The 72,089-nt window shown below is 36.5% G+C and overlaps 1 protein-coding gene across 4 annotated transcripts; it reads left to right on the top strand.

Moving 5' to 3' along the window:
• Window positions 1-33,375: 33,375 nt before the first annotated feature.
• LOC149219607 (uncharacterized) lies at window positions 33,376-62,504 on the top strand. 4 transcript variants are annotated; one of them, XM_089384423.1, is made up of 11 exons: window positions 33,376-33,608; window positions 33,787-34,038; window positions 35,883-36,016; window positions 36,124-36,267; window positions 36,424-36,489; window positions 36,781-36,875; window positions 55,122-55,178; window positions 55,256-55,333; window positions 55,444-61,160; window positions 61,258-61,452; window positions 61,641-62,504. In XM_089384423.1, the coding sequence occupies exons 2-11, from the start codon at window positions 33,887-33,889 to the stop codon at window positions 62,017-62,019; spliced, it is 7,017 nt and encodes a 2,338-aa protein (XP_089240549.1). In that variant the 5' UTR covers window positions 33,376-33,608; window positions 33,787-33,886; the 3' UTR covers window positions 62,020-62,504. The 4 variants fall into 4 exon arrangements, with proteins under 4 accessions (XP_089240549.1, XP_089240550.1, XP_089240548.1 ...); XM_089384424.1 differs by having other exon boundaries at window positions 33,744-34,038; window positions 35,886-36,016; XM_089384422.1 differs by having other exon boundaries at window positions 33,744-34,038.
• Window positions 62,505-72,089: the final 9,585 nt, after the last annotated feature.

The raw sequence follows: 72,089 nt of genomic DNA, 5'->3' as shown, positions 1-72,089 counted from the left end.
ATAATACAAAGATCAGGGTTTTTAGCTGAGGCTTTCCCCAGAGTATTCTTCTGTGTTCATGTGTGATTGATTTCTCTTCACCTATTATATGTGTTCTATTTGATCTTGCTCAAAATCGATTAAGCTTCCGCAAGTTTGTTTGTAGAAGTAGATCAAGTATTTTGCTTTAGTATATTGCATTATTAGGTGATCTACAGTGAGAATTTCCACAGAGACAATTTTCATAAAGTCAAAGATTGTCAAAACTCCCCAAGAAAATGTCAATGGGGAAAGAGTTGATGGTTGAGCTACAACTCCCCTAATTATGGAATTGGTTGGGTTGTACCTCAAATATCTCATCCAAAGTATCGACACAATATTATTTAAAGAATTTTGGGGTCTAACTAGAAGTTTCTCATCTAACCATGACTAGCAAATATGACATGAAATTTCATCAGAGAAGAAACCCATGAAGGAAAGTAATGAGTATAGAGTAATGGAAGGGAGACCATCAATTGTGGGGGCATGAGAGAGAGAGAGAGAGGAGAAGTGTCCAAGAGACAAAGGGGTGTGTGCATCCATGAGTGTGAGTAGAGGGGGCTCTTACGTGGGAAAAGAAACATATTGCATGAGGGTTTTGAGACACACCAACATATGTCTAACCTTATTCCACCTGATTCAATGAGAGAAAACAATGTTTGAGTATTTAACCAAAGCTAGAGGGCTATGAATTACAAAGGAACTTGTTTGATATAATCATGAAAATCACTAAGAAAGGCAATGTGGTAGGGAATTGTTGGGTCAATGAAGTACTCCCTGTATGTTGCACAAGCCAGTGGCATGTTACGAATGTTGATAGGCCCTAAATTAATAGGCTAAAAGACACCATAACAATTTTTGTGTAGATGAAGGAGAATGGCCTTTATCCTTACACCACTAGTAGCTTGAGAGAGAATTTCCATTTGGGTGCTTCTTGTGTAGAACAATTGACAAAACAACAATAACAGTTGGGTAGACTCTAGGATTAGTGGGATTTCAAGAGAAACTAATTAGTTTGACTTGATGAAGGAGAATGACCTTCATGACTCCACCTTATAATACTAAGTGAGAACTTCCCTCATGGCTTCATGGCCTAGCTTGGGGTTGGGAAGCTACAAAGGACAGAAAGGGTAGTTGAGCCTATGATGGGGTGGAACATGGCTCATCCTTCATTAATTATAGGAATTAATTGATCTTGAATTTCCAAGTACCCTTGTGGACTTTAAATCCATGATGTAAATAATGTTCATTGAAATACAAATGGTATTGATAAATTGTGTACAATTATGTGCCCACCTTATGAATATATATTCTAGTTTGTATGAAACCTTATCATAGTATGAAGTGGTAAATATAGTTGTGATGATTGTATGATGTTCATATTAATTCTCATGGACCTTAATGTGTTATTGTGATGTGTTATTCATAATCAAAGCATGGGACTGATAGAACTTTAATCTTGGTTAATGTTAATGTTTATGGTTGTTATAGGTATTTATAATGTAAGATGTTGTGGTTAAGAATACAGGGGATGTTAGCCCCTCAACTTCCTGGATAGCCATGATGGTTGGTTAGTTGTGTAATCCTTTTAGCCCCCAACCCAAGGAGCTTGATCTACTTTACATAGACTGGAGAACCTTTAAATTCTATTGTTTATGATTATAGAGTCATGCTAATGATATGGAACTAGAAAAAAGCAGTGAAAACCTTGATTGTGAAGTGAGGAATTAGAAGATAGAGCCTTCAAAAAACTTTGCATTTAAAGTGTTAAAGAGTTCATTATGGAACTCTTGAATGTTGGAAGCCCATTAAGGAGCTTGAAGTGGGCTTGCGTGGATTTTAAGTGATTGTGAATGACATTTAATGGGCCAGTTGTGGGATTGAATAACTATGTTCTATTCTTGCTTGATTGTTGATTAGTTGTAAGGTATCAATGTTTTGGGATAAAGTAGGCTTGAATACCTTCGATGGGGGTAGTTTGTGAGCAAAGGCCCCTTTGGCTCCTTAATGAAAATTCTAGCAAATGATTGTGAAATGAAGGATTTTGATGGCCTCTATAGGCTAGTGAAGGCTAGTGTTTTTCAAAAGTTTTCTAGGTAGATAATTTACTTGTTAAATCCTTTTCTAGTCCTTAAACAACCTGAGAAATCCTCTTTGTGAAAGCTTCTTTTTTTAAAGAAATTTGGTGTTTATATTCCAAATTTAGGGATTCGGTGATTTTAGCCTCAACCCCCAGTCATATGTCCTAATAGGAACCATTATTAGGAGCTTAATCACAAGGGGATTAAGCATAGAAATCCATTAACTAGACCAATCACAAGGTATACGGGATATCACTTACTTCTCCTAGTAGTCGATGGCCTAGTGGTCTCTTAACCAAACTGGACCAAATTATATGGGAGATACATATGTATCCCAATGGCTTGGTTAATGGAAATTTCTATTGACAAAATAATGGAGTTAGGTTAATTGACAACCCGTTAACTAGGCCGGGAAAAGGAGGAGAATCTAAATTCTATTAAAGAGGGGAGATGGTGCTAGTGAGGTATGTAATGTGATAGGATTAGTGATCTAGAATCTATCGAGACTTGGATATTTGGGCATTTGAAAGAACTTATAAATGGAATTTAACAAAAACTCTTACGCCAAATGGGTTGGATGTAGAAATGTAAGCAATAGAACTCTGTGTGGAGGAACCTTGATGTCAAGGTTGCCAAGCATTTGGAAATATGAAAAAGTTACACAAATGGACTTTTTAGAAAAATTGAGATGCTAAATTCCAACATAGTAGGTCGTGAGGAGGATACATGGATTCCATATGAGCACTCTAGACCCTATGGGTAGTTGGGTGCTAACATGGCACATAGACCAATTTTGGATGATGTGGCATGTTGGCATGGCACGAAGACCAGTTTTGAATAATGTGGCATGTTGACGTGGCACACAAACATTTTTTGGATAACATGGAATAATGACATGTCACTGACATGGTATGCCATTATGGCACGTATTGTGGTGGGTGAAGTGGAATCTAAAAATCCATAAATTAAAAGAATTGTGAAATGGGACTTTTTGGGTTTTTTCTAGATTCAAATGGATAAAAAAAACAAAATACAAAAGCTAGATATTTGAATAGGTAAGAATTTGACCTACATTGATTGTTATGATGTGGCATGAGATGTCATGGAATAGAGTCACAGTGGCACTGAAGTGGAGGCTAGGTGGTTATCTCGTGGGGGTGATGTGGAGTGCAAAAGCTTTGGATATTTAAGATCTAGAATTCTAGAAAATTAAATTGAAAGGGACTTTTCAGATGTCCAAATAGTTATCTTATTAACTGCAACAAATATTTTGAAAATCCCAGATGCATTTAGAGATATGGAAATCCAAAATTCTTATAATGAATACTTGAGGAAAATATTGGACACATATACAAGGGGGAGTGCACTAATGTGTCTAGTAAGGATGTGACCTCATGTAGTCCTGACACATGGGTAGATGACTACCACGTGTCAGCCACACGTTATTGACGTAACATTGTATGGTGATAAAACATGGGCGAAAGGATTGTCATGTTTTAGACGTGTGGCAATGGTACAAATGTTGACATGGCACTTGGAAGGGAAAATATTCATAAGGGCATCACTTTGTGGTTGGAGCTTGGATTTTTTTGAAATTTATATTGATGGAGAACTCTCAATGAGAAGAAAATGATGGATACCCAAGTAATGGGATATGATGTGAGTAAAAGGAGATAAAATTTATAACCCCACCTCCTTGAGATGACTTTGGGGGTTGGGTATGTTATAATTCACGTATTTTTTCTTCCTATTTTATGTTTTAATAATGTTGTCGTTCAATAGTTTGATAACCTCTTATTGGTGCCCTATGTGGTCCTCCATTGCTTGAACCTTTATAGTTCCTTTCAAGGGTGATGTGATGTATGGATACTGATATCCATAAAGTGTCGTAAATGGGAACAATGTTGATGAAGTATGGAAATATGTGTTGTACCACCATTATGCCCAGGGCAACCACACCCATTATGCTTGTTTATCAGTTGCAAAGCAACAAGGATATCCCTCTAAACATGTATTCACAATCTTAGTTTTCCCATTGGATCAAGGATGGTAAGATGAGTTATGATTCAATTGAATACCCAAATAATAAAATAATTTGGTCCAAAAAGTCCTAGTGAATATTAGATATTTGTCACTTATAATAATCTTGGGGATTCCATGTATCTTTTGAATTATTTTCGTGAATGATCTTACTACTGTACTTGATTTAAAAGGATGAGAAAGAGAGCAAAAATGGGCATACTTTATCAATAGATCAATTACTACCATGTTGGCACTCTTCCTCTAGATTTTGGTAAACCTATAATAAAATTCATTGAAACTTATTTGCAACTTTGACTTGACATAGATAATGGTTGTAGGAGACCTAGGGTCATGATTATATCTCCCTTATTTTGTTGGTAGACCATGCATTCAACCATATATTTTTGAACACTAGTTTTAAGATTTTCATAGACAAAAACATTCTTGATCATGTGGTAAGTTTTCAAGAACCTTGCATGTCCTCTTATAAGAGAAGTGTGCAATTCTAAAAGGACCTTTTGTTTGAGCTGGGAATTCTTACGTAAATATAGGCTATCCTACAACAAATTAATTCTTCCACTCAAATTTATCTAATGCATTTGTGTCTTTTTGCATTTGTTGAATCATCTTGCATTCATTTTTATCTTTCTTCCACCTAATCTGACTATGGAATAGAAATAACACATGGTAAACCCTATGCTTCATCTTATTTCCTTGAAAGTGTGTCTGCCACCATATTATCTTTTCCTTTTTTGTTCAAAGTCATAACCTAATATATTTGAAACACATTTTTTTATCTTCTGAAGATAATCATTGCTCCAATAAGTACTTCATATTATCATGATAAATTTTTACTTTTAAGTGTCTTCCCATTGGGTAAGGGCATCATTTTTAACTACATTTAGTATGGCCAACATTTCTTTTTCATAAATGGGTTTGAATGAGTTCTTTGCTTTAAGTTGGCTACTTCCATAGGCAAGGGACCTTCATGCGTTAAAGCTAAACCAATTCCATGGCCTAAGGCAACAACTCCACAATAAAGATTTTTTTTAAGTCAGGTGTGCCTAGGACAAGAGTCATACACATAACCTCCTTAAGTTTTGCAAAGGTTTTGGTTGCTTGTTTAGTCCAAGAAAATGCTTCCTTGTTTAATAATGTTGTCAGAGGTGCTACTATTTTTCCATATTTGTTGACAAACTTGTGGTGGTAGCCTATAAATACCAAGAATCCTCTATGTTTCTTCAAGGTTTTTGGGATTGGCGATTCCATCATAACCTTGATTTTGTTAGGGTTTATTGCCCCTGAAGCCGTAACTACTAACATTGAAAATTACCAAGGCTGATTTGATTATTATTTTAATTGTAGCTCATGGTTTCAACAAGTGGTTGAACTCTCATGGTTTTTATCCCACCTTTGTAATTCATTGCAAGAGAATGAGGAGTTCCATTCTATATAAAGGAGGAAGCCTCCCTCATTCTAATTTATTAGAGAATAGTGAAAGGCTCCTCTAAGTCATTTTGAGCACATGTGTGTCTACCTTCGTTGTGATTTTTAGAATTATTCAAGGGTTAGCATAGGTACTTTTTTGATAGGTTTGTTGAGGACAAAGCTATAGTTGAAGTCAAGAAGGGCATCTAGCTCCACCATGAGGATAATCTAGAATGAGATCTCTATTTGGTTACCATTGTGACCATTAGATACATTTCTCATGAAAAAAATAAAAAAGGATGAGATGATTCTAAAACTAGGTCTCCTTAGTGTGTGTGTGTGTGTCTCAAAGACAATGGGTACAATTATAATTAAAGGGTATAATGACCACACTAATATAACAATGGAAATATAACTCACTATCAAGGGCTTTATGTAAGGTTTTATGCTTAATATGGGGGCTTTGTTTAGGGATTAACAACCAATAAAAAGGGAAATATCATGACGTGTATGAGTCAAATATAAAAGGCTATAAACAAACTAATGGTACAAAGTATAATTTACTTTGGGTGTAGTACAAGTGGTAATTATAAGTTTGAATCTAAACTAGTAGGGAGACAAAAATGGTTTATAATCTTCCATGCGAAAGTGGTGAAGGTCACATGCATACTTATTCTAGGAAAGGGAAACACTTTCCTTGGTTTGCAATGCTGGGAGGCTAGGAAAATAATGCAAATGCCCTAACTTTGTGTTTTCAAATTTCTTCTTAAGGTTAGGTTTCACATGAGTTAAAATTTTGAGGTCACTAACAGTGAGTATAAGGATGCCAACATAAATAACAAGTATTATGAGATGCTTGCATGCTTTCTTGGTTTATACATTGAGGTCGTAATAACATCTAAAAAAGTTGTTGTCAAGAATAAAGTTATTCGTTTAGCATACTAAGCCCGAGGAGCTTGTTGAAGGCTATAGAGAGATTTTGTAAGGCTAAAAATAAGGCGAGAGTCATTTTGAAAATAATGAGGAGGTTGTCTCATTTCAATTTATTCTTACACATTCACATGCAAGAAGTAGAATTTAACACAGTTTTGATGGACTCGCCATTTATATGAAGCAATAGGGGCTGTAATAAGGTGGATGGAATTAATTTTGGCTACATGGGAAAATGTTTCATCATAATTAGTCCTTTCTACTCAAGAAAATCCTTTGGCAACTAACAGGCCTTATGCCTTTCAACACTACCATTTGATGAACTAAGAAGCCTACGTTCATTTAGAAGAGGTGCAAGATCCCAAGTAGCATTTTCCATCAAGGAATGATATTCTTCATCCATTGCTGCATCCCAATATGGATGGCCATAAGCTTCTACAAATGTTTTAGAATCACACATCTTTGAAACTTAAGCCAAAATAGAGGAAGCTTGCTAGAACTATGAACATGTACAACACTAATTTGAAGGATCATTAACAAGATCACCAATCACTTCACAAGTTGCATAAATCCATTTAGGAAGTTGTGATGTTGGTGTAATTTTATGTTCAATGGACCCAACTGGAAAAATGTGAGTAGGTGTAGATGGATTTAATCCTCACTAACATCAACTAAAGAAGAAACCATAATATGAGCACTAGCAAAAAATTTGGGAATAGATGATGGTACTATCACCAAGGATGGCTTGTGGGTAAAAAATGACACAAACACTGAAGTAGGCTTGTAGGCCATGAGACCTTCATCAAATTTAACATCTCTCTTACTATTAATTTCATTGGAATGAGGTTGAAGTCCATAACCATTTATGTATTCATAATATCAAACAAAATGCACTTATCATTCTTTGGGTTGTAATGCTTTCCTTTTCTCATCGAAAAAGTGAGTGTATGATTCACTACCAAACTCACATAGTGGTTTACAATTGGTTTAATTTCACTCCATGCTTCTTTCAGTGTTATAATTTTTAAAGCCTTTGTGGGAGTGTAAGTTACTTACTAATTTGCACAATTAACAACTTCGACTAAAAAATGATGAATCAATTCGTTAGATTGGATCATATACTTTACCATTTCCTTTAATGCTTGATTCTTTCTCTTAGCGACACCATTTCATTGTGGCATGCATGGAAAATATATTGCATTTGAATTCCCAGTGTAATGAAGTGAGTTATAATTTTGTTGTTAATGTATTGACATCCATAATCAATTTTTAGCTTCAAAAGTTAATGTCCATAGTGGAATTTTTAAAAGGGACTTGTAGACTAAAAACAAGTCAAAACTTCACTCTTAAGTTTTAAGAAAAAATCCAAGTGCATCGAGCTAAGTCAACAATGAAAGTTAAGAAAATAATTCATCATATTATTATTAAATAATTGATACAATGAGCATCAATTTAGAGGACCAAACTACTCATGTCAAAGTTTACTCAAGTCATCACTATGGCCAATAAAAACTAATGGAAGAGATGATGACCCAAAGTTGTCAAATATGTACAACCTAGCAATCTTATCAACAATTGCAATTGTTACAACATGCTTAGGATCTTTTAAATCCTTGATTATAACTTGGTGAGGTGAAATTTCCTTTGTTTTACCTTCACCCAATTGAGTGGTTTGATACACCAATATAAGGTTGGAGGGAAGACTTGGAACACATAATAAATCATTAAAATGGCCACCATCTAGTTGAATTGTTCGAGACCTTGAATCATCAAGAGATCTATCATCACCAACAAATATTTAGTAGTGTTACATTTGTTAAGAGCAAAAAAAGATGGTTTTATCCTTGACCAAATGATAAGATGCTTCATAATCAATGAAATACACATTAAAAGAAGTAGATTTTGCATTGGAGGAAAAAACGTAAGCAAAAAGTGTATGCCCATGATATGAAGAGTTAGAAAAAAGAACCATTATTGATGTGATGCTTCTTTGTTGTTGTGTTTAAGACTTCCATCTTCATGGAATATTTGGACTCTAGAGGGCCATATTTCCCACAAAATTAAAGTGTTTCCAAGTTTTCTTGCCTTCTAATTTAGTTCCTTTATCACCACCAAGAGTAGGCACTGGTTGACTAGGTATGGGATCCTTGTTTTGTTTCTTGTTGTGAGAACGTTGCTTCTTCAAATTCTTGCTTCATCCATTTGTTGTATCACTAAGGCTTTGTTGCGTAACATTTATCACTCCAAGATGTAAGAGATTATATTGTTCTCTAATCAATGAATCATAAAAAAAATTGAAAGTGGGCATTTTCTAAGTAACCCCTTGACTAATAAGAGCTTCTTTGATGAGTGAAAAATAGATACAAAAATAGAAAAAGCAATGTCAAGCTTAACAAAAACTAATTTGATTGTCTCTCCTAATTATTTTTACATTTTGCAAGTGAAAGTCGTGTTTTACACTTATATGTTAAGTCTTCAATGAAAGAGAAATCACTGGAATTTAAATCAATCATGCAATATTCAAGCTAATGGGCTTGAATTTCGTTGTGTTTATCAAACATGGTTTCTGGTGTTTCCCATGCTGCATTTGGATCTCAATTCTTTAAATGTAAAATTAAAGATCACTCAAGATGGACATTCTGATTAATCCACGTGTCTTACCATTTTTTTTATTTGATTTGGATTTATTCAAAACATTAAGAGGGGTAATTTCTATTTCCAAGGTAACTTGAAGTCCTCTACTTCACAATATATCCTCCACGTGAGATTTCAATTAGAAGTAGTTTGAACTAGTAAGCATGAGATACCTTGGGCTAGCCATTTTGTAATATGTAGGTGGGATGACTTCAAAAGCAAAACTTGATTGCCTTGATGAAAAGGTTTTGAAATTAAATAGCTAGTTGAAAAAATTGGCATTGTGATGGACTCTAGATCACAAAGGTATTCCATTTTGAAGAAGGAATAAAATGGAACCAAGGTGCCATGTGGCAAATGGAGGTTGATCAATGTAATGATAGGTGCACACTAAGGTTATTGAGTTTAAAAAATACCATTCTTTCTCTCATTTCCTATAAGCCCATTTTCAAACTAAGTTATTTTTATAATGTAAGAGATTCATTTTAATCAAATAAGTGATAATCTCATTTACAATGTAGTTACTTTACAACTTAAAGTTGCATGAAAAAAGGAATTAAAAAAAAAATAACATCAAAATTACTTTATGAATGAATTAGTTTTTTCATTTAAGTTAGATGCATTTTAATATAGTTATTATAACTTAAAGTTGCACAAGACGTTTTGTCCCTTGTTATAAATCTAGAAGGGCATATGTCCCTTAGGAATAGGACCCCCTTGTGGTAGATGTTTTGGCCCTTGCTAAGTCCTAAGTTCCCTGTTAGGCACTAATTTGTAAGTTACTAGTACTAGACTAGGGTTTATAGTGGTAAGCAACTAGATTTGAACCTCGGTCTTACCCATGGAACCTTGACCACTTATCTATTCCTCTAGATCTTAAAAAATAATTGTAGCATGGCCTTTTTCAAAATGTAACTTAATGAAGAAGAAATATTTGAACTGAAGACCTTTAATTTAATAAATTAACTTTTAACCAAAAGTTTTAAGGCAACATACATAACAAATGTTGTGTGTGTGTGTGTGAACTCTTTGATTCAAAATGTGTCCCTCAAAACCTTGCTTTTGCCAATAAAATAATTTTGACACAACTGTACACAAAAAGAAGCAATTTTTCGGAAGAAAGCAAAATTTAGAACTTTATAAGCTTGGGATTAGATATTGGTTACTCTACTTGAAAAATGTAATTTTTATTTCTATTTTTTATTGTTAAGCTTGCAAAATCACAAGGTAAATAACATACATAGAAAATGAAACATTTATGCTCAATTATTTATTTATTAATATCACACAAGGAACATGAAAAAGAGCATACACATTAGAAAGGGAGTCAACCGAAAGTTAAAAAAACAAAAAATCGAATAGAGATATTAACATACAATGAAAGAGATTTTAAGAACTATGGTGACAATGTCCACCTCTACATTAGATAAGCATGGTTGTAACTTGGGCAAACAAAATCATTTTTAGGTAAATTGAGGCAAACAAAACATTTTTAGGTAAAATGAGGCAAACAAAACATTTTTAGGTAAGATGAAAAGGGGTTTTCAACGAAAATACTGCTCTAGACACATTGAATGGTTCTCTCGGCCCATAAATGCTCAACAAAGTCTAAAATTCCTTTGATGCATATAACAATAGAGGTTCAAAATCTCAATTAATAATGGGAGTGGGTCTTCATAAGGGCTTTGGTACCATGTTTGATAAAATATTATATCCACATAGGTTGAACACATTAAGGCAATTATACATACAAACAAATAAATGTATAATATAATGATGTATTACATGGTAAAAACCATCAAAGATGGAAATAATCCACATCTCTAGCCAATGTGACCACTTCAAACAATATATTACGACAAAAGGAAAATAATTCACATATGAGTTTCTTACAATAGATAATTAATAAGCAACTCTTCATGTTCTTTAAATAAAGATCATGGGCCAATCAAGTGTCAAGCCATAGATCAATATAGTTGTTAATATTGAGGAGAAGATGAATAGTTGGATTCCCTTATGTCTAGAACATAATCATGGCCATTATATTATATAATTATAGTGCACACTAAATAAACACACTTTACCTAAAGATACATTATACCAAGTCAATCTTAACTAACTCCTAAGTGTCTAAAGATGTATTAGACCAAGTTGATCTTAATTATCTCCTATGTGTTTTAGTATCTTGGGAATTTCTTGTTTAGTTAGCCAATTTCTAAATAGGCTTTGAAAAGAGGTTAAGATAAAGAAATGCCAAGGAAAAGAAATTCCAAAGGAAAGCCAGAGCAAACAAGCCATCAAAGGCTCAAAGTAGACCATGCTAATTTCTCACTAAGTTGTAGAGTATCAATGTTAATTCATTTTAGGTTTTTGGCATCAAGGATGGTCAAAGAAATAATATGGGCATTTATGTGAAATGATATCTTAGAATATGATTTCTGTCAATGTGAAACATGTGAAGCATTAGTTGTATATTTACAGAGAAAGTTCAAGTATTTTGAGTTGAAGTATCCATGCCAAAGGTACTATAGTTTGCAATATGCAAATGCATTTATTTTCTCTTGTTTTAAACCATTTTCCAGTGGCTTTTACTATTATCAATTATCATAGCCTTGCCTTTAACTTGGAGGGCGATCTATGCTCTTAACATGCCATACTAAGTGCTCAAAGTGAATGAATATTCTATTTCTTCTTTAATTCCTATTATTTATTAGTGTAATGGGCACCCATTTTTGAGTCCTCCTTTAATTCAACTATATGCCATATTTATGACACAAAACATCTACAACCAATGGTTATTGGCAATATGCCCATTAACCTCCTCAACGAGATAAATTGACTTAGGTTATGGATAATGATTAAACGTTAAGTAAGAATATGCCCATTAACCTCCTCAACGAGATAAATTGACTTAGGTTATGGATTATGATTAAATGATAATTGACTTGTTTATGCTTTCTTGAGATGTATTTGATGGACTAACTACATCTCTTATGGAGATGTTCATCACCTCAACATAGCATTGTTATTTTGAACTCACAATAAATTGAAATTTACTATGTGCTAGTTGGTGCTGTTGATTGATAATTTTGATCGCCTAAAGCAATCTAGTAGCAGTGATATTACTTGATTATAATGTTAGCTCTGTTAACATCGACAACTAGGCTATTTTGTATTAAATCTATCTTCTCATTCCTTCAATTTAAAAAGAAATATAAACAAGCCTAACCCTAGAACAAACAAGTTGTTAAAAGCTTAAAATAAACTACGTTAATTTCTTACCAAATTATAAAGTATCAATGTCAGTTCATTTTAAGTTATTTGACATCAAGGGTGGCAAAAGTAACAAGAGCCACATGGTGGCAATGTCACTGCCCCTGCCCACGTGGCTCTTGTTTTTTTTTGTTGCATAGGATTGCAATAGAGAAACTATTGTGGGAAACTATGGATCAAGAGAGCATAATTGAAACAAATAATCGAATTTCAAATTTTTTGGAGTAATAATGATTCTTATGTGTAGTGAGTGGTGACTCTTAATGAATTTTGAAAAATCATTCAGCATTGTTAAGCAATCATACATTTACAATTCACCATAGTCAAGAAATTCTCTAACTTTGTTTTGCATGTTTGTTAAATTCGAACATGCTAGCAAAAAATTTTAAGCTAACACATAAACCCATGTTATTGTTACATAATACACAAAAGTCATGTGATAGCAATGTGCAAAAAAAAAGCAAGAGTAATGACATTGCTACCACGTGCATTTTATATTTGACTAAAAACACTTTTCCATGCAATAATATTCAAACATAGCCAACTGACCAATTTAAATTTAAAAATATGATTAAAATATATTTAATTAACAAAATTTAAATTTAATAAATGCAAAAATACCTTTATTTTCTATTTAATAAAAAAATATTTAGAAATATCGAATATAGTTCATCTTACTTTTAAAATAAAATAATGGATAACCACATTGTAAAAAAGAAATCATAAATATTTTGAATTTGGTTTTTTTTTTTTTTTTTAATTATTTTAAAAGGGACTTTTAAATTTTGTGCTAATAAACATTGCATTTTTAAGCTGATCAAAATAATTTAAATAAACTTTAAAAAGTTAATATGATATTTTATTAAGTATTGGGCGTTTTCGTAGTGCATTATATTAGATATCATTTTGGGATTCAAGTGTGTTAAGTAAGTCATTCATCTATGACCATTTCCATGATGATTTTTGAATAGTCCACTTAGCACTCATTTTATTTTTTATTTTTTAATATTTTCTTGAATCAAATGAATTTATAAAGATGAAATCAAAGCTATTAAATTCATAGTTCTTTTGGAATTATAACTTTTGATAAAAATAAATAGATAATAATTTTGAAAAAAAATGATTAAATTTAATTATTTTTTAATTTTTGTTTCAAAATTTTATTTAAAAAAAAAAAAATCTATCCACTTTTCAACTTATTTTAAATTTTATAATTCATCACATAATAATAAAAAGTATCTTTATTTTTTTTTAATGTTTTTAATTTTTAATTTTTAATTTATTTTTATCTAATTCTTAGATTACCATATTAAAATATTTCGACTTATTAAAAACTTCAACTTTTTATCCTATCAAATATTTCGACTTATTAAAAACTTCAACTTTTTATCCTATCAAATATGAACAATTAGAACAAACAAAGTTAGTGACAAGATCACATAATGCCAAAAGGTAAACTTAACACATATTCAACTAACCAAATATTAAAGCTAATAACACTACTTTATGCTCTTATTGTTTTTTTTATAAATAAAAGAACATTTATTTTTAAATAAATAAACAAAATCTTTTAAAAATTTCTATAAAATTTTAATCAGATTAACTGGTTTTAAATTTGTTGGCAATTTAAATAATTAATGTGATAGATTTAGAAGACAAATCTCTAAATAATTACTCACAAAAACTTCTATTCAATAAATTTTAATGAAATAAGAATGGTGAAAAAAATATAATATAAAATAATTTTTAAAATTGTATTACAATTTCAAAAAAATAAGAAATATGAAAATAAAATAAAATAATTATGTTGTTTTTTTTTTTCAAAATTTTAATGAACTAAGAATAAGAATGATGAAAAAAGTGTAAAATAAAATCATTTTTAAAAACTTTTAACTTTTGAGAATAAACATAAGAATTAAAAGTTTGTCTTTTTATAAGATTAAGATTAAATAAGCAATTTTATTTTATTTTTTATTTTTATGATATTCCATTGGATAAAATTGCGACTTTCTCTAAGGTCGAAATTCACGTTGTTGAATAAGACCTGCGACTTTTTATACAGTTGAAATTGGAGATTTAAAAAAAAATTCACTGCAAAGTAGATTAAAAAACTACAAAAATAAACTCGCTAACTAATGAAATTAAATTAAATAAACTTTAAATATGATTACACTATTTTTTTTAAACAAATAATTATGTTACTAATAACACTATAATCAAATTTCATTAAAAAACAAACATAAAACAGTTAATTTTAGCTAAAATAATAATAATAATAAATTACCCTGATCTAAATAAATGCTCTATCTCGAAAATAATGATATTTCAAAACAATAAAAACTAAAAATATAAAGCAATTACATGAAAATGTTCTCAATCCATTGAATAGAGAAGATGAAGCACAAGTTATCTTTGAAAAAATTTCTACGCCGACATAAATCATCACATCTCAATTATCTCAAAGTCGAGGAGAGAAAATTCCCAAATCAATGCAAGGAGTTTTGAACCTTTTAGAAGAATGTTTACAGTGCATCTACCACGATGTATCCACAGTGAAAAATTTAAGTGCAGAATTTGCCCAAGTTTCATCATTGATGTAAATGTGTAATGTTATATAATAACTTGATACTATTCTGATCCAAATCACGGGCAATCTGCCTCCTGCAGATTAATCTCCAATTCGGCTCTGGTTTTTCATATACAGCATATTTCGGCATTTTTCTTTCAATGCTGATGTATTTTCTTACTGGACTGACTCTCACATCTTTTTTGGATGGTCTGTTTCTGTTTGAAGTGACAATGTGGTTTTTGGTTCATGGCTTTTTCTCTTGCCTATCGGCTAGGTTCATGGCTTTTTCTCTTGCCTATCGGCTACGCTTCTTTGCTCCAGGCCGGACTCAATGTCTCACACTGGTTTTTCTCTATAAAATCAGTGATAATGTATATATGCTGTCTCATCAGTACGCTCCAATGATCTGCAGCATTCTTCCTGCTGTTTTCACTCAGATATGATATGTATTTTGACTTCTATATTTTCTTAATATAACTATCCTGATTTTCTCTCTGAAAAAAAAAATATATATATATATATATATATATAAATAATTTTTCAATATTGTTTACTGTTCTCAATACAATTGACAAAATTAAATATATATTTGTTTTACCATTAATAATATATATATATATATTTGAGCTAATTTTGTCTAAAATATTATAAAGATTTGTGAGATTTACGGTTGAGTTGTATAGTATAGAAAATCTAATTTCACTAATTTTGTTTTAAGAAGTTGAATCTATTTATACATTCAGTCATATGATTTAACCAATAAAAAATTATAATCTTTTAAACTAATTACAATTAAAAATGAAATAATTAGACTGCACTTTTAATAATAATATTATATATTATATGTAATTTAATTAAATATATTTCATTACATTATTTATTTCAATTAAATTTAAATTAATATAAACTTAACTACTAAACATTATTTTCTTTTACTTATTAATGAAACTTATATTAATTAGACACTATAAAATTCGAGAGCATGTATAATGAATATTAATTTTCTTTAATTTAATTTTATAGTAAAATACAAATCAACCGATTTTCTCATCGCTATATTCATTTAAGTGGCAAACTTTGGACTCGAAGATAAACACTTCAAAGACGAAAATCTGCTGCTGCATTTGAGGGGTTGGAGTGTTTCTATCCCTTCTTTATTGCTCACATAAAAATCCTAACTAACAAACGCACAATTTTGATTTGTATCATCATGAACATAATATTTGGGCAACTTTAGAGCTCCCTTGGTGTTCTACTCTAAAAATATTGTTGCAAAACTTTAGGTTTGTATGGATGTAAAATGTAACCATATTAGCAAGCTTTATGGGGATAATTGCATAGGGAATAAGTAGAGTACCGCCTATAATTCAGGACTGAACCATAATAAGCAAACACTCAACTCCAGATATCAAGCTCCAAGAACCGTGAGCAATTTCATTGCCTTCAAAAATTAATATTCAATCATTAAAAATAAAATTAAATTAAATTAAAAATGATGTTAATAACATAGAGTTAGTTGTACATTTCAATAATTTCAATGCTCCTACATGACACTTCTGCCCACGAGTGCATGGTTTTTATGTATAACCATTTTCCCTCTTTCAAAATCTCCACCCTTTCCGTTCAATAAAGGTTGTCTCGTTGGGTTACCTTTGAACTTACTTTACACATGACATTTTCAAAATGAAGATGTGTACTATGAAATCATGTAGTTTAAAAGTATAATTGGCATGTAATATCATATGTTATGATATGATATTATATGACTAGTGTTTCAGCCTAAAAATGGGCAAGTGAACTGAGAAATAACAACATCAAGCAATGTGTGAGCTAATCTTTCACTGAACCCAGATGCAAAGGAAATATACACACTAATTGAAGGCACAACATACAAAAGAAATGATTCCAGGCTTTAGTAAAAATCCTTCGGACGATCATTGGTTTTCCCAGAATGATTTGATGCTTTATTTTGGTTAAAACCAACCATTCATAATGACCACTCATGTATTCTTTTAAGGTATTATTTACATCATGAAGTGTTGTCCATTCTCCAACTGTCATTTCTTTAACAGTTTTATAGATAGTGTGAAAGCATTCTCCAATATTATGTTCAAAGCATATGTCACAATGGTTCCTGCAATATGATTCATGATAAACTGGGTCCATGGCTGTTCTGTTAACACCATAGTCAAGCCACCACTATTGGAACCAATCACATTGTTGATTTCTCTTGAAGGTTCCTGTTGTACTAAACTTGAGTTTAGTATAATGAGTTTCTTCTTTATCGTCCACATTAAGAAAATCCCACCATAGCTTTTTGTATCCTGCAATATCATAAACTGTGTCAGGGAAAATAATTTTAGGATCTCCTTTTGGCCATATGGCCGCATTGTGGGTAGGCCAGGACCATGTTGGATTTCTGGTACGATGAATGCAAAAATATTTCTCATATATTCCACTGCGGGCCCCTCCATGATACCATATGCCGGATATATCATGAAAATCTTGTTGTAGAGCTACTTCTGCAAATCTGACTTCTCTTTATGCTTTTTCATAAATCATATCATGTATCCATTTGCTTCCTTTTGTATACACTTTCCTTTCTTGTACAAGATGCTGGATTTCTATATGCGCCTGCAGATTGGCATCTAGTACTTTTGTATTCCTTAACTACCAAGTGGGTTTCCAATTTTTCTTGTATTCTTCCCATTTTTGGTTGTCAGGGATAGTGCGAAGGACCTCTTGTTTTTGGGCTTGGTCCCATTCTGTCACTATGACCATTATGTGGTCTTGAGGTTGGATGTACTCTCTGCTGAGAAAGTCTGGAAGACAATTCATGTCTCCCTTTATGTGTTCGACCTGAAAGTCGAAATTAGCAAAGAGTGCTTGCCATCTGGAAAACTTAGCCTCTCCTGTCTTTTTTATGTCTTTTGTTAAAACTTTATGTAGTGCTGAAGCATCAGTTCTGAGTAAGAACTATTTATTTATCAAGTAGACATCAAATTTGCTGATGCAGTTCCACACAGCCTTAACTTCTTTTTCTATAGTGGAATAATTCTGCTCAGCTGGATTCCAAGTCCCAGATGCATACTGAACAATTTGTTCAGTGTCGCCAGTTCTTTGTTTTAGGATTCCTCCCCATCCAATATTGCTTGCATCTGTTTCGACAATCTTGAATGCATTATCATCTGCAACATATAATATGGGAAGAGATTTTACCTTGGCTTTAATATTCTGGACAGCCTTTGTATGAACTTCTATCCATGGGGGTGGTTGTTTCTGAGCCTCTTATTCAGCACATTTATGTCAGTAGCACCGTCTTGATAAAAGTTACTGACATAATTCAGGCATCCCAAAAACCTTTGAAGCTAATTTTTATCTGTGATAACATCTTGAAATATATTAGCAAATTCCAGTGCATACTTCTGCAATGAGATTTGGCCATTGACTATGGTATGGCCAAGGAATTTGATAGTAGTCTGAAAGACTTCTATCTTCTTTTTACTCAAAACTAGACCATTATGCTTCACAAGTTGTTTAAATGTATGAACATGCTTAAAATGGTCTTGGATGTTCTTTGAAAAGATTAGAACATCATCAATATAGACTATAAGCCAATCAAAATATGGCTTAAAAATTTTGTCCATTACCTTCTGGAATTTTGATGGAGCATTCTTCAATCCAAAAGGCATGACATTCCACTCATAGTGGCCGGCTGGAATACTGAAAGCAGTCTTGAATTTATCTTTCTCTGAAATAGCAACTTGCCAGAACCCTGCTTTCAAGTCAAACTTAGAAAATATCTTAGCTCCAGTTATTTTGCTGATCAAATCTCCTTTGTGAGGAATTGGGTATGTATCATCAGCAAGAACAAAATTCAGAGGTTTAAAGTTTATTACTAGCCTTGGAATACCTCTGATTTGTTCGGCCCTTTTGTTAACATAGAATCCATAGCAGTTCCATGGGCTGTCAGATTCTCTGATGAGTTGTCTGTCTAAGAGTTGTTTTATCTCTTTTTCACAGAGATCTCTGTATTCCTTGTTCATAGGAATAGCTCTACTTTTACAGGGTTTGCCTGTATATCCTTCTTTGTATGGAAGGTCAATTGTATGCTGCTTTCTATGCCAGAATGCATTAGGTTCTTCAGAGCAGCATTCTTCTTCAATTTCTTTCTTCATTTATGTAATTTTCTTCTTGACCTGAGGATCTTTAAGCTATTCTTCTACTTTGAGTGTAGATTTTAGATCCTTAAGATCTGTCAGCTTGGCTTCTGCTTTGTCTAGGCTCTGGACGGTCTGGACCATTGTAGAGATTCTAAGGTTTGAGATATATGGCAACTCAATCCTCTTTTTTGTTCCCTTTGAAGTAGGAAAAGAAATAAAATAACCAACTTTGTTTTCTTTTAATCTTGTTGACCCATGTGGCTCAACAGCAGCTAGGAAAATATTTCCTAAAATACACTCAACGGGGATGTCTGCTACTGCAAATTTTAGATTAATGCAATGATGTTCGAAACAGATTGAAGCCTTAGGAACTTCATAATTGAGCGTCTTATTGCCCAATCCTACTACTTTCCTTTTTGCAGTGACCCAATATTTTGCTGGTATAATTTTCTTGTTCAGAATGTTCACATCAGCTCCTGAGTCAAGGAGTGTTGTGAGTTCAAACACTGCTCCTTTGAGGCAGATGTTCACTTTAACATGATGTTGCTGATAAGAGATGGCCAGAAGTCTCATTTCTTGAAATCCATAAACAGGATCCTTTTTACCCTCAATAATCTCAAGATTTGGATTTGGATTATTTGCATATTCTGATGTATCCCATGGATGGGAGTCTTCTTCTCCTTCAGCTTGCTTTCCTTTCTTATTTGAGAAAGTTGGGCTTTGAAGGCAGAGACTTCAGATTTGATATTGTGAATTTCTCTACTCACTTCCCCCAAGGTGAGTGAATGCACCTTGTCTGGCTTCTCTTGATTTTTCTGAAAAGATCTAGTATTCCTTTCAAAAGAAGCATCAACAAATAATGGCTTCTTACCTGTCTGTCTGGAAGAACTGGTTTTAAGCTGATCCATGAATGCTTTGGTCAGCCTATTCTTCATTTCACCATCTTCCATTGCTCTAATTTGAGATAAGATCTTTATCTCATCTTCTTTTGTTGCAGCGATTAGAATTTTTTCTTTCTGAGGTCTAGAGAATATTTCCTCAGAGCTTGAATCACTATATGATTCTGAGTCAGAATCATAGTGCATTTGGCAAGCACATTCTTCAGATTCTGGGCACGAACAAGATGTATCTTCTGAATCTGAACAGTTTTGCATATGTGCTTGTAATTCCTCCTGAGATGAGGAATCAAAAGAATCATAAGATGATTCTTCCAGTTGTTGTTGCTAAAGATGGTCTCTGATTACCACATTTTGGCAGCGTTCTGTTGTGTGAGAACGAGAACCACATTTCATACATTTTAGCTGTTCCTCTTGCTTGACATTTTTCCCTCTCTGGGCAATGGCTTGGGATTTCTTCCTCTGTTCTGCTTAGACTCTTCACCCTCTGGACATATTGAAGATGTATGTCCAGTTTTGCCACACAGCCAACAAGTGAGGCTGTTCCATTTCTCCTGATTTGATGTATGGAGATGAATATCGAGGGTTTATAATAATGTGTCCTGGGACATACCTGTAATAGCCTTTTCTAGCTTTAGAGGACTGGCCTTTAGATTGCTGGGGATGCTTCCTACAACCTTTATAGCTTTTGAATTTTTGCTTATACTCTTTTTTGGCCCTTTTCTTTGCTTTCCTCCGTTTGACCAAAGGGTCATCAACTGTAAGTCCATATTTGCTACAAATGGACTTTTTATCTGGGAACTTTGAGAGCTTTTCCAAAGATCTATTTACTTTGGAGTTTGTACATAGACTAACCAAAGCTTTTGTGATGTGGGCATAAATCTCACCCCAAGTATAAGATTCAAATGACAACTGGAAGATTTTTTGCAATCTGATGTAATCAACAAACCTGGATGGAAGGGCAGCAAGATAAACCTGCTTCCATAGCAGATTTTTTGAATCTTTGACTTCATATATCCTCTGCATCTAGTCTTTGTGGAAATATTCATACTGTGACATCTTGTGACATTTTAGATTCATAAGAATGACTTCATTCTTATCTGCAATTTCAGTTTCACTGCCACACCAATGTTCTAGAATCATAGATGTCAAAGCACCTATCATGTTGCTTATGGTAGTGCCATCTGGATTATGAATCACATCTCCAATTTCATCTTTTAGTACTTATGCTTCCATCTTTGCAAGCAATTTTGGAGATGATTCTGTTTCCCACCACCTGAGCAGTGTTCCTGTAAAACACTGAATAATAGTTTTGCAGGCTTCAATTTCACTTTTTCCCTTTAAACACATGAGTTTATATTCTGTAAACATCATGTCTATCAATTGTCTAATTTGGCCAACGCTCAGATTATCTATATTCCACTCTCTATGTGATTCAGGAAAGAAAATATGAGCTTCTGGAAGCTTGCCTTTGCCTTCAAGGTCAGGTGCATGATACTTAGTGAACCTACTTTCAAGTGGTTCATATATTGGGAAGATCTGTGAATCAGATTCTCTTCCTTCTTATTTTTCTTCTTCTCCCTTGAATAAGGAAGCAATAGTGATCTTTTCTGTAGCCTCTGGTTTTTCTTCTGAAGATGTGGCTACTCCTTTGGGGAACAGTGCTGGGAACCTATTTATTGGCTTAACAAGATCCTGAATCTTTATATTTCTTTTATACAGAAAAGAAGTAGGAACTGGTTTTTCTGTTTTTGTCAGACTTATCTTTTCTACCTTCTTAGTTAAACCAGATATGAGAGTTTTAGTAGTATCAAGATGATCTACTAACTTATCTTCTACTCCTTCTATCTTGGGTAAAGATTCTTTAGCATAAGATCTTACTGTAGATGACGTATATTGTACATCGTTGAGGTTTCTGTTAACCTCATTTATTGACACTTGAACAGTATCAAATTGTTCCTTGATTTCTACTGCTTTTGCTGTATTGATCTCCAGACCCTTAATGGTTGTATTGGTCCAGTTTATCTACTCACTTGCTTTCTGGATTCTCCCATCTATGCCTAAGGCATTGTCATCCTTCTGCACCAAAGGGATTGCCTTTGTTGCATTTTGATTTTCTCCAATAATTATTCCTCTGTATGGAGGAAAAGTAGATGGGGTCTCTACTCTGCTTCCATCCAAAGTAGTCCAAGCATGTTTTGTAGATGAAGAAGAATATGAACTAGTTAAAACAACTTCAGGGGAAACATTTTTCTTCCAATCATAAAAGGAAATCCATGAATTTGTGACTTCCATATAATGTTCCCAATCTTCAGCTAATTTCTTCTTCTCTTCAATGGAATAACTTTGGCCAAACTACTCTGCTTCTGGATTAGTGAACAAGTCCCAATTGAGCATGGCTTTCATCCATTTGGAACTTATTTCTAAATTTAAGCAACCAGACATAAGAGTAAAGAATTTGTGCATTTCCATGACTGCAAGCTTTTTACAATCGTCTGGAATAGGACCAAATCTACATGCAGGAATTATGCCTTTTGCTTGCTCAAGGTAACCTAGTCCATACTTGGGCTTGCCAAGTCTCATGAGACTCATCATTTCTGTTAATCAAGGGTCTTCTCCTTCAAGAGTTATAATCTCATGCATCATTAGGACATGGTCAGACTCTGACTCATGTGGAAAAGGTATGTCTGCACATTTCGAGTTCGGGCATGGATTAGCTGAAGTGGAAGGAGGAGCTTCTCCCGTTCTGGGATGGTGATTTATATGTATGACAGATTCAGCAAGCGTACATAAATTTATAGTAGCTTTACATTTTGGACATGTAACTTCTAAAGGATTGAAGTTAACTAGTTGGGCAAACTCAAAAAGAGAAATATGTCTACAAGAAGCAGAGCTAGAACAAGCAATATCAACAATGGATGGATCTCGATAATACTTTGAACTATTACAGGCTTTTTCAATACCTCTATAATCAATGGTAGATCTTATGGGAAAAGACAAAATTGCAGAAGACTGGTTTTCTTTGATATCAGCAGAGGTTATCCTTTTTGGAACAGGAGGCTTGGGATTATTGACAACCCAGTGTTCGAGAAAGGTGAGGTCTTCCCATATGATAGTTTGATGTTCTATTTTCTGATTCTTTGAATCAGTGAGAACAACAACCCTAGATTTAGAATGGCTGGCCATAAGGTATTAGTATGCCGAAAGCATCCTCTGGACTGCATGGCTATGTTATGTCTTTTTTTATGCATATAAAACCCAGAGGTTTGGATCTGCAATTGCAAGATCTGATCGATGGTCTCATCAAAGACATAAACTGAAAAATTAGGATAGCAATCGAAAAAGACTGGGCCATGTGATAGAGGGGCAACTATACCTCCGATCAAGGAATCCGTATACTTGTTGTGGGTAAGATCACGAACTGTGGCTAACACGAAAGTATTTAACCCTTGATGAGTTAAGGGATTGATTCCTATTCAGATACATCCCAAATGAAGATATTTTGTTTTCAATCTCTTAGCCTCGGCCTGTAAAACTTTAGGATCCAATAAAGGAATGGACTGGATATTGTCAGAGTTTTCCTGGATCTAACGTATAGACGCCTTCATACTAATTTTGGTAGTGGATTCCATTGAAGAGAAGAATAAATTCGCTGAAGATTGGAAACATTATATGGAAGTCACAAATTCATGGATTTCCTTTTATGATTGGAAGAAAAATGTTTCCCCTGAAGTTGTTTTAACTGGTTCATCTTCTTCTTCGTCTACAAAACAGTCTTGGACTGCTTTGGATGGCAGCAGAGTAGAGACCCCATTTACTTTTCCTCCATACAGAGGAATAATTATTGGAGAAAATCAAAATGCAACAAAGGCAATCCCTTTGGTGCAGAAGGATTACAATGCCTTAGGCATAGATGGGAGAATCCAGAAAGCAAGTGAACAAATAAACTGGACCAAGACAACCATTAAGGGTCTGGAGATCAATACAACAAAAGCAACAGAAATCAAGGAACAGGTTGACATTGTTCAAGTGTCAATAAATGAGGTTAACAGAAACCTCAACGATGTACAATATACTTCATCTATAGTGATATCTTATGCTAAAGAATATTTATCCAAGATAAAAGGAGTAGAAGATAAGTTAGTAGATCATCTTGATACTACTAAAACTCTCATATCTGGTTTAACTGAGAAGGTAGAAAAGATAAGTCTAACAAAAACAGAAAAACCAGTTCCTACTTCTTTTCTGTATAAAAGAAATATAAAGATTCAAGATCCTGTTAAGCCAATAAATAGGTTCCCAGCATTGTTCCCCAAAGAAGTAGCCACATCTTCAGAAGAAAAACCAGAGGCTACAAAAAATATCATTATTGCTTCCTTATTCAAGGGAGAAGAAGAAAAAGAAGAAGGAAGAGAATCTGATTCGCAGATATTCCCAATATATGAACCACCAGGGAAAATTTTAAGAACCAACCTAAATTTATATGTATAATAAATGGGCTAATCCCCATGATACATAGGAAAAATGGGAGGCGATTTTATCAATAATATAATATGTATATATAATTTTTTTGGCGAATCTCTCACCAGATTATATTATCTTGTACAGTGATGGAGAATCTTTCACTGAATTATAAAATCTTGTAAGATCTTGGCAAATATTTTACTGAATAATAAAACATTGTGAAGTCTTGGCGAATGTTTTGTTAAAGTATGAAATCGTATATGATAATAAAAAAACATATTCATTAAACTGTAATATACTAACATACATGTTTGGAAAAAAGAAACATAATTTTCTCTTCCTACTAACAATGTTCCAAGTTTTAGTGGCCGTGTTTGTCAAGGTTCTTACAATACACTCTTTCATATCCTTCTATTAGTTTTGATAATATTCCACAACAAAGTTCTTGTAGGTGTTGATATTGACAATGAGTTCTGTCAAGGTAGGAGAGATTAATCTTTTCTCTACAACTTTTGTCAAGCTACCACTATTTTCAAGTTATCAAATTTCTTTCTTATTCCATAGACTCCAACTGCGAAAAAAAAAATAAAAAAAAAAAAATATATATATATATATATAACCACATCAAGTTTGTTTACCCCAACACGCCAACAAGTAGCAAGCCTCGACTATATTATATAAGAAAGTGTTAGGTATCCCAAAGGCTTGAAGGGGATCTAATTGAAAGAATTAACTATTTTAATTGGAAATCTTCAATTAAATAATAAAATTTAATTACGTCTCTCCCAATCTAAATTACTTATTAGCATAATTCACTACCCTCATAGGTCTCACAATTTTTAACAACTTTGTAACATGTAGATTAATTTCCTTTTTGTGAACAATATCCACCTTTTAGGAAAATATGGTGCAGTGGCTCCAACCCCTACAGATCATTAGGACAAACTAAGAATAGCACAGAAGATGAAAGGTTGTACAAACTAGCTTATTTTTCAAACAAATAATCCAACATCAGTACCTAACCTTTTCATGAAGATATCATATTGAGAATGTTTGAAAAATGGTGAGAAATCTTCTGCGAGGGTGATGCGGAAAGAGTGATAAGGTTTCATTGTTTTGATTTTTTTTTGTTAAATCAGAAAAAGTTAAAAACCAATATTAAGGGAGATATCTTCATTATCATAAAAACCAACCTATATCCATCTTAACTCCACATCTACCACTCTTAGGGGGATGAAATCTATTTATCCCTCTGAGCACTTGGTAGACCCAGAATTAAGATGGATCTAAGATGATAGAATTTCCCCTTTAAATAGTCTGTGCTCACATGAATACCATGGTATTACCATGGGTTATCATAAACCTGGAGCTTAAAAATTACTATTAGTAATTTATAAAAATTAATAAAATTAATAATTGATTTTTATTTTATTTTTTTATTTTAACCAAGTTAAAATGTTTAACATACATTAAATTACAACATCCATTTTTACTCTTGATCCACCAAGCCCCGAGAGAGATCAAATATTTTTTCACTCTATGCTAGTTTGCATATCACGATATTTGATCCCTCTCGGGGCTTAGTAGATCCAGAGTAAAGATGATCTATGCTGGTTTAAATCCCCCATTTAAATAGGCTACAGTCCATGTGAATACCATGGATCAATACCATGTGCCATTTTTATTTTTATTAATACTAATATTAGTGTTAATAATGTTTTTTTGCATGGTATTAATAATAATCTAGCCCATGGTATTTGGTCCATAGTATCTTGCCCATAGGTTTCACCTAAATATAACGCATTTTTTTAGTGTTCGTAAATATAAGGTGACTTATGGAGTAAATATAAAAAAATGTTTTATTTGTTTACCATACCTCTCGTTTATTTATATTTTTATTAATTTGCCATACCTCTTTTACAAATATGGTATTTGGCCCATAGGATTCACTTAAATAAAACCTATTCTTTAAAATAAGGGTGAATAGAAGGTTGTAACTCCTAATTTCAAGGGCTAAATTTACCTTTTTTACCCTCTCCCTTAAAATAAGGTGGGCTATTTGAGGTGATTTGTAAAAATGTACTATGATACAAAATATTCGCCCACTAAAAATTTAAAACCCCTTAATTTCACCAAAGGGCGAACATTCGCCCCTAAAATTTTCCATGTGAACCACTTGAAAGTAGGTTCACTAAGTATCCTGCACCTGACCTTAAAGGCAAAGGCAAGCTTCCAAAAGCTCACACTTTCTTTCCCGAATCACATAGAGAGTGGAATATAGATAATCTGAGCGTTGGCCAGATTAGACAATTGATAGACATGATGTTTACAAAATATAAACTCATGTGTTTAAAGGGGAAAAGTGAAATTGAAGCCTGCAAAACTATTATTCAGTGTTTTACAGGAACACTGCTCAGGTGGTGGGAAACTGAATCATCTCCAAAATTGCTTGCAAATATGGAAGCATAAGTACTCAAAGATGACATTGGAGATGTGATTCATAATCCAGATGGAACTACCATAAGCAACATGATAGGTGCTTTGACATCTATGATTCTAGAACATTGGTGTGGCAGTGAAACTGAAATTGCAGATAAGAATGAATTCATTCTTATGAATCTAAAATGTCACAAGATGTCACAGTATGAAGATTTCCACAGAGACTGGATGTAGAGGATATATGAACTCAAATATTCAAAAAATCTGCTACGGAAGTAGGTTTATCTTGCTGCCCTTCCATCCATGTTTGTTGATTACATTAGATTGCAAGAAATCTTCTAGTTGCCATTTGAATCTTATACTTGGGGGTGAGATTTATGCTCACGTCACAAAAACTTTGGTTAGTCTATGTACAAGCTCCAAAGTAAATAGATCTTTGGAAAAGCTCTCAAAGTTCCCAGATTAAAAGTCCATCTGTAGCAAATATGGACTTACAGTTGATGACCCTTTGGTCAAACGGAGGAAAGCAAAGAAAAGGGACAAAAAGGAGTATAAGCAGAAATTCAAAAGCTATAAAGATCGTAGGAAGCATCCCCAATGATCTAAAGGCTAGTCCTCCAAATCCAGAAAACGCTATTACAGGTATGTCCCCAGGACACATTATTATAAACCCTCTGATATTCATCTCCATACATCAAAGCAAAAGAAATGGAACAACCTCACTTGTTGGCTGTGTGGCAAAACTGGACATAAATCTTCAAGATGTCCAGAGGATGAAGAGTCTAAGTAGAATATAGGAAAGAAATCCCAAGCCATTGTCTAGAGAGGGAAAAATGTCAAGAAAGAGGGACATATAAAATGTATGAAATGTGATTCTTGTTCTCACACAACAAAACGTTGCCAAAATGTGGTAATTAGAGACCATCTTCAGCAACAACAACTGGAAGAATCATCTTATGATTCTTTTGATTCCTCATCTCAGGAGGAATTACAAGCACATATGCAAAACTGTTCGGATTCAGAAGATACATCTTGTTCGTGCCCAGAATCTGAAGAATGTGCTTGCCAAATGCACTATGATTCTGACTCAGAATCATATAGTGATTCAAGCTGCGAGGAAATATTCTCTAGACCTCATAAAGAAAAAATTCTAATGGATATAACAAAAGAAGATGAGATGAAGATCTTATCTCAAATTAGAGCAATGGAAGATGGTGAAATGAAGAATAAGCTGACCGAAGCATTCATGTATCAGCTTAAAACCAGTTCTTCCAGACAGACAGGTAAGAAGCCATTATTTGTTGACGCTTCTTTTGAAAGGAATACTAGATCTTTTAAGAAACATCAAGAGAAGCCAGACAAGGTGCGTTCACTCACCTTGAGGAAAATGAGTAGAGAAATTCACAATATCAAATCTGAAGTCTCTGCCTTAAAAGCCCAACTTTCTCAAATAAAGAAAGGAAAGCAAGCTGAAGGAGAAGAAGACTCCCATCCATGGGATACATCAGAATATGCAAATAATCCAAATCCAAATCTTGAGATTATTGAGAGTAAAAAGGATCTTGTTTATGGATTTCAAGAAATGAGACTTCTGGCCATCTCTTATTAGCAACATCATGTTAAAGTGAAAATTTGCGTCAAAGGAGCAATGTTTGAACTCACAACACTCCTTGACTCAGGAGCTGATGTGAATATTTTGAACAAGAAAATTATACCAACAAAATATTGGGTCACTGCAAAAAGGAAAGTAGTAGGATTGGGCAATAAGACGCTCAATTATGAAGTTCCTAAGGCTTCAATCTGTTTTGAACATCATTGCATTAATCTAAAATTTGCAGTAGCAGACATCCCTGTTGACTGCATTTTAGGAAATATTTTCCTAGCTGCTGTTGAGCCACATGGGTCAACAAGATTAAAAGAAAACAAAGCTGGTTATTTTATTTCTATTCCTACTTCAAAGGGAACAACAAAGAGGATTGAGTTGCCATATATCTCAAATCCTAGAATCTCTACGATGGTCTAGACCATCCAGAGTCTAGACAAGGCAGAAGCCAAGCTGACAGATCTTAAGGATCTGAAATCTACACTCAGAGTAGAAGAATAGCTTAAAGATCCTCAGGTCAAGCACTCTTTGCTAATTTCGACTTTCAGGTCGAACACATAAAGGGAGACACGAATTGTCTTCCAGACCTTCTCAGCATAGAGTACATCTAGCCTCAAGACCACATAATGGTCATAGTGACAGAATGGGACCAAGCCCAAAAACAAGAGGTCCTTCGCATTATCCTTGACAAGCAAGAATGGGAAGAACACAAGTAAAATTGGAAACCCACTTGGCAGTTAAGGAATACAAAAGTACTAGATGCCAATCTGCAGGCGCATACAAACATCAAGTATCTTGTACCAGAAAGGAAAGTGTATCCAAAAGGAAGCAAATGGATACATGATATGATTTATGAAAAAGCAAAAAGAGAAGCTAGATTTGCAGAAGTAGCTCTACAACAAGATTTTCATGATATATCCGACATATGGTATCTTGGAGGGGCCCGCGGTGGAATATATGAGAAATATTTTTGCATTCATCGTACCAGAAATCCAACATGGTCCTGGCCTACCCACAATGCGGCCATATGGCCAAAAGGAGATCCTAAAATTATTTTCCCTGACACAGTTTATGATTTTGCAGGATACAAAGAGCTATGGTGGGATTTTCTTAATGTGGATGAAAAAGAAGAAACTCATTATACTAAACTCAAGTCTAGTACAACAGGAACTTTCTATAGAAATCAACAATGTGATTGGTTCCAATAGTGGTGGCTTGACTATGGTGTTAAAAGAATAGCCATGGACCTAGTTTATCATGAATCATATTGCGGGAACCATTGTGACATATGCTTTGAACATAATATTGGAGAATGATTTCACACTATCTATAAAACTGTTAAAGAAATGACAGTTGGATAATAGACACCATTTCATGATGTAAATAATACCTTAAAGGAATACATGAGTGGTCATTATGAATGGTTGGTTTTAACCAAAATAAAGAATCAAATCATTATGGGAAAACCAATGATTGTCCGAAGGATTTTTACAAAAGCCTGGGACGAATTATTGTACAAAAAGTATAGATTCCCAGAAATCACTGTTTTCTGACGGTTCTCATGGGCTTGTCCGTTAAAAGCATCCATTATTGTAATAATGTAGTCCAGTCACAAGGACTTAATTATGGCCAGCTTTCTCGTGGGCTTTGCTGTACAAAAGCATCCACTTTCTAATCTCGACAATAATTTATCGTGGGCATTATCATATAAAAGCATCCACTTTGTAAATAGGATAGACAACATATTTCCCGTATGATTTACTTTTCCGGACTGGAATCTTTGTGCGGATGTCACCTCGGTGTTACTCGAAAGCAATGATTCCATCCACTTGTCCAATGCTCTACATGAATGTTTGTTCCCTCTCATTTACTATAAATTGAGGGTAAGGCTCATTCATTGGCATTTTGAGTTTGAGTGTTTAGAGTCTTAGAGATCTGAGAAGCCTGCGTATCAGTGTGCTCGACACTGGTAAGAACTTAAAGTGGTCACATCTACTAGCAGTCAGTCAAGTCTATATATGAGTTGTGTTTGTATATTCTGAGGCAGAGTCTATCTGTTGCCAGGTAGCCTTTGGTATTGCTTGTTCCTCTGTGGACAACATAAAGTCTGATAAATGCAACGATAGTCAATCTATGACAAAGAATTCTCTCTGTAATCTTGAGTTTGTAATTTGAATCCATTTTGAGAAATAATATGAGTATACATTTCCGCATCTGAATACCTGTGCGCATTCATTATTGTCTCCTGTGGTAGTGGTTGTTTTGCAATCTTCATTCGAAGTTCACAGGAAGTTCATTAGGGGTTCGCCAAAGGATCGAAGGGATGCCAGACCGTTGTTAGGCGAGGTAGCCGTGAGTTGAGGTCACAGAGCGTGAAAGATCTGAGTAGGTTTGCACTAAGTTCACCACTAGTTCACCAAGAGTTGGTTTGCAAAGATATACGAAGAGACGCAGCAAGGCCAAGAGTCGAAGCAAGCTTAACAGAAGCCCCTGTTCTAAATTGGCATTAAGAGCAGAAGAAAAATTAATTGCCTTTATTTTGAGTTGAAGTATCTAAACAAAAAGTATTATAGTTTGTAAAATATAAATGTATTTAATTTCCACATTTTTCAATATTTTCAATTACATTTATAAAGTTCCATACAAAGTGCTCCAAAAGTAGACCTTTCTATTTCCTTTTTTAGTTATGGTTACTATTAATGCAATGAACAACCAAATTTTAAGCCTTCTTTCAATTCAACTATGTGTCATATTTGTGCAATGAAACACTTGTACTTAATTCTAGTTGTTAATATTTCCAATTCAACTAAGTGTCATATTTGTGCAATAAAACACTTGTACTTAATTCTAGTTGTTAATATTTCCATTGATAAGACAAATTAAATTAAATTATGGTTAATGATTACATTTTTTTTAAAATATTATTTTTAATAATAAATCAAAATCTAGTATAAAAATTGATAAATGTTTTTTAATTGAATAAAACATTTTAGTAATATTGACATTACTAGATTATGATGTTATTACTCTTACCATCAACATCAAGGCTCTTTTAAATTTCCTTATTCACTCATGATTTTTTTTAAAAAATTAGACGTTATTTTAATAAATTATCATAAATAGACGTTATTTTAATAAATTATCATAAATATATGTAAGGATAATAATTGACAATCAACTTATAAGACTAAATTTGATTATATCTTTTTCAGTTATAAAGGCTAATCAAATAAATCACAGAATAAAATAATTTAAAGTAAATTAAATGTTAATTTTAATACACATTTCATCACAAATTTAATTGAAAGTTTTTTTTTGGGAAAGAATATTATTATATATATTAGAGTAGTGTAATTGTTTTATGTTTTGATTTTGTTTTTGATATATATATTTTTGGTTAATTTTACTTAAAATTAGATAAATATTTTTTGATATAGCAAATTAAACTATATAGTTTGCACAATCTAAATACTTTATAAGTTTTCAAAGTTATTGAATTCAGTTATGTATTCAAAAATTTAATTTAAACAATGAAAATTCACAATTTCATGAATAGTCATATCACCAACCAAATTTTGATAAAGAAACCAAAATATAAAATATGATGAATGTCATTTTTTGGATTTCTATTGTGTGTAGATTTACAGTGGTCCAATTTTTCGAGTGGACTCACTACTCATCACTGGATAGACTTGAAGCAAATTAAGAGTGATTGACAAAGTTGTTGTTTAACAACAACTTCCTCTTTAAACTCACATAATTTGAAGTTGAAAAATCTAAGGAGGTTAAATTGAAGTTTGTTTATGAGAGTTGTTAAAGGTGGATTTTCTTTTTAAGGTGGGTGTGCTCTTTAAATTTACAATATGATAGTTGCTATTTCAATTGATTTAATGATGAAATAAATAAAAAAGAGGACATAGTTTAACTATTTATATTATTTTTTGTATATATGTTTTCCTAGCCCATAACCATGGTACATGTTATTTTCTGGATTTCTACTATGTGTAGATTTACATCTCAATTGGACTAACCACCCAACATCAAAGAATGACAAAAACAAATTAAGCCCATGGAGTTTAACCAAGGTTTCCGCTTCCAGAAAATGACATTTACCATGATAATGAACACATATATACAAAATAATATAAAATAAAATAGTTAAACTATGTCCTCTTTTTTTATTAATTTCGTCATTAAATCAATTGAAATTGCGACTATCACATTGTAAATTTAAAAAGCACAACCAACTTAAAAAGAAAATCAATTGTTGTTAGAGATTTCCACAATAGAACTATGTGATATTTATGATCTGTCCAATGTTTCTAATGATAACTCCATCCATCATCGAAGACCAAGAATAGAACTATGTAATATTTGTGATCCATCCTCACAGACCCATGAACACTATGTAACTCAGGAATAGAACTGTGTAATATTTGTGATCAGTCCAACTTTTCGGATAGTAACTCTATCTATCATAACTACCGTAATGATGGATCACTATCCCAGAAATCTGCAGCAACAAATAATAGGATTACATATAGATCACTATCCCAGAAATCTACAACAACAATAGGAATAGATATAGAAGTCTCCAATCACTTACCAGAAAATCAACTTTAACAAGTATCATAAACAACCTTCAATTTAACATCGTTAGATTTTTCAACGCCAAATTGCGTGGAGTTCAAAGCGGAAGCCGCTGTTAAACTCCGTCAATCACGCCCACGTGACGTCATTAGCGGACCCCAAAAGTGCCGCGAAAATAATACGCTAACCTGCCGAACCTAATTTCCACGCTCGGCCTTCCACACCTAATCCGTCCGAGGCTAAATCATCAAATACCGACACGCGCACACAACATTCGCTGCGAAGGTTTGCCTGGAGCGATAGTTTCTTTAATTTATTTATGGCTTTCGCATGATTTTTATGCCCAAGCTCCTCCATCCTCGTGCTCTCCATGCGTTCCCCTTGCGAGCATCTCAAGGTGTCCTTTTTACTTCACTTCACAATTCCCACCTTCTATCGGTTGGACTCCTGGGGATCGAATCGCGAGACCCTCTGGTGATCTCTGTCGAAGAAATTGAGGTATTACTGAATCCTTTTAATTCTCGCAGTGTTTGAATTATAGTGGCAAATGCTGATACACGGGCTTTATGTAGACAATTTTAAGAAAAGATACTAGTTTTAGTCTCTCAATTCTGTCTGCAATTTGGCACGCAGACACGGCGATGATTAGATTATTTTGATTGTGAGGGCGCGGTAGGTTTTGCGGGACGAGAGCTGGGGCTGCTGATATTATCGCTTGATCCGATCTTAGGGTTGCTGGAGAATTTAGGGTAAAGGGTTTTGAACCATTGTTATATATGTTTCATCACCAATCAAAGCCTGAGAAGAGTGAAGCCCAGCAAAGAAGACCTGGGAGATCAACGGGCGTTGGATATCAACAGCCTCCCAAGGGTACTGGGGTTGGAGGGTCTAGCCCTCATTCCTCCTCCCCATCTTCCACAATTAAAAGGTATGGATTTTTTTAATATGGTTTTCTTTATGTTCGTCTTTATCATATTCATATTTGAAATTATATTTGTGGTCTTCAAGTTATGGAAATAGAAATACTGAATACGCCAAATATGCATGGCGCCAATGTATGACATTGATGATGAGTTGCACAACTATTTCTAAGAATTTGGAATTTTTTTCTGGCTATCCTCATAAGTTAACATTGCTAGCATAGACCCATTTAAATCCCGGTCTGATATGCGTAATTAGATTCCAACATTTATTGCAGCGGTCACAACCTCGAGTTTTGCAGCCTATAATTGCATGCCAAACCTGGGTTTTGGTCGGTTCGTGCTAGTAATTATATTCAATAGATTGACACAAATGCACAAAGTGTTGATAGATCCTCATTCCCTCTCGGGTCTTGCGTTTCGCGGTGCAGTTTTATAATCACATTTATGTGTAATAATCTCCAATATATACTAATTTCACTGCCATTCCTCATGAAAGTCCAATTCCTCGCCAGCCTACTATTTGCTTATAAAGTTGTCGATTACATTGGGTAGAGGGATCATGCGGACATCTCTTGTCACTGGTTTACATTGGTGATTTGCTGTGAGGTTTTGATGGTATTCGGATTATGGGAAAGCCTTAATTTTGAACGCTTTGTTGGGTTGGACGGTTGCCTTTTTGATTGGGTGTATTTTCCCTGTTACGTACAGCCTGACATTGTTTATTAGATGTTACAAGTAACTCCATTGTTGCATTGAGACCTTTGTACTTTCTTTTCCGTGAAATGGCAGTACATAGAAATCAACCTAGGAGTCACCTGTTTGACGAAGTATTAGGTATTCGATAGGAGTATGTAGTGAGATTAAAAGGCAGAGTAATATCAAGGGCACACAAATTCTCAACTGTACATACACTATCCACAACTCTATATTACACAAGAACAATAGTGTTAAAATTGGACATTCTCCACATGAAATAGCAAGAGCACACAATTTCTCACTTGGACATATCACATATGCTATACATAATTCAGTATTACACTAGAGTAGAATAGTGCCAAAATTGAACATTCTTATCAGGAATAACAATCATATACAAATTTTCGACTTCACATACTGAATCCACAACTAAGCATGACACAAGTGTACGGCAGACATTATAGCAAGGGCAAACAAGTTCTCAACCATCCACACATTATCAAGAATTCGGTATTACATGAGAATGGTGGTGCCAAAATTGGACATTTTTTACATGTAATAGCAAGGGCGCACATCTTCCTAACTGGGCATACATTATTCACATTTCAATATTTCACAATATTACAACAATGTCAAAATTGGAGATTCTTCATTTGAGACAAAATAATTTGAGTCTCGTAATATGTCACTCATCACACGAGATAAAGTAATCTGAGTTCCTTAATATGTCATTCTTCACATGGGACTGCCAAAAATATGTGATGGTTTAAAATACTGAAATGACATTCATAAAAATGATAGAATTAAAGATGAGAAACAACAGTTACATGGAAATAACTGGGGGCAGTTTTTGAGTTTTAACATGAGCATTGTATCATCCTGTATTTAGCACCCTGGCAATCCTGGAATTACTGTCAATTTTGGAGTTCATTTAAAATGAGCACATTATCGCTCTGTGTTCAACTTCTTAGTCATTCTATATTTACTGATGGGTTTGGAACCGGAGTCCTAATCTGTGAAAACTCTCATGCTCTGTAAAGCTAGTTGGAGATTGTATTAGTGATTATTTAAGATTGCGTTAATGATTAGTTTTTAAACTAGTTACTAAACCACCCATCTGAGACTGCACATATTTACTTGTCTTTGATTCCAGTAGTAAGCGATCAAATGGACCTGGAGGGCAGTCTAGAGGGAAAACTAATGCAGGGCTTTTCGAACCTAATTCAAACCACAATGTTCAAAATGGTGAAATTGTGCAAAGGCAACAACCAGGGACAGCATTATCTGGTATTGGCACTGACAACTGCAGTTCTAGCTATTTTTTATCAGGTTACTGTCAATGATCATTTTTGATTTAATAATTATGCTTTGATGCGTTTGATGAGTACCTGCAGGGACATATGGAAGTGTCACATCATCTGCAACAAAACAGTCTAATATGCTGGCTGCTAAGAGTCATGGGATTCTTCCAATACCTTCCATTTCACAGGCTGCGAACAATAGAACTCTAGATGAAGCATCTCCATTGCCTAATGCAGGTGCTTACTCTTTTATTTGTTGTTGGTTGCCTTGTCGTCTGGAGATAATGCATCCATTCATATGCCATTATAAAAGTGCTTGAACTGCCAATTGGAGTTAGATTTTATTTACACTGATCAGAAAATAATAGACTTATTTACTTAGAAAACCTTCAGCATCTCCTCTTTCACAGGCTCCGAGCTCTAGAAATTTAGAAAAGGCATCTCCAGTGCCTGTACCAGGTACTTCGTCTTGTATTTTATTGGTTCTTTTATGTTTTGCATTCGTTTTAACTTTTAGCATACATTTTTGTCAGTTCAAAAGGTAACTTCAGGAGTCAAGAAATATTAATTTTTCTCTGTTATGGAGCTCTAGCTTGAATTGTATTAGCACTTTACATTTGCGTTTGCATATTATATTAAGAAAGTGTTCAATATTCTTATTTGAGTAATATACTTTCAGCACTGGTTGTATTTTATAATTTATCTACTATTAGTTATTTCATATTGAGGTGTGTTTTGTATTTAAAACAGTGGTTCCTATGGAGGCTTCCAGGGCTAAGTTTCAACAACAACCAATTGCATTTCAGTTTGGAAGCTTGAGTTCTGGAATAATAAATGGCTTACAGGTTTTCCCCTTTCTATCTTGTTTCATTTTAATTTTTTCCATTTTTGTTAAAAAGATAGTTTTGATAACTATTATATTGGAAAGATTGCATATGAACACAGATTGTATCTATAACTGTTATTTTGGAAGAATTGCATAAAAACCACAAAATTTTTATCCTTGGGAGTGGCAGAGCTTGAGGAAATCTGGTCACCAGAAATTCCACGCCGGCTCAAAACAGTACAGTCCTTAGGGCTTATAAGCGATAAGGACTAAGCAGCCCAGAAAGAAACTGAAGAACAAAATTTTATTCCTTGCGAGAGGTAGGAGTTGAGGAAGTCTGGTCACCTAGAAATTCCAATCCAGTCCTCTGTACTCAAATCTCCAAAATGTTTGATGGTTGAGATTAGATCTCAACATCACTTGAGATCAACCGTTGAGGTTCATCTAATTCACTATTGCAAATAATCTTTGCATTTCATTAGATTAACTCACTTTATCTTATAAAAGCCAATTACTTTAATACTCAAAGTGATTGCTAAGGTTAAGGGTCTACTGGGCGACTTCCACATGCCTAGACACTTAGGCTTCTGTGGAAGTACCTGCCTGAGCTACTAACATTAGCATTTATGGCTAGACTAGATAGCATGATACTTTGATATTCCTTCAGAATTGATGTTTCTTCAAAGGATTTGTGGGATTGGGTCATGAACAAATTTGAACTCGAGATAGTTCTCCTAGGATATATTGCTTCAGTAACCAGTTAGAATCTTTGCAACAAAGAAAACCTTGGTAACATGTCATCATGCTATTCCTCCTCATTATATCCTTCCATCTTAGGATACATGAAATTATAAATAAGTGTTAAACAATGTCTTTGGGGGAAGTCGGCAAGGGGGAGGATAGAAGCCTTATGCTAGCTTCCTATGTCGTATTGGAAAGACTTTTCCAAGGGAGACTAGAGCTCTTGGTTTGAATGGTATATGAAATTTTAGTGGGTGCTGCGACTAACTTAATGGGCTTTTAGTGCTATGAGTGGGAATGCTCATTAGTAGATTATTGTTTGTTGTGCATATAGTATTATCCATGTTGATGCCATAGAAGGTCCTTTTGTAATTTGTGGTATAGTTGGTAGAATAGCTTTCAAAATCCTTGGATCAAGGCTTCGTAGGAGTATTTGGCAAGCTTGGAAGAAAGTGTCCAAACAATTCTAACATTGGGAGTAACGAACCTTGAAGTGGGTGAGATCTAACTGTGTGATAAATTTGGACCCTTCCTTTCACGAGGGGACAAATTGGTTTAGTTTTATTGCAAGATAGACAAAGGTTAATCAATAAAGGTTTTTACAGATGGGGAGACATACGGGACAAAGACCCGAGTAATTGATTGCCTTAGATAATTGTTAGTTGGGCTCAAAGGATTTGACAATAGACACACAAATCTTCATAGCACTTTATAAGATAAATTGGATGCTAGCTTCCTTAACATGAATTTGAGCGTTGGATCAATTTGGAAAGGTTGGATGTGGTTCAATGGGAGACCTACATGGATTATAGAACTAAGGAACTTTATTTTGCGATACACCCAAATTAGTCAATGACAATTCAACTTAACAAAAAATGGGAAGCTATATGGCTTAGGAGGTGCCAATAGAATCCCACTCTTCCTTCAAGACTTGAGTGCTTGGGAAGCTAGTGCCCAACAATTGTTAAGCAGTTAAAGATAAGTCTCATCACTTTGGTTTTACAGAGGGTCACTACATAATTTATCCCGAAGCATAGATTGTCATTCATGTTATGTGGAGCTACAACGTTGCAAGACCTTTTGGGGCATTGGTTTTTATTAAATACAATAGTTTTTTTGTTATGATCCTTAATTGGAAAGGGGTTATTTTTTAGGACAAATGGATGGTTTGATATGCAAGCACTTCGAAATAGTTTTTGAGATGCCATAAGATTGACATGCATTTCCTATTTCATGGAAAAGGTAACCTCGAGCAACTTTCAGTGAGGAGACTAATGCATTTCATGCAGGTTAAATTAGAGTTGGCATCTAGATTTCAGTCTGGATTGGCATTTCCAGAAGAGAGCAATTCTCTTTCGGTTGGAGCCAGAGATTTTATGTTAGTATGCTAGGAATCCTTGCCCTTGTACTGAGCAGTGACCTACATGCTCAAGCTTGGGCTCTATAGTGTTATACAAGTTTGCATACCCCACACTAGGTTGCTTTGAATGGGGACAATGTTTTGGGGATGTGGGGTATGTCTTAGCTATACTTGAAGTAGGTGGGTAGACAAGGGACACAGGGAAGGGAGTTTTGTATGCACCCGTTAAACTCATGACTGGGGTGCTAATGCTCACCCCATGTGGTGGGGGATGCCCACACATACCCAACACATGGAATCAACGTGCACCAAAAAAAAAGAAAATAAAAGAAAACTTAACCTAATCCCTCTCACCCTTTCCTAATGGCTTCTGACTCTCACTGATCTTAATACCATCCATTAAACCCTTACAAACCTTAAATCAATTCATATTCACCAATTGCTTTAGTGTAATTGGTGTTGGGTATGAGTATGATGTTGGGCTTTGCTTTAGAGCTGAATTATGAATCTTGATGTTATCATGTTATTGGTTTTATGATTTTTAGTTTTTCAAACTTCAATGTTCATTCACAGTGTGTACTTTAAAACTTGAAACTTTAATCAATAGCATATTTTTGTACATATGGGGCAGGGTCCCCCATGCTTGAAGCCCCTCTAGACCATTGGAAAATGTTACCACCAGTGTCAGTCTTCATAAGGAAAGTTATTTTTTGTTCTCTATATCTTTTGATCTAGCATGTTCTTCATGCTCATTAGAGTCACAAAGAGTCAAAGAAATTTGTAAAAGAGTCATGCCAATTTTGACATTTGTAAAGAAAGGAAAATAACTTTTTATCCTTGTAAAATTTTTTATCAAACCTCCAAGTTGGTCCTCCCTCTGTAAAGTCGAGTTGTATGATCATTTGGCACCTCATGGATAGCTATATAAAGACACATACTCGAGATTTTTTGGAGAGACAAGCAAGCAAGTCAAATACAATTCAATCTCTACAATTAATAAAGAGAAGTAAAGCAAAGACATCGAAGGAGTCTAAAGAGGAAAAAAGATCGAATCCTTTCAAGTCTGAAGGAGCTAAAGTGAGAGACTATTTGTGATCTAAAGTAGATGAAGTCTACAACCAAACAAAAGCTATCTAAAGTGTACAAACAAGCCCGAAGTTTGAAGGTCATTACAGTCTCTAACAAAACTGAAAACTTTGAAGCTTTTTTGAAGTATTGTGACTAGGCCAAAAATCTGTGATGATAATAAGGGATTTTTTTTCCAATCATTCCTTTCGTGTACGAATAGTAATGCTTTGTATGTTTCCAAAAATTCAAAGTCCCTAACAACACTAATGATGTTTATATAAAATATCACCAACCACGTAATTCAACGTAATTCAACAATCTCGCAAATTCCAGATTCACTTTTACAAAGTTCAATGATTTAAACATAAACCCTATCCATCTATGAACTGTTATTTTAAAAGAAAACTATCGACATATATATTCACGTTGACATCAATTCTATGCTTGCCTTGACTTGAATATATCGACACTTATATAGGGACCCACACTTGTCTTTTTGAACGTCGATCTTGTGGGACCGAATTCAGATGTCTGCCTTGCCACTGTCTTGGATCTTGTTTAATTACTTTGGCTTTTGTCTATCACGAGTGTCTAGCACTGGATATCTTTCCGAGCTGTGATTGACCAACAAATGAATGCTTTGGCTTGTGTACTTGAATAACTGTGTTGAACAAATTTTCACAGGCTTGGACAAAAGTGCCAATTAAACCCTTGTGGGCCTGGACAAAGGTGCCGCCTGAACCCTCGTGGCCTGTACAAATCTTTCGCAGCCGTGTGTTCATACTATAGTAGACCTTCGCCTTTGAATCACAAGTCACGAGTCAAGCCTAGGATACTTCGCTGCCCTTTTTGAAAATAATCTTTTTGCGCTAAAGTGAGGGATAGACAAAGTATATTCCCGTGTTATACCAAAACCAAACCAACAAGAACGTTCTCCTTCAAAAAATCTGATTCTTCCACCTATAATTTCAGCGTATGTGCCTCAACAGAAAAAAAAGAAAAATTTGCAGCTCTTCAAGGTGTCTAGTGTCTTAAGCAAAAAATTCACGCTGCCTCAGGAGAATGAAGGAAGTGGAAATGTCAACTAGGGTGGAATCTTTCACCACCGAAATTGACAAGAGAGAAGCGGTTTAATAACCCTTAGAGCTAATGCTCAAGAACAAATGATTTAATTCACACTTGATGATCCAAATGAATGCAATCCTCCTTTATTTATAGACTTCCTTGAGAGGTTTCATCTTCTTCATTGGTTGAGTCACGAGTGTATCTTACTCAAAACCCTAGTTTTGGGTTTTTTGCCCGGCCGACCCAAAACTTGCCTAACAATGGGTATTTTGGTTTCTTATCCTCTTAATAAAGGACTATAGCCTATGAGGATTGATAGGCTACGAAGTCCATTCGTCTTCAATTCGTAGAGGACATTACAACTCCCCTTGCTCGAAATTGCTTGACCTCAAGCAATTGCAAATTCGAGTGCTGTAGAATTCGTTCTCCTTCCCATGTTGCATCTTCCTCTGGCAAATTCTTCCATTTGATGAGGTATTCCAAAATTACTATTCCCCTTAACTTTTTTTCCCATACTGCCATGATCGTCTCCGGAATCAATTCTAGCTGTCCCTCTTCATCTAATGGTGGCAACTCAACGGAGGTGGTGACATGCTGACCCACAATCTTCTTGAGGCATGATACATGGAATACATTATGGATTTGACTGTCACTAGGTAGCTCCAACCCATATGCCACTTCGCCAACCCTTTGGAGAACTTTGTAGGGTCCATAAAACCTTGACTTCAGTTTTGTGCCACTTTTCTTGAGTGTAGAATCTCTGTAGGATTGCAATTGCAAGAAAACAAGATCTCCTGCCTGAAAACTGCGTTCTGTTCGATGTTGGTTTGCGTACAACTTCTGCTGATTTTGAGCAACTTGTATATTTTTCTTGAGTATGCTGAGAACATCGTGATTCACTTGTATCTAGTCTTTGGCAAGGGGTGCCTTGCTATCACCAAAAAATCTATCGATGAAGGATGGTGCATCATATCCATATAGAGTTTTGAAGGGTGTCATCCCAATGGATAAGTGGTAGGTGGTGTTGTAACAATGTTTCCCAAGGTACAACCACTTAATCCATGCCTTTTGTTGATTTGTCACATAGTTGCGCAGATACCCTTCAATCCACTTATTCACAATCTTTGTCAGACCGTCAGTTTGCGAGTGATAGCAGGTGCTAGGGGTCAGTTTGGTTCCCATTGACTTGAAAATCTTTGCCATAGTTTTTAAAACCGGTCGGCATGAGTCGGAAACCGGTCAAATTCACTGGTTCATTAGGCAATTGGGTCGAACTGGGCAAAAAACCTGATTTAACGAACTTCGCCAAAAAATCAGAGAAATTGGACCAAACTGGCTGGTGTGTGACGAAACTGTCTAGTTTATGGTCAAACCGACCAGTTCCATCATAAACCGACCGGTTTATTGCCAGGCAAGCTACAGACCCCACAAACTGCAGTTTTGTGTGTTTTGAAGTTGTTTTGAGGGAAATTTGGGGTTGTTTTCCTCCAAAAACAACCCCTCCAAGAAAAGCATGCCTACCCACTCATTTGCCTGACACATCTCAACCCTAGCAATGTTGGCATTTAATGGTAATGTTAAATTGTTAAAGTAAAAGTGACACTTCCTTTATTTTTCATTTTCATCCTTTTACTTAAATTTTTAACATTACCATGAAATGACTTAGGATGTTTGAGAGTGGTTTCGAGCTCATTAGATTTAGTATGGAGAAACTAGAATTTTAGATTTCACTCAAAATTTGGCTGACTTAATGGTTTTCAGGATTTCATGGTTTGGGGATTTGCAATGTTTCCATTTGATTCTATCATGTGTGAGGGTATGAGATTGGCATTTGAGCAAGATCATGAAGCCTTTTAAGAACCTTGATGTTGGTGGCATTGATTGTTGAACTTTGTGGATGTTGGTGGTATTTATTGTTGAACTCCTCTACCATGGCCTTAACAAGAATGTACCCTTCACTCAAAAGAAAACCACTAGTTAGGCATGCTAATATTTTCTACCACATTATAAGATTGAGGAGATGAACCCTTCACTCAAACCAAAATCATTGGTTAGGCATGTTAAACTTTTTCAATTTCTATCCTGTTATAAAGTTGAGCAATCAAAGTCTGAAGACTTTGATCTAGATGATGTTTATCTATCTCTTGTTGATGATCCCATTTCTAGTAAATCAGTGATGAGTTTCATGAGTGACGATGTTGATCAATGATTAGTAGTTTTGATGTCTATTTTTGCTACTACTACTACTACTACTACTACTACTAAAGTTGTAGAGGTGTTTTAGGAGTCCTCAAACTTTGAGCCATATTATTTATGTAGCTCATGTTGATGATCCCTTGTCTAGTAGTCGTGATGAGTTTGATCACAATGAGGAGTGATCATGTTGTTGATCACTGATGTGTAGACTTGTAGTAGGTCAGTGGCCCCATAGCTTAGAGCATTGTTTTCAGACTCTAGAGGCCATTGAGAACCTCATTTATTATGTATTTTGTTGCTAATATGTATTCCTCTCGGCGCCATTTTGATATATTCATTTTAAAATCTAATTATTTCATGTATTTTTTTAAAGATCGGTTCGTTGAGATCGACCAGTCTCAGTTTGATCAGTTCTGTTTTGAAACCCGATTTATTAGGTGGACCGGTGTGGTCACTGGTTCTCGTTTTTAAAACTATGTCTCCTGCCAAAATGCGTACATAAATCTACTATCACTGACTATGTTCTTTGGTAGCCATGTAGCCTAAAGACCTCTTTGAAGAACAATTCTGCCACTTGTTTGGCCGAGTAATCAACTGAGATGGCAAAGAAGTGTGCGAATTTAGTCAACCTGTCTACCACTATGTAAATGCAGTCCTTTCCTTGAGCTTTGGGGAATCTCGTGATGAAGTCCATCGAGATGCTTTCCCATTTCTATTATGGAATTGGTAGCGGTTGGAGGAGACCTGCAAGATGTGTATGCTCAACCTCATTTTGTTGACATGTCATGCATCCCCTAAATATTTCATCACATCTTTCTTTAGCCCTTTCCACAAGAATCGTTCCTGAATTTGGCAATATGTCTTGAATCCTTGATGCCTAGCTACAGGAATATCATGTCTAACCTTCAATATTTTTTCCTTAAGTGTAGATTCAGGAACTAGATATATCCTATCTTTATAATAACTGACTTCATCCATTATTTTGTACCTGCCATCTTGGATGATCTTGTCAACTAGGGCACAAGCAAACTTGTTCTTGGCATATTTTGTTGAGAGGTGTGCCTTCTAGTTTACTACAATTTCCATGAGAGCACATGCAACTGGTTTCCTAGAGAGTGTAGTGACCACAACATTCTTCTTTCCTTTCACATATTCAATGTCAAAGTCATAAGATTGGATTTTGCTTACACATTTTCATTGTCGTTCGTTCATGTCCCTTTGACTCAAGAAATGGCGTAGACTGTTGCGGTTCGTCCTGACTACGAATCTATTGCCCACTAGATATTGTCTGAACTTTGCCAATGTGTGCATGATAGCTAGCATCTCCTTGCCATATATGGAGTAGAGTCTTTTTGGATCTTCCAATTTTTGGCTTTCAAATGTGATGGGATGGCCCTTTTGCATAAGGATATGGTCCCTATTCCTTCTCATGACGCATCACATTCCAATATGAAAGGTTGACCAAAATTAGAAGAGCCAGTACTGGACATGAGCTCATTATTTCTTTGAGCTTGTTGAATGCCTTGTCAGATTCCCCTGTCCACTTGAATGCTCCTTTTTTGGTTAAGTCCATCAGAGGTGCACTTAACTGGGAGAACCCTTTAACGAAATGTCAGTAGTAGCTACATATCCTGAGGAACCCTCGTAATTCTGTTAGGGTTTTGGGTGTAGGCCAATCCACTATTGCCTGAATCTTCTCTTGATGGACTTGTACCCCCTTTGCGCTAATCATATGTCCCAAATAAAGGATTTCCGTCAATTCGAACTTGCACTTTGATGCCTTGGCATAAAGGGATTGTTCCTGCATGATGCTCAAGATTTGATCCAAATGCCCCAAGTGATCATCCCATGTCTTGTTGTAGATGAGAAGATCGTCAAAGAATACCAACAAAAACTTCCTTAGTTACTTGTTGAATATATTGTTCATGCACGATTAGAAAGTTGCGGGGGTGTTGGTTAGACCAAACGACATTTTCAAAAATTCAAAGTGTTCGTAGTGACATCTGAATGCTTTTTTTGGCATGTCTTCCTCTCGAACTTGTATTTGATGATATCTAGATTGTAAATCGATCTTCGAAAGGTATACCTCACTATGGAATTAATCTAACAATTCATGGATCCTGGGAACGGGATACTGTTTTTGATGGTTTCTCGTTGAGAGCTTGGTAATCATACACATTCTCCACGTGCCATCCTTCTTTTTCTCTAAAACTATAGATGATGCAAACGAGTTTGAGCTGGGTCTGATATGTCCCATAGCTAACAATTCTTGGATGGTTTTTTCTACCTTGTCTTCGAACTTCTTTGGATGTCGATATGATGTGGTGATCACAAGCTTAGCTCTTTCTTCCAGTTCAATAGTATGCTCAAATCCTCCCTCTTTTAGGAGGCAATCCTAGAGGAATGTCACCAAACACTAGAGCATGCTTGTCCAACACTTGTTGAATATCTACCCTGTATTGCAATTTGTCATTACGGGGGGTCTTTTGGGTCATAACCTTACATTCTGTTGCATATGCCATATCCCTGTGCTTTTAAAGGGCTTCCATCCTTTTAGCTAAAATGACCTGTGGCCCACTAGTTGACATGCCTCTTAATATGACCTTATTGCCATTTGGTGCTCTAAATTCCATTTCCAACTCTTGGTAGTCCATCGTATGTTTGCCTAATGAATATAAACATTGAACTCCCAGTGCCATGTTGAGGTCTGCAAGACTTGTTACATAGAAATCACTGGTAAAAGTATAGTTATTAAGAGTTACAATCAAACCTGGGATCATTCGTGTGCAATCCAAGTTGTACTCGTCCACAATTATCACATCCAAGCCCTCGAACTCTTCAGTGATTCCCCTTAGCTACAAGTGTTGCATCAATGAAGTTGTGCGTGGCTCCTCCATTAATTAGGGTTGTAATGTGTTAACCCTTGATGACTCCCCTGACCCTGAAGGTGTAATATTAGGGCGTGCCTGAAAGGGTTGCAATCTTGACCTGTGGTTGTGCCTTCTTTTCTCCGTTGGGCCTTTCCTCTTGTGGCAGTGCTTCTTTGGAGTTGTCAGGGTTCTCTTCTTCCTTTGCTTCCTTATGTGGTGGCTCTTCATCATTACTTGGAGTGGCCTCTTCTTCTTCTTCATCGTCAGAGAGCACTTCGATGTAGTGAATCTTCCCTTTTCCTATAACAATGACCAGTTTCCCATGGTTCCCTACAAGTAAAACATAGCTTTTTCCTCCTCAGTTCGCTTTGAGTTTTCTCATCTAGTCGATCTCTTTTGGGCCCATCACGTTGGAAGGGCTTCTTCTCCTTATATTTTGGAGGGATGAAAGGCTTGGACGAATCCTTAGCTTTAGTGGCTACATTTCTCAAGTCTCAAGTCTTCTTGATGGCTTCTTGAAGTGTGGTGGGATTGAATGCTTTGACCCATCCTTGTAGGGGCTCAACTAGTGCTACAATGAAAAGCATAACTAATTGCTCTTCAGATATATTTGTTACTATAACTACGGTGCATTCAAATTCTGGAATAAACTCTTCATGTGACCCTATTTGCTTAAGTAGTGCTAGTTCTCTGAAGTGGATTTCTGGGTTCTTTCAGTAGAATCTTTCTATCAACCTTCGTGTAAAATCTTCATAAGAAGTGATGTTAGCATGTCCTATAGTCACTAGACCATGATACTACCACTCATGTGCTTCCCCTTCTAGATGTAGCGTGGCAAATTGGATTGCATTTGCTTCGGCCATAGGATTGAGCTTGAAGTAGGTGTCCAATTTTTGCAACCAAGCCCTTGCTGTACATTTAGATGATCCATCAAATGAGGCCAAAGGAAGTTTACTCACATCGCGAGCTAATTCTCCATTAAGTTGCCACCTGTTGACCAACGTTGACTTTTCTGGTTAGGGCTCTTTTGTTGCTGTTGTAAATATCAGAATTTGTAAATTTTACTATCTCTCTCTGCTAAACTATTTGAAGACTAAAAGAAGATTTGATAAAGGGTTTTCCCACATTGGGGTTTGTCCCTAGCTAGTGCCACATCTTGTGTCCTCTTGTCTTGGCTTGTCTTCTACTGCTTATGTTTATGTTCTATTTCCATTTTACCATCATGTTGATGTGATTGCTAAACTGGATATTGATATTGGGCTAATAAATAAATTGAAGTAAAATTGCCCTAAAGCATATAACATACCATTTTTGCCTAAAATGACCATATTCAGATCGATCTTCCCTCTTTTGTGCGACACAAAGAGGGTTGAGATTTATAATATTTATATAAGAGAGAGAGTGAGCAGGTGATGGGATCCCTTGTCTTGCCCATCAATTACGTCGTTGAATCATAACAAGAGCTGAGAAAGGAAATTTGAATGGATTTCCAATCCAATTCAAGGGTACAATCCAATTCATCAAACTACAAAGTGGTTCTACTATGCATGATTTGGCAAATTGGTTATGTGCAGGCCCAATGACTGCGTCATCCTCCCCAAATTTGGGGTTTGGTCAACGCAGGTTTGATTGGCGGCCAGTGCACTGTGTAACCAACCTTGGTTCCATTTGATGGACACCAAAGCATGTGACGGTGCATAGAAGAAAACCCATGACGCGGTGGAACCATCACGAACTTGGAGGTCAGTGACAGGTACTTTTGGAGATTACCGGATCTACTAAAAACCTTGATTAATAGCATAAAACCCCTAATTAAGCCTTTTAATCAGGCTGAAACATGGAATAAATGAATGATATCAACAAGTGACCTCATAAGTGTTAGGCCATGAGGTAACTTCTCAAAATGAATTGTGTTTCTTCATTAATATTGCTCATGGATATATACAAGGAGGGAGAGACTCTTGGGCTTCACTTCCTAGTGCCTTTTCATATTCCTATTCCCCATTATTTACTATTTACATTATTTACAAATATTCACCCAATCCCAATGATTAGGTGTCAACATTCCTCCCCTTAATCTGAAGGGATGTTGGTGAGTCCAAGCATTGTTCTAAACCTTTTGAACTTTTCTCTTCCAAGCGCTTTGGTGAAGATGTCTGCAATCTACTCATTAGTGGAACAATGGCGCAGATGGATTGTCTTGGCCTTAACATGATGTCGAATCAAATGGTATTTTGTATTGATGTGCTTCGTTCGATCATGGAACTTTGGGTTCTTGGCCAACTTTATTACAGAGTTGTTGTCAATCATGACTGGAGTTGAATGCACTTGTTTCACTTGCAAATCTTCCAGAATTTTCCTGAGCCACACAATTTCTTTTGTTCCCTCAGTGACTGCCACATATTCTGTCTTTGTTGTGGAATCTGCGGGAACTGGTTGTTTGCGTGATCTCCAGGAGATAACTCTTGTTCCAAGACTCATAGCATAAATTGAAGTAGATACCCCAGTTTCTTTGTCTCCATCGAAGTCTGAATCAGAGTATCCAATCAAGCTGAAGTCGGGCATTTGTGTATACTTGAGTCCAAAGTCTTGGGTTCCCTTCAAGTACTTTAGAACTCTTTTTGTAGTAGACCAATGTCCCTCACAAGGCTTTTGCATAAACCTAGAGAAGATTCCAACAACAAATGAAATGTCCGGTCTAGTAGTAGTCAGGTAGTTGAGACTTCCTACAAGCTGTCTATACTTTGTTGCATCCTCAAATTCTTTTCTTTCAATGGATGTGAGCTTTAAGTTCTGTTCCATGGAGTAGTCAAAGGATTGCACTCAGCCATGCCAAATCTGTGCAACATATTTCCAATGTACTTCTTTTGAATGAGGAATATAGACTTCAGATGTTGAGTTACTTCAATACCAAGATAGTGGTGAACATAGCCCAAGTCAGTTATTTCAAATCCTTTCCACAATTCTTTCTTTATGGATACAATGCAGCTCTCATTGTTCCTTTTCATCAAAAGTTCATCTACATATACCACAAGATATACCATTGTTTTGCCAACTTTCTTGACAAACAAAGTTGCATCATCAAGATCATAATGTTTGAAGTTGAGTTTCAGAAGATGCTCAGTTAACTTTTCATACGAGGCTCGCGGTGCTTGCTTGAGGCCATACAAGGATTTCATAAGCTTGCGTACTTTGTGTTCTTGGCCGTTCACAACAAATCCTTTTGGCTGGGACATAAAAACATTCTCTTTCCGATCTTCATTCAAGAAAGCAGTTTTTACATCCATTTGATGGACTTTCCAACCATTCTGAGCTGCCAAGGCAAAGAGTGTAGACAAATTCAATTCACAATCATAAGAAACATCCATATCAACAGGGGAATCAAAATCGTCTACATCGCCTCCATTTTCCCTCATTGAATTTCTTGTTCCTGTCTCTCCAACCTCATCAGGATGAACACTTTCAAGTGTCTTTGTCAGCCATTTTGGAGAACCTTTATGAGATGGCCCAAGTTGCTCAGTTGACTGAGTTGAGACTGAATCAAGATTGCGTCTTCCAATTCTGTTAATCACATCACTCAAAGTATCATCAGTGGTTGGAGCTTCATGTGGGGGAGAGAGTGCTTCAAAAGAAGATTCCACAGATTGATTCAGTATAGGAAAACCCCCCTTCAACATGTGGAATCTGATTATCAAATTCTTGAAGCGATTTTTAATGTCTAAATCTATCCAAACGATCAAGCTGCCACTCAACAACATTGTCAGCTTTGGAAGATTCAAGAAAGATTACATCTCTAGATACAACAAACTTCTTATTAACTTCATAGTAGAGACGATATGCTTTGGAGGTATTTGAATATCCCAAGAAGATACACTTACGACTTCTTGCACCAAGTTTGTTTCTTTGTTCCTATGGTATCAAGGCATAATAGGTGGAACCAAAGACCCTGAGATGCTTTATCGAAGGAATGTGGCCATACCACATTTCAATGGAGTCTTGTTTCTAATAGCATTAGATGGACATATATTCTTTACATACATAGCACATAGAATTGCATCAGCCCAAAACATCAATTTTACATTCTTGAAAAACATCATGGAACGTACCATATTTAAGATTGTCATGTTCATTCTTTTAGCTACTTCGTTCTGTTGGGGATTATAAGGCACAATTGTTTGATGTTTGATCCTATGTTGGCGAAGATGGTTTTCAAATTCATTTGAAGTGTATTCTTTTCCATTATCAGTGTGAATAGAGCCAATATGAGATTGTGCATAATTTTCAATCCATGTATGAAAGTTCTTGAATGTTTGGAAAGCATAAGATTTGTTTTTCAATAAATAAACCCAACACATTCTGGCGTAGTCATCAATAAATGTCATCATATATTTATTTCCATTTGCAGAAGGAACATGCATTGGACCACATAAATCTGAATGAATGAGTTCAAGTTTTCTATGTGCTTTGGGATGTGAATCATGAAAAGACTGTTTGCTATGCTTTCCTAGAATACAAGCATCGCATTACTTAAGTTTCCTAGGAATTGTAGGTAAACCAGTAACACCATTTTTCTTCAACAAGCGAAGGCTGCCATAGTTCAAGTGTCCAAATCTAGCATGCCATAAAAGACTTGATGGAAATGTACCTTCATCATAATGAGAATTGTATGAGAAATTTTGTGCACGAGCAGAGGTACCTTGCAGCTTCAAAAGTCTTTCTTCTTCTATCCCTGTCATGACAAGTGAGTGATCTGATGCTTTTCTGAACTCAACCTTGACATCAAACATATGAATGGAGTGTCCTCGCTGGCGGATGTGGACCAAGGACAACAAGTTTCTCCTTAGTTGTGGGAGATATAAAACATCACGCAGAAGAAAGTCTGGAAGGCAGGCAATTTAATCCTGATTGTGCCAAGCCTTGATGGCTTGAGTTTTGATTTGTTTGCAAAGTATACTGCTCCATCAACATTGTCAGTAAATTCTTCAAAAAAATCTCGGTGGCAAGTTGCTCTTGAATCAAGCAACCAATCATTTTTCCAAGAAGCAAGTGAAGCATTAAACAAGTCTTCAATTACTCCAATATTACAATGTGCCACAACATAGTGAGCGGATTTAGGTGCTTTACCTTTCTCTTTGTCATTGGTTTTACCTTTGGCTTGATTTCTTTCCTGCTCAATTCTGTCCCAAGGCAACTTACATGTAGATGCATCATGTCCATCTCTATTGCAACGTATGTAATGAAGATCAGACTTTTCTCCTTGAGAGTGTCTCCCCCCTGCCTCTGAAATTTCTTCTTCCTCTTCCTCTTCAACCACCTCTTCCTCTAGAAGAATCTTGAGCATGATTCTTCTCTCTATGTGCAAGATACACAGTTTCTTCAGAAAACTGAGGAGCTGTCTTCTTCCCAAAAGCTTTCTCTCTCTCAACATATTTCTTCACAAGGGAGTCCAAGGTAATCTTTTTGAGGTTTCCATTTCCTTGCAATGACTCAAGATAATTTAAATAAGTGCGATAAAGTTCCTTGACAAAAGCTATAAGAGGAATGTCTAGTTGAACATCAAAGGTTTTGATATCATGCATAATAAATCTTACTTCTGATGCTAAAGCAAGAGGAACATCATTTTTCAATTCAAGACTGAACAATTTAATCCTCAATTGGACAACTTCAAGTTCAGAGTGTGAGTCATAGAGTTCCTTCAACTTCTGTAAGGCTTCAAAAGCATTTGAAAATGGTGAAACATGGCGACTCACCTCTTCATTTACAGACGCCGCAATCAAGGCATAGGCCTTCCTGTTTTTGTTTTCCCAAATGGCAATCTCCTTATTTGAGGTGGGCTTTGCAGGTTCATTATCTCCTCCTACACAAACTCCTTTCGACAACTCATTGAAAATGAACGTGTTTTATCTTCCACGACTATTCTGGAGCGGGGTGTATATGTGGGGGAGGTATTAATGGGACAACGTGGAGGCATAGAAATTAATAGGACAACTTGGAGGTGATAGCGCAACAATTAATACAACAGTCAATCGTAATATGACACAATGACTGGGGAGGTGGAAACAAAAATGCCGGATTTTCAACGCATTTGATGAAACGTATTCAAAGGGGGCTGGTGAGAGGAATCTTGCTGAAGGTTCAAGAGGTGTATACCGTACGTTATTGTAACGGGGACTGGGAGGCGTATACCATATGTTGTATGACTGTTGCGGGTGTATGAATGGGTGCCCACCGCACCAACGTAATCCACTGGGAGTGCTAGCCGCTATTACCTGTGATATGGAGGCAACATTTAACCAAGGCGGAGGGGTGGAGTTATATGAGATGAAAAGGCTGATTAGGTTAATGTGCAACGTTACACCTATTATTCAACACAGTAATATACAGTGGTATGGGAGCGTGGTTCACTGTAATATGAGCGCGAGAGCAAGCGTGGTTCACTGTGTATGAGCGCGGGAGCAAGCGTGGTATGGGAGCGTGGTTCACTATGTATGAGTGCGGGAGCAAGTGTGGTATGGTTAAGTGGAGCTGTATTAACAACCACAACTGTATTAACACTGTAACTGTATTAACACCGGAACTGTATTAACCACAACTATATTAACACTCGCAGATAATATGTGAAAAAACGTGAATGGGAATGGAGTTGGGTAGTATGGGCGGTGTAACACAATACCCATAACCATGAACCAACACATAGTCATGCTAACAACATAGTGCTACCAACGACACAGTGCACAGTCTAAAAAAGAGGAGTTGGCATACCATTCACCTTGATATATCAATGAGCTCGACAGAATACCAACAGATATACCAGACAACTCCTTCGGCTTCAATGCACTAGCGTTTAATCTTTCACAGCTTTCACGCAGAGATTTGGGACATTAGGGTTATGCATTGCAGGACAAATTTTCTGTCAAAGGAGAGGGGCAGAGGACATACTGCAAAAAAATGGCAGAAGGGAGTTACAATGGCAGAAAGGGATGCCAAAAATGGAGCTGGCTCTGATACCATGTCAGGCTAGGAGGTAACTCCTCAAAATGTATTGTGTTTCTTCATTAAGATTGCTCATGGATATATACGAGGAGGGAGAGACTCTTGGGCTTCACCTCCCAGTGTCTCTTCATATTTCTATTCTCCATTAGTTACTATTTACATTATTTAGTATTTACAAATATTCATCCAATCCCAATGATTAGGTGTCAACAATAAGTGTTTCTAGTGACTTTTCATAAGAATGGTGTGAAAGAGTGACATCAGTTGGTCAAAAATGGGGTTTTATGTGGGGTCAAAAAGGAGGAAGATTGGCAGTAAAACATGTCAATCTCGAGCCCTGACAGTCCTCTTTCTCCCCCTGTAGATGGAGATACCAATCCCATCCTAGGTATGCCCCTTTATGCAAGTTACGTTGCTGAAGCATGTCCAACCTATTAGTTTTTATTCTCTTCCCAATTATTAGAAGTGGGTAGGAGCATATTAGATGACTATAAGCTTTACATATTGGCATCCAAATAGAATGTTTATGTCTCCAGATCAAAGTCACCAGACTCAAAAACTGCAAAAACTTGGTGAGGCAAAAGAACCAAGAGTTTAAATTTGATCAGGAGTGGTCTTTGCTTGCACTCCCATTTTGTGTTGGTACTGATGTCCTTAGCAGTCCCTTTGACCTATTTGTGGTCACTTATCAGACGTTAATAAAATTATCTTATCTTGATTGTTATCTCATCTCATCAATCCATGGATTCCTCCTTCCTGTACCAGCAGCCACTTGACTTCTTGATAAAACTCCTCATGTAACAGACCCACTAGTGTTCAGGGTGATAGTTTTTTGAAGACCTCATTCCCAACTCCGTCTCAACATGATCACCTGTCTACCCTATAGGTACCAAAGTGTCACTGACTGAAAGGCCACCCTTAGGCTTAGGAGAAATCTTCATTCATAAATCCTCTACAAATCCTAACCCTAAACATTCCTGCAAAGATAAACGCTCCCCTATTCACCACTCCATTTCCATTTTCTATCTATATAGTCTATATATTGATCTGTTGTTTCCCTGTTTACTGAATTTTTCTCAAACATGTTCTTTTTCCAAAAATGATACCTATCTCTCTGCTCTGGCGGTACATGGCACAATATTCCATGCACAGACCTTAAGCATAAAGTCGGGAGAACAAAGTCCACCTGAAAGCTGATGCCACACAGGACTGTAGACCCTTTAAAATATCAAGAAACATGAGCTTAGTTCCATAGTGAGTAAACAGATTATTAAATGCTATCTGCTGAGGTTGTCCATTCTCTCTTACATCCATCTCCCCTCCTATCATACATCTGTATCTAGATATGTTGGTTTCCCATTTTACTGAAATTTTGAATGTGCCATCCCTGAAACCTGTTATGTTTCCAAAAATCGTACTTATCTCTCCACTCCAGGGTACATTGCACAATATTCCATGTACAAAGCTGGGGCATAAAATCAGAAGAACAGAGTCTACCTGAAAGTTGATGCCATACAGGACTGTATATCCTTTGAAGTATCAAGAAACCATGAACTTAGTTGCATAAGTAAATTTTATCAGCTAAGGGTGTTCCTTTTCTTTTGTCCAAAATGAGACCACACCAGTAAGTTCCATGGAGGTCAGGATTCCTGTAAAGCCTGCACTATCCTTTCACATGAAATGAATGGAAAAGCCCTAAACCTATGCATGCACTATCTCTTCACATGAAGTGAATGAAAAACCCTAAACCTATGGTGTCAGGCAAGAGCTTTGGCATTTAATAGAGGGGAGTTAAAGGTGTCTTCTCCTTGACTTGGGCAAAAAAGCCTGGATATTGCTTTTACTGGTTGGTTGTCTTGTTCTTCGTTCTCATTGATTGTGAAATCACAAAATTTATTGTTTACAGGAACTATGCATGCAATTCTGGGGTTATATGTTGATGCAGTATGTTTTTGGGACATTTTGATTTCAGGTTCCTGTACGGACAAACTCAGCACCTCCTAATTTTGAGGAGCAGAAAAGTGATCAGGTGTGTCAGAATGGTACAGGATTTGGTTTGTTTTAGATTTGGTATTCCTTTTCCAATGTTAATATGCATTTTTATAGGCACGCTTTGGGGCTGCTGACGCCACATCTATTCCTAAAGCACCAAAGGTTTTTTCTGGGTCAAAGAATTGGCCGCAGGTGTGTCGACTTTTCTTGTTTTTCTTTTCTTATTTTTTATTATTATTGTTCTCTTCTATTGGAAAGTATATGTTTTATCATTTGGGCTTTTGTTTCCTGTTTGATTCCAGCAAGATCGAGTGGTTTCAAAGCAAGCTGCCAGTACATTAGATCCAGCAGTTGAAGTAAACAAAAGCTCACAAGGGGCTAGGGGTGGGCTTCCTGTGGCTCACAAAGTACAGCCTTCTGTTGCTCCAAGGCATGGTGTTGGTTCATCGATGTCATATCCCCAGATTTATGCACCAAGTTCACAAATCCAATCGCAGGCTGTGGCTTCTCAACCGACACCATTGCAGTTTCAGTTTCAGATGACACCTGCAATGCAAGGTCAAGTCCAGCGGCAAGTATTTAGTATGCAGAGTCTGCAACCAGATGCGTTTCAGTTGCCGCAAGGGATGGTGCATCAATTGCAAGGGTTAACTTTTCCACAACCTATATGTTCGGCTCCTTCGCATGCCATGCCTCAACAAGTGAATTCTATGACCTCTCATATACCATCACAACAGTTTTCTCCTATGCCTTTTTGTGTTTCAATGGGAACACATCTTCCAACATATATGCCACAACCAGCTAATCAATATATTCCTCAACGTAGCAGCACAACTGTTAAGATAACTCATCCAGAGACTCATGAAGAGTTGAAATTTGGTCCAAAGGGCACAAAGCTGGATTCACAGACAGATACTTCGACAGTCAAACTAACTTCTGACACTAATACTTTGTCAGGAAGATCTTCAGCTTATAAACCACAATCAAGTCCACCTGTGGCTTTCGGCAGTCCTCACAAAGTGAATTCCAACTCAGCGATGCCGACAGGATCATTTGGCCACTCAATTAATTTACGTCAGCAATCAAATACGTCAGTTTTAGTGGCAGACGTATCATCATTAAATGCTACTTCTGTGAGGTCTGATCCTGTACATACATCTTCAGGTAAAAATTTGTCAAATATGATCCAGTCTGGTGTGACGCTAGATCTATCAAAACCTTGTGCTAAGGCTGAAGAAACTAGCCTTATTTCAATGGAGGTTTCACAAATGAAATCTTCTTCTTCAACATCATCTACCACTCAGACAATTTATGGATCAACTCCTTCAGCTGTTTCAGCGGCTGTCAGCAGAGATATTTCTGTTTCACAATCCACTCCTGTAACTGAACTGTCAGCTGCAAAAAAGTCTGATGCTACAGTTAAGAATTTGCCAACTGTCATGCCTACCGCAGAAACAATTATTCCTGAAGAAAATATTATTTCAAATTCTGCTGTTTCTGCCTCTGGTTTGGAACAAAATATTTCTTTTTGTGAAAAGCGAAATAGTGAAGGCATAAAGTCAGTAGGTCTTTCAACAAAGGAAAATATGAGAAAGCTAACTAAATCTGAGCAGAGACATAAAAAACAGCAGCTGCAGCAACAGGCACCATCAACTGTTACCCTGCATCTGAGCCCTAAGGAACATGTTGAATTTAAAGGGGAGAGTGTCCCAGAGGTATCCCTCAGTAGTCTTGGTCATTGTAATGGGAAGACAGAGAAATCTTTGTCTGATCACATTTCATCACCTACCTCAATGGCTACATCAAGTTTATCCCCACAGAAGACACTCAAAACCCTAAGCTGCAGTGCACAGAAGGCTTCATCTACAGTAGCTAAAGTTGATGATATGAATGTCTCCTCAGGGGCTACTGCTGAGCTGGTCAGGAAGGCTTTAGTAAAGATCTTACCTTTGCCATTGTCTGAACATGGTTCTGTAGTCTGTCCGTCCAGTTTGATTAGCGATTCCTCAAAGACATGCGAAATATTCGCAACAAAACAGTCATCAGGACAGAAAGCGAATCATATGGCAATTCCATCCTTGCAGAAGAATGGAACTTCAGAGCCTATGAGTGACATCTCAGTCAAGGAGATATGCATGGGGATGTCTGTATTGGTGGCAGATTCAAGGACTGCAACTGAATTTGCCAGTGGGGATGAGCCTTTGTATTCAAATTCAGTGGGTCCTCTATTTAATGGGGAGGACACCCTGGAAGCATCCCTCAATGAACATGACGTCACTGATTCGGAAGCTGATAAATGTTTTTCCAGTAACATGTCATTACCTATGTCGATGATGAGTTCAAGTTTAGTACCACAAGAAACCATAACTTGCAGTGTAGAGAATGTCTCATCTGATTTGAACAAAGTTGAAGATACAAATGCTTACTCAGTGGTTACGTCTGTGTTGGCCAGGAAGCCTTTAGGGAAGATTTCACAATTGTCTTATGGGGATCGGGATTTTGATGAGTCTCAATCCAGTTTAAGTAATGCTTCCTTAAAGGATATCGAAATATCTCCAGCAAAGCAAATGCCAAGAGAGAGATCAGATAACGCAATCGCTCCATCTTTACTGGCAACTGGAGCTACAAAACCTGTTGCTTCTGCAACAAGTGTGGATACAAGCACAGGGACTCCAATATCTCAGGGTGATTCAAGTCATTTGACCAAATATGCCGGTGCAGGTGGGCCTCCTTACTCAGAGACAGTGGGTCCTATGTTCGATGGTATAATAGAAGCTCCAGGACCAAAGGAAGAAATTGAAGTTAATGGTGTTAAAGTAATAAGTGAGGGAGTAGATATGAGATTGGGCAATATGTTTGATGTTTCAGAAACATCAATATCTCTCCCATCCATTCAGCCAAATATGGAACCAGATCCATGTTTTAGAGATATGACATTGCAAAACATTGAATCAGCAAAAAACAATGAAATAGTAAGCCTCAGTAAAGATTCTATTGAGGATATACATAGAGGCAGTGAAGATTCTCAAATGATTGAGCAGGTGGTTCCATGGCATAAATATGAAAACAAGTCTGTTCCCCACACTATGTCAACAGTGACAGGTGTGTCTAAAAGCAACATAAACAATGAAATGGCCGAAGATTTTGTCAATTCAGAGTCTATTATTACAAATGAGCAGAAATCTCCTGAAATGGAGCAAGAAAATTCTAAGATGAACCATAGCAGTTTAGAATTTCAACAGTTAGCACACACAGCTGGGATGTCAGTTAGCAAAGGGGGTCAAAGTAAAGAAAGAGAGGGTGAAGATTTACCTCTTACCTTGGAAACACCGGTTTGCAGTGAATCATCTGAACAGGGATGGATTTCTGAGGGTCCTGTAGTGACACAAGCTGTGGCTGCTTTAGAGGGACGTGATTCTGCAGATTTGCTATCTAATGATAAAGTCTTAGATTCTAACTTATCTCTTAGTCATGGAAAGGGAAAGGAAAGTGGCGATTTTGTTTCTCGTCTGGGGGAATGTAGTACTGACCTTGTAAACTTGTCTGGTATCCAAATCGAGATAGCATCCACATCAGTGGACAGTAGTGCAGAAACAATGGCCATTCATCATCAGAAATATTCCTTACCTGTTGAAGTAGAAGTCAAGATAGATTCATTAAACGAAGTGACAGAAGAGGACAATAAAAATCTCTGTTTCCCTGCTTCTTCTAAAGTATCATATGCTACTGACGCTGCTAAGACAGGTAGCAATAAAAAGAAGAAAAAGAAGGAATATCTCAGTAAAGCAGATGCTGCTGCTCCAACTGGTGACTTGTATAATGCATATAAGGCTCCAGAAGAAAGGCAGGAAAATGTCGATGCTCAAGAAGCGTTAGCAGTAGTTCCTAGTGTTGATACAAAACAGCTCACTTTGAATAAGTCTGAGAATCAAGAACTAAAAGATCTGGATGACTGGGAAGATGCTGCTGAACTTTCGACAGCCGTGGAAAAATTAGATGCACCAGAACTAAGAAGCTCAAGCAACAGAAAGTACAGCAGAGATTTTTTGTTGACTTTCAGAAGTCAGTTTAAAGATCTATCTTCACATGTTAAAATTCCATCAGACATGATGGAAATCCTCGCGACTCCTCAAGTGGTTGCAAGCCATGTTGGAGAGATTGAGTTGTTAAATCACAGTGGCAATTCTCACTTTGACCGTCGTGGGATTAGTGCAGGCACTATAGATGAAGACAGATGGAACAAGTCAACAGATTTGTCTGGTCGTGATAATTATATGGAAGTGGGTGTAGGTGGTCCTCCTGGTGGGTTTCGACCGGGACAAGGCTTCAGTCCTGGATTTGGAAGGAATGCACGTGGAATGCCGACTCATATGAGTGGAATCCTCTCTGGTGGACCTTTCACGCAAATGCCTTTCCCACAATCTGGGTTAGCAAGAAGTAGTGTTGATGCTGATAAATGGCAACGTGCCCCTGGATTCCAGAAGGGTTTGATTCCTCCACCTCAAACACATTCACCTGCAATTCATAAAACTGAGAACCGATATGAAGTGGGAAAAGTTTCTGATGAGGAACAGTCAAAACAAAGAAAGATAAAATCAATACTTAACAAACTAACACCTCAAAATTTTGATAGGCTTTTTGTACAGGTCAAAGAAGTAAACATTGACTCTGCACTTTGTCTTACTGGAGTGATATCTCAAATTTTTGACAAAGCCTTGACGGAGCCAACGTTTTGTGAGATGTATGCAAAATTTTGTGTTCAATTAGCTGCTGAATTGCCTGAATTCTATAAAGACAATGAAAAGGTTGTATTCAAGACAGAACTCCTGAACAAATGTCAGGAAGAATTTGAAAGGGATGAAATGGAACAGGCAGAAGCCGAGAAAAATGAAGGGGATAGTGATTTAAGGATTTCAAGGGAGGAAATAGAGGAGAAAAAGGCTGCAATGCGCCGGAGAATGCTAGGAAACATACGGTTTATAGGTGAGCTCTACAAAGAAAGGATGTTGACTGAAAGAATAATGCATGAATGCATCAAGAAATTGCTTGGAGAGTATCAAAATCCAGATACTGAGCATGTGGAAGCTCTGTGCAAACTAATGAGCACTATTGGCTGCATGATTGACCATCCAAAGGCCAAGGAGCACATTGATGCATACTTTGATAGGATGGCACAAATGTTAAAGAACCAAAATTTGCCGTCTCGACTGAAATTTATGTTGAGGGATATAATTGATCTCAGGAAGAATGGATGGCAACAAAGGAGAAAAGTTGAGGGTCCAAAGAAAATTGAGGAAGTGCATAGGGATGCTGTCCAAGAACGACAGGTACAGGGAGGACGCTTATCTCGTAATACCAATGTGGGACATCCTGGGCGGAGACTTCCCACACCTGATCGCAGCTTCCGGAGTTCTGCTGCACAACATTATTTGCCAGGCACACAAATGGGTTCATATCAACATATAGGTGGCACGAGGGGTGTACAACCCCAAGTGGCGATGCATGGTTTCAATAGCCAAGATTCCAGGTTTGCAGCGAAGGCCCATTTTGATGACAAGCCTCTGCCGATGCCTTTATCACATAGGCCGTCTGATGATAGTCGTCTGACTCTTGGCCCTCAAGGAGGACTTGGTAAGGGAATGGCAGTTAGGGAACGACCTTCAATATCTAGTGGGAACAGTAGGCAAATGAACATGGGTCCAGTGTCTGGTTACAGTTCCACAATTCCTGTTCAGGTTCTGTTTGATGAACAAGATAAAAGCCTATCAAGAATTCATGGTGCAGAAAATCCTTTACATACAAAGCCAGTGACCCAGGAGAAGAATTCTTTTGATCATGAAAGAAAGGATTTTAGGAACACATATCCCTCTATTTGTAAAGGTGGAATGGCAACAAGCCGTGAATTTCAATTACATGGATGCTCTTCTCAGGGAGTTCCAAAAGCTTCTTCTGCAGGCATGCAAGTTTGTGAGGATCAGCTTACCAAAATGTCTTCCATGGCAATTAAGGAATTTTACAGGTATGTTGTTCCAGGAAAGCAGTTCTTTTGTGCATTTGTTTTCTTTGACTTTAGATGTTGATGATGGCTGACTGACATTTGCATGCCTGTTTTTCAGTATAAGAGACATGAAAGAAGCTGCTATGTGTGTAGAAGACCTTAAGTCGCCATGGTTCCATCCAACTATGGTGTCAAGTTGGTTGATAGATTCTTTTGACAGGAAAGATGCTGAGAGAGATGCCCTGGCAGATCTACTTATATATTTATGCAAAACTGAATCTTGTTCACTCGATCATGAACAACTTCAAAATGGGTAGGTGTAGATTTGAATTTGTTGATTGAAAGGGGACGAGTATGGGTTCATTTTAGCTCGACTTTACTCTTAAAAGTAACAATTTGAATTGATTGAAAAAGGGGCAAGTATGGGTTCATTGAATTTAGTTTTAAAGTTAACCACCTTTAACTTTTAGATTATAAGCAATGTGGTCTCTTGTTTTGTAGCTTGAAGATAGTCTTATCATCAATGGAGGATACTGTTGTTGATGCACCTAGGGCCCCTGAATTTCTTGGTAGCATTCTGGGAAAATTGGTTGCTGTGGGTGAATTCTCTATAGATGAGATTGCCAGGGCCATTAAAGGAGGAGGTGTAGAGCCAGGAAGTTTATTGGAAACAGCTATTGGTCTTGATATCCTTGGCACTGTTCTGGATGTCACAAGAAGAGAAAATGGGGAATCTGCATTATCTGCTATTTATAGAACATCAGGGGTGTCTTTGGAAGACTTTATGCCTTCTGGTGAGAATTCTGTTAACTTTGAAGTTTTTCTTGAGAAGAAAAAAATTCAATGTTTGTATCCACCTAGCTTTAGCAGACAAGTATAATTTTACAATAGCTCATCACAATGTTTTTTTTATTCTTTTTTTCCTTACCAAGATTGCATGCTTGTTTATCAGCTTCCTGACACATCTGAAAGGTAAATAGCTGGCCTTTGATAAATGCGTTCTGAGCATATCAGCATTAAGAGTTTATCTTTTCTGTACATTTTAGGTTTAAACTTACGATGGTATATGGAAATTTCTCTGTAGACACTAGTGTATGGAAATTTCTGTCTAGACACTAGTGTATCATCAAATCCCTAAAGCCTACCATTCCTAAAGAAACAAACAAATGCTTGCCAAGTAACAAGCTAATACAGAAATCAATGTGGCTGCTTGTGAAATTCTCGAGCAGATGTTTGGCTAGTCTTATTCCCTTTCTAGCTTTTCTTATTCATGCATATTATAGCATCTATCACATGGAAATATAAATAGGAAGATGCTTAACATGTATATAACTACATTGGTGTCCCTGACACTGTTTGCTCACAGCTCCACATCTAGGTTGGTTGTCTTCCTTGAGTAGTGAATTATATCCCTTGTGGGTTTACTCACAATGAAGTTTAGCTCCTTTTGTTTTTCTCACTACACATATTGGTAAGCTTAGAAGTTGGCTTGTACAATGAGAAACTAGCGTCAGCATCTTTACTTTTCAACTTCTAAGTTTTGACTAATTGGCATGCACCTAAGAAATTTGATCCCTTTCGGTGCTTGCCTTCTTAAGTTCTATTCTATGTTCACTTTGTATATGCATAGAAGAGATCATAATCCTTAATTACCCTATTATGAAGAAGGATATGATTAGGCTGTTATGGAAATGCTACAACGTCCAGCTTCTATTAAAATCTTGTTGTCTTTGAATGGAAGTTTTGCTTTTCAGTAACCATGATAGTTTACTGGTATGGTTTTATGATTTCTATACAGAGGTACTTATGAATTGAATTTAGAAGTATATGGTTTTTTAATTCCTTATCTTCTGTTCACTGCTGTAGGTAAGATACTCCTGTCATGAACGAGTTATAACATATTTAATGAGTCAAGCCTTGAATTATGCACAAATTTTTTATAGAGATCCAGCACAATATCGAGTACTGAGTACTTTACTGTAATTGTTTATATCTAGAGCGGGACAAGGAATGATCTAACCCGGCATAATAAATTACAAACTTTTAGTAATCCAAGTTGTAATTGTTATGATTAAATAAGGAAAATGGGAATATCAACTGAAAATATTTACCAGAAATGATAGTTTAATACTGTAGAAATACCCTTCTAGGTAGAAGTTTTTCCATATTTAAATGATCAAAACACTAGTAGGCATTCTGTGATCGAGGCTCCAGAAAACATATAAAGGGATTTAATTGTTAATTTTTCAATGTTCCATGCTGTAACAATCACTTTAACAAATCCTTCTTTCAGTAGCAATTACTTTTTCAATTTTATTTCAATCACCCAATAACAGTAAACAATTGTAGATAGAACAGTAAACACTATGCACAATAGAAGACAACCAAGTTCAATGATACAAAGATTTAGGTCAAAGACCAGGGAAAAAACCCACAAGGGGGAAAACCCGACCAGGTTCTTCTATTAGATGTTCAACAGAGATACATAGTCCAACTAGACAAAGGTCAAATTCTTGACTTTTCAAGTCAACCAATCCAATATCCAATAAAAATGAGACAAAAGTAAAATCTGATCAAATATCAATTCTGCAACTTTTCAGTTCAGTCAAAGTCAAAGTCATCAGCAGTCAACACAGCCCTAACCAGTCCAAAGTCAATGGTTAAAACAGCTCCCAAAATTTTGGTCAACCTGTCAAAAAATGTGGCCTCTTTTTGTCAGTCAAACTTGGTCAAAGCAGTACAAGAATTCTGCCCACAAATCAGTCAAAGTCAACAGTTTGACCAGCAGAAACCCTAGCCTCAGATATGCGGTCAAAGATGGTTAAAGTGCCCAGAATATTTCGGTCAACAGATCAGTCAATGAGGCCTTCCAAAATAGATTCGAAAATTTTGGCAAACCAAGTCAAATCATTCAAAGTCAATGTTGGTCAAAGGAGGCTGAAAATCAGAAAGCAATGCAGTCAACAAAAATGCGTTCTCTCTCCTTCACATGTGTGAACTTGGACCCTGCAGTTTCAGATCAGATCGAACCAAATGAAGAAGAAATGATGTGTGATGTGATGCCATCTTAGGTGTATTTATATGTGGTCTTGGGGGTCAAATTTCTCGTTTAGGCTGACTGGTACTTTTGGAGATGAATTAGGCCCACATTAAAAATAATATTTTTCCACATGCAAAAATTATTTTTTCCAAGTGCAAGTGGGGTCTCCTTGGGGTTTGCTGGGCTTCTCCAAGGAGGGAATTGCTCCCATTAGTTGCTAATTTTCAACACTCCCTCTCAACTAGGGAGGAATTTCTGACTGCATCATAAATCTCACCTCGGATGTATTTGCCTCATCATCATTGCTGCATCATATCATGTCATTGCTCATCTCTATTCATCTGCTGAACAATGATGTCTCGATCTAAAGTATAAGAATCATCATAGGGGAGATCAATTTACCACTAGGGTAAAGATCCTCTAAAACCTATATCCAATGACAATATGGGAGACCAATTTACCACCGGGGTAAAGATCCTCCAAACCCCGTGTCTGACCGGCTGATTGAACAATCCATTCAGATAATGGGGGAGATTAATTTACCACTGGGGTAAAGATTCTCCAAACCCTATGTCACCCAAATTGATCCTTAGTGATCAAGTGGCTAAGCACCATGCATCCCAATCTTAGGGAGATCAATTTACTAGACGCATTCAGCATGGGTAAAAATCCTCCAGGGCTAAGCCAACTCACTCATTGGCCAAATAAGTGGCAATCCCAACAAGCCCAACTTGTGGGTAGGATGCATGCTGGGGTATGTACTCCGTAAAGTCCCGAACTTGACTAGGAGTACCCCATGCCCCCAAGAGCTCCCAGAGCTCAGTGTTTGTGATCAGTCGTGACCCCTTCCCGAAAGGGTCACATCCACTAGTCCAATCCTCTGTTTGAAGACTGAAAATTTCCTTTCGGCAAAGCCTTTGTAAGAATTTCGACTATCTACTCATCAGTCAAGCTTTACTCATCAGTCAAAATGTGATGGAGCCTTACTGCTCCTCTGCACCATGTCCTAGATATAGTGATATCTGATCTCAATGTGCTTGGACCTGTCGTGAAATACGAGATTCTTTGAAAGTTGGATCCTACTCTTGTTGTCACATAATATCACAATCGTATCCATTACTTGCTCAAACAATTATCCAAAAAGCTTCCTCAACCATACTGCCTCAGAGCTAGCCATGTTAGCAGTGATGTACTCAGCTTGGGCCGTATTAAGGGCAACAAACTTCTGCTTCCTGATCATCCAAGATATCATCACAGACCTCTGTTGAAGAATCTAGGGCAATGAGGTATAGTAGGATTCTTCTAGACTTGATAACAATTTGTGAAGCTCTTTTACAATTTATCTTGTTAGCTTAATCTTCTTCTCTTCTTATTAATGCATGTGTATTTACTTCATCAAACTGCTACCAAAAACATAAGAACAAGAACACAAGATGTTGGCTCTCTGCCATGGCAAAACCTCTCTCTCTTAGAGAGGAAAACCCTTTCGTAATTTCTCTTATTGAAGCTTCTTGTTAATCAATGCCAAACCCTAGACCCTTGACAAAAATATCCTCCAAGCATAAGTCAAGTCCTTCCTCCTTTCACTTCGTTTCCCCGACACTTTGTCTTTCTGTTTTGGACACTTCGTCCTCCTCCTTCCGACACTTTGTTCTTCTTTCAACTTGTTGATAGTCCTTAGTACACTAGCTCTAGAAGAGACTCCAATCTTTGATCCTTAGTGAGATCCTTCACCAAGAGGATACCTTCTTTCTCTTGACCCAATTGAGCTTCTTCTTGATGTATAGTGCAGACTTGATATAGTAGTACTGCAGCCCTAGTTTCTCACACGTGTGGGAGGTTTCCCTTATGCTTTTAGCTCCTTTCTCCTTCACTTGAGAGACCCTCTTCTTCACTTGAGTAGGAGGCCTTATAGGCCTAAGTTACTAGCCCAAACAAGGAGGAATATGTAACTGTGATCTTGCTACTGTTATATCTGCAGACTGCCCTTCTTTTCTTGCACGTGTGACTGCTTTTCTTCCTTAGAACAACCCTATAAAATTCGGTTTGTGTCTCTCCTTCTTCGCTGCACTAGAGGCTCCTTGTACTTCGACTTTCTTCACCCTTTCTCAATCTTTCTTCTTCGCTGATTTCAGAGGTAGATTGCCTTTTTCGTTGGAGGAGTGGAAAAACCTCTATATATAGAGGATTGTCCCTCCTTTAGGCCGACTTGACTTTTCTTGCTTTGGAATTGCTTCTTTGATGATGTCGTTGCATGGAGAGGACTTGACTTTGATTGGAGGGATATCTTTTGACTCTTATACAAATATATACATGGTGTAACATGCCCTTAAGGGTCTTCAACATTTTCTTTTGACTCTTTGACTTACCTATAGCACTTTGACATGTGCTAGACCTATTTCAATGAGCAAGAAACGCATTGATAAATATAACAAAAATAATATTTCTTTTCTTAAATAAATACAAATATCAAAAGTACATTTATGAACACTAAACCTAGTTACATTTTCTTCAACAACGTCAGGCTAAAACAACATCTTGATGTGCTCTTCCTATCAAAAACATTTCCGGCCCAATCAACATTAGTCTATCCATGAAGTCTCATGTCTCTGGAAGTATATCTCAATCCAAGATTGATAGTTCCATGTGGGTATCTTAGCGCATGCTTAGCAATGACCCAGTGTCCATGTAGTGAGCCCACCATAAATTGACTCAGGGTGTTGACAACAAAACAAATGTCCAGTCTAGTGTTCATTAAGAACATCAGTTCCCTAATCAATTGCCAGTACCCAAAAGGATTTGATAGATCAGGTCCCGCAACTTCACCATGTAACTTCTTAAAATTCATCTCCATTGGTGTGGCCATGGACTTGCATTCTACCATTCCAAATATTCCCAACAACTTGACAACATATTTCCCTCGAGAAAGGAATATTTCGCCAGGTCCCTGCCACACCTTTAAGCCCAGGAAGTAGTGCATCAAACCAAGGTATTTCATCTCAAACTCAGAGGTCAACTCCCTCTTATACTAGAAAATAAGAGCTTCTCTACCTGTCAAGAATAAATCATCAACATAAAATACCAAAATCAGGGGCATATCTTGGACCACTTTGAAGTAGAGATTTAGATCAACATTGCTTCTAGTAAATCCAAGCTTCATCACGTAGCCATCAATGCGGGCATACCAAGCCCTTGGAGCTTTTTTCAACCTGCATACATGTGTCCGCTTGTCATGCTCCTCAAAGCCTTGTGGTTGCTCCAAGTATATCCCTTCCTTGAGAATGCCAGGTAGAAATGTGGTCTTAACATCCATTTGATGAAGTGACCATCCCTGGGTAGCAACAAGAGAAACGATAGATCAGATGGTAGTATATCGGGCAACAGGTGCTAAAATCTTGTCATAGACTTTTCCCTCTTTCTTGGAGTATCCTCTAGCCATGAATGTCACTTTGTACTTCTCAATACTTCCATTCACACCATGCATAATTTTGTATATCCATTTAGAAGTCACAATAGACTTTCTTTCAGGTCTCAGAACCACTTCCCACACATCATTTTTCATGATGGACTCATATTCTTCGGCCAAATCATCCTTCCATACTTGCTCTTTCACTACTTCAAAGGTGCATGGTTCAACTTGTATAATGTTGCTCGTAGCTGCAACGTATCATTGATATCGGCATGGCTTCTTGCTTTCCTTGAAGGTTCCTCTTGCAACAACATGTCTCTCAACAACCTGTAAAGTATCACGAAGCCATAATGATCTCTTCCTAGCGGGAGGATTACACAGAGGGGGATCCACAGGGTCCATGGGTTCCATAGGATCATCGACAAGATCAAGCTCAAGCATAAGTGATTCTTCTTGTACACCCATGGCATTGTCCTTTCTCTCAATATTGGCAGAGGGAGGAGTGTCCAACTTAGGGCTTTACACCTGTGAATGCTTTAGAATTTTCACAATAACCAACAAAAGTACCTTTTTCTCTTGAATCTTTCAGCTTGGTCCTCTTCTATTTCAGCACATGAAAGTAGACGGGGCAACCAAAGATTTTCAAGTGTCCAACTTAGGGCTTTACACCTTTGAAAGCTTCTTCAGGAGTCTTTTCACCCAAGGCTTGATGAGGAGTCCTATTTTGAACATAGACAACAATGTTAGCAACTTCTCCATACAGAAATTTTGGCAGCTTTTGATCATGCAACATGGCTCTGGAAACTTCCATCGTAGTCCTGTACGATGGTCACCTTCTTGATTCCAGCCTTCTTGAAAAAGTCAATGAATTCATTTGAAGTGAATTCTCCTCCATTGTCAGACTTGAAAATTTTGATCTTCTTTCTTGTTTGATTTTCCACCAGTGCCTTGAAGTCCTTGAACATGTCAAATGCTTGGTCCTTCTTCAAGAAGAAAATCCATGTCTTGTGGGAGAAGTCATCCACAAAGATTATATAGTACAAGTAGCCACCAAGAGAAGTCACTGGCATGGGTACACAGATCAAAATGTATAAGTTGAAGTATCCCATTGGTCCTGCTTCTACTTGAAGCGAATGATCCCTTCACATCCCTTGCACAAGCACATCCCTAATAAACTCCATTATGATCTACTTGAATGTCAGGCATTCTGGAAACCATCTTTCTTACCTTAGACGAGGCTGCATAGTGAAGTTGAGCAAATCTTCGGTGCCACAACTCACATTGATGAGAATCATTAGGAATCAAGGCTTGCATAGGGCTCCCACAAACTTTATATAGGCCTTCATTTCTAGTCCCAAGTGTGAAGACATCTCTCATAGTAGTTCTTCTTGGTCAAGCAAGGACGTTCCCATTAATGAATGCAACCTTGAAGCCTTTGTCTTCCATGGCAGAAATTGAGACAAGGTTCTTGTTCAATCCAGACATCTATAGGACATCATGTAGATGTATGATTTGACCATAGTTCAAATGAAAGGAAGCAAATCCAAATCCCTTCACAGGATATGTAGAATAGTCCCCAAGTATTATCTTCAAATTAGACTCCCTCTCAACCAAATTTGAGAGGACTTCTCTATAGCCAATGAAATGTCTGGGAGCCCCACTATCCACCAACCAGCTATCAAAAGAGTCCGGAGGATATGAATTACAAAGAGCAGAAACAAGAAAGTTTTCAAATTGAGTTTCGGTTGCATTATTATCAGACCTTGGGTTCCTTGATCTCTTGGGAGGACGATGAGTTTCTTCTCGGGCAGGGGGTTCCTCCTCTCTTCCTTCTTAGATTGTAGTTGTTCTTGGGAGCACTTCGTTTTTTTCGGACAATCTCGGGCATAGTGACCATGCTTGTGACAATTGTAGCATTGGATGTTGGACATGTCCTTGAATCCTCTATTGTTGTTCTTGGATCCTTGACCTTGCTTCCTTGACTTCCAATTTGAGGGCCTTCCTTTCTCTTTCTTCTTCTTGGCTTGAGCAGCAAATGCAATAGGTTCTCCTTCTTCATGCTTTTGAATTCTTCCTCTAGAGATCATCCTGGTCTCTTCTTGAGTGCACTTGCTTAAGAGCTCATCAAATGTGGGAAACCTGTCATTGTTGCTAATGGTTGTGATAAATGTCTCTCAAATCATAGGAAGACCTCTAGGGCAATCAACACCAACTCTCTATCAGATACAATCTCTCCAACAGTCAAAAGTTGATCCTTGAGTTGAGATATTCTCATGAAGTATGCTTGAATGGTCTCACCCTTGTTCATCTTGATGTCCTTGAGTTGATTCTTCAAAGCAAGAATTTGGTTCAAGTTGTTGACTTCATACATCCCAATCAACTTATCATATATTTCCTTGGACTTCTTCAATTTTGAAACATAAGTGATCAAATGATCTCTCAAAGAATCAATAATGATTTTCTTAGCTTTGATCTCACCTTTCTTGTACTTGGACTTGGCAGCAACAGTTGCACTTTCTGGAGGCTCAGGTACCTTCCCTTCAACATATTCCATGACATCATTCTCTTCCAAAGTCAGATCTAGCCTAGCCCTCCATGGAGCAAATTTTGATGAGTCATTCAACTTCTCCTCAATCTTGAAGTATGAGGTAGACATCTTGACAAAGTCAAATGAACTTCAATAGCAGATAAGATCTCTTCAAAGGGGTGATTGCTCGTCTCCTCCGGCTTGTCTTCACCTTAGCTCTGAAACCATGTTAATTTTTCAATGTTCTGTCTCCTTGGGCTTGTCTTCACCTTAGCTCTGAAACCATGTTAATTTTTCAATGTTCTATGTTGTAACAATCACTTTATCAAATTCTTCTTTCAGTAGCAATCATTTTTTCAATTTTATTTCAATCACCCAATAACAGTAAACAATTGTAGATAGAACAGTAAACAATATGCACAATAGAAGACAACCAAGATCAATTAGGCACATAGATTTAGGTCAAGAACCAAGGAAAAATCCCACAAGAGGGAAAACCCAACCAAATTCTTCTTTTATTAGATGTTCATCCACTGTTCAACAAAGATACATAGTCCAAGTACATCCAACAACTAGTCAAAGGTCAAAGCGTCGACTTTTCAAGTCAACCAATCCAATATCCAATCAAAGATGAGACAAAAGCCAAATTTGGTCAAATATCAATTTTGCAACTTTTCAGCCCAGTCAAATTCAAAGTCAACAGCATTCAACGTAGCCCTAACGAGTCCAAGGCCAATGTTCAAAACAGCACCCAAAAGTTTGGTCCTGTCAAAGAATGTGGCCTCTTTTCATCAGTCAAACTTGGTCAAAACAGTCCAAGAATTCTGCCCACAAATCAGTCAAAGACAACAGTTTGACCTGCTGAAACCCTGGCCTTAGATCTGTGGTCAAAGATGGTCAAAGTGCCCAGGAAATTTTGGTCAACAGCTCAGTCAATGTGGCCTTCCAAGTCAAACCAAGTCAAATCACTCAGTCAATGCTGGTCAAAGGAGGCTGAAAATCAGAAAGTCAACGCAGTCAACAGAGATGTCTTCTCTCTCCTCTGCACGTGTGAACTCGGACCCTGCAATTTCAGATCAGATCGAAACAAATGAAGAAGAAATGACGTGTGATGTGATGCCATCTTAGGTGTATTTATATATGGTTTTGGGGGTCAAATTTCTCCTTTAGGCCGACTCGTACTTTGAAGATGACTTGGATCCACATTAAAAATAATATTTTTCCATGTGCGAAATTTACTTTTTCCAAGTGCAAGTGGGGTCTCCTTAGGGTTTGTTAGGCTTCTCCAAGGAGGGAATTGCTCCAGCAGCTGCCAATTTTCAACATTAATTACTCCAAGCACTATCGTGATTGTTAATTGTTAATGCATGCCAGTATGTGCATGCTTTTGAGATTTGTGTTTCATTCATATAAAGTCTGGTTGTAAAGCACACTGAAGAGGGAAGACGGTGTGATCTCTATACCCCATGGGCAAACCATTGATCCATCTTGTTCTGAATCTATTTGTATTTTTTATTTTGGGTGAGGGTAAACACTTTATTTTTGATCTGTGGGGAGCCATGAATGCCAACTCTACATTATGACAGCAAAGCCAACTTTAATGTGGGCACTATCTAACTCAACCATTTCTTTCAGTGAGAGTAAACACTTTATTTTTGATTCGTCGGGAGTTATGAACACCAACTTTGTATTATGACAGTGGAGCCAACTTTAATGTGGGCTTTGTCCAAACTTGATCAACTGGTACATATGATCAGGGTTTTATGCCCTCCATGATTTGAAGTGGAGTCATTATTGTGGTGATGCTCTATCTCAAGCACTAGGCTACAACCCAGTGGAATAATCTACTTGTGACATTTACTAGCTCATTTACTTATTTATTTATCATTTGAATTTTAAATCAACTTTCAAATGTGAGGTGCGAAACAAATCTTCTCGATAGAAATGTTGTTAGAGTCCAGAACCTGTGATCTT

This window comes from Pinus tabuliformis, chromosome Q, assembly GCF_031772625.1.
Source record: "Pinus tabuliformis cultivar Carrire ecotype Pingquan chromosome Q, CPIR1, whole genome shotgun sequence".
In the NCBI taxonomy this organism is placed as follows: Eukaryota; Viridiplantae; Streptophyta; class Pinopsida; order Pinales; family Pinaceae; genus Pinus; species Pinus tabuliformis.
This window is presented reverse-complemented; position numbering and strand designations above follow the sequence as displayed.

Excerpts from the sequence above, each read along its gene's own strand:
- LOC149219607 (XM_089384423.1), top strand. The coding sequence starts at position 33,887 with ATGTTTCATCACCAATCAAAGCCTGAGAAGAGTGAAGCCCAGCAAAGA. Across the intron at positions 36,017-36,123 it reads ACCAGGGACAGCATTATCTG|GGACATATGGAAGTGTCACA; the intron begins GTATTGGCACTG and ends GAGTACCTGCAG. Across the intron at positions 36,876-55,121 it reads GAATAATAAATGGCTTACAG|GTTCCTGTACGGACAAACTC; the intron begins GTTTTCCCCTTT and ends TTTTGATTTCAG.